The following is a 71,860-nucleotide window of genomic DNA, read 5'->3' on the forward strand; positions in this document are numbered from 1 at the left end:
GAAAAGACTCTGATGCTGGGAAAGATTGAGGGCAAGAGGAGAAGGGGATGACAGAGGATGAGGGGGTTGGATGGCATCACCGACTCAATGGACATGGGTTCGGGTGGACTCCAGGAGCTGGTGATGGACAGGGAGGCCTGGTGTGCTGCGGTTCATGGGTTTGCAAAGAGTTGGACACAACTGAGCGACTGAACTGAACTGAACTGAAGAACCTTTGGTGAAAGCGCCTCAGAATTTTTGTAGAAGCCAAACAAAAAAAAAAATGCATGTACAAAATGAAAATGTTTTCTAGATGTTTATGAAATCCTGTATGAATTATTCTATCTAGTGTTCATGGAATGGTTTCCCATCTCCAGGGAAGAATCGCTCACTGATTCACTCAGGGGAGCTCAGATGCTGGCCTTCCTGAGAGTCAGAGAGCGTGTCTGCATGCGGGGACTGGGCGGAGTGACCCCCTCTGCAGTGACTTGGGGAGCATGGGGACATTCTTCAGCGTTCCCCTCCCAGGGACCCCAACTCCCACCAGGTTTTCACCTTCCTCACCCGCCAACTCCCCAGCGACGCCCTGGCGTCAGATTTCATTCTCATAGCCGGGCTTAGAGGACATGTGTGCCCCTCCTGGCCCTAACCCTTCCCCGACCACGGCCCTGATCTCAGGCCTGGGGTCTGCTTGGAGCTGTGGTGTCAGCTGAGCCTGACATCAGCATGTAGGTCAGGGCATCCAGACAGGCCCTGCGGAGCCCTGGGTCCCAGGAAGGAGCCTCAGGGCCCCTGGAAGGGGTGGGAGAGATTCAGGAGGCGTGACTTCGGGACCCCAGTCCCCCTGCATGTGGACCACCTCCCTGAGCCCCCCTCCCCCTCTGCCCCCAGCTGGGGTGGTCAGTGGGGAGAGCGGGCAGGAGCCTGGGGTGAGATGGGGCGGTGCCGGGCTGGAGCCGGCCGAGAGCATCTCTTGTCATTTCTGCCTCCCATGTGCCAGGGGCCTGGGGGATGGGGACTCAGTGTGTAACGGGGACGGAGTTTCAGTTCAGGGAGGTGAAAACCTGGGAGATGATGGTGGCGATGGCTGTGCACAGGTGTGAATGCACTTGGTGCCACTGGACTGAACAGCTAAATACGGTTTAGACAGGGGGTTTTCACGTGATTTTACCAAAATTTAAAAAAATTTCATAAAAAGAAAAGAAAAGCATCCAGTGTACTCACTTAGTAGCTCGAATCAGGGGATGGGGAGAGAGATCACACCAGGAAAATGGACAGATGTCACACATGTAAGCACATACTCCGGCAGTGGGACATTCATTCTGCTGACTCCTTGTGGGGCAGCTTCGGGCTGACCTTGACGGAAGGTCGTTCTTCTTCTCAGAGTAGGCTTCTCCGCACGCTTATCTTCCGGGCACTGCTCTGCCTCTGGTTTCCCAGCTTGCCCCCAGCTTTGTAAGCAGCCCCCGTGTTGACAACCCTCAGACGACCTTCATTCAAGTGGCCATTTGTCTCCTGCAGATCGTGGTGGCCACGGTGGAAAACAGATGAGTCACAGGCGCTGGCCAGGCCACACCTGGGAGTGAGGTGTGCTGGTGACATGGCCTAGAGCTGGAGCCCACTCCTCAGGAGAGGCTGGAGAAGCCCCCAACCATGGGTGACCACTATGCCCTCTGTCCTAAAAACAGTTTTCCCCAAAAGTTTTGTCCACTGAGGCCTGCCTTTCCCAACAACTCCTCTAGTTCTAGGATGGAAAAAAAAAAATCCCTTTTCACAAAGCTGACTTTGGAAACCCCTAGACCCCACTGCAGACCCCCCAGGGGAGAATCTCTACAGTGTAGGGGCCAACGGCCTCGCGTTCTGGAAGCTGGTTCTGGGGGCAAGTCCCAGCCCAGGGGATCTCAACCTTCGCCACGTGTGGCAATCCTCTGGGAGCTCCAGACAGTCTGATACCGCGCCTGCAGGCCAGAGAGAGCAGGCTCTGATGGACACTGTGGCCGTGAGACCCAAGAAAAACCCCTCTGATCCAGTGTCCTCAGGAGAGATGGGAAGGCACATCTCACTCTCGGGCTGCTGGGAGGACCACGAGGCTCGCAAGTAGCCATTGGCCTGAGCCTCCACCTTCACCACCCTCCCCCCATCCCACCCCCAGCAGCCCCATCGCCATTCTGGGCAGAAAGTGCAAAGCTGGTCACTGGAAGATCCAGACCACTGGGTTCCGAAGAGTGGTCCTTGGATCCAGCGTCACTCCAGAACTTGCCAGAAACCCAGATCCTCCAACCTCATCCCAGATCCACTGACGCTGAGAGTCTGGGAACGGGATCCAGCAATTGACCTTTTAACAAATCTCTCTAATGATTCTGACTCATGCCAAGTTCAAGGCACTCTTCTCTTTATCTGTGGTGACTTCTAGAATTGCCAGGTGTGTCTTCTCCCTGCTCAGCCTGGGTTAGACCCTTCAGCCGCCTGACTCTTCCACTCCATAGACACCCCTGGCATTAAATTCTCACCACGCAGTTCGAGACCAGCCCTGTTACCAGCACCTTCCACCAGCTCGCCAGGGGTTGTTTCGCTGTCTGAGCACAGGCTGGTTTCCGGGGTTCACTGCCCGTGGAACTAGGGAGCAGGGCCAACACAAAGATGGAGTCACCAGCAGATCCACGGCCATCATTTGGGGGAAGAAGTTACTTTCCTGTTTTGCTTTTGAAATGGCGACTGGCTTTGGGCTTCCTTGGTAGCTCAGATGGTAAGAAATCTGCCTGCAGATTTCCATCACGAAGCCAGTAGCCTTGCCTGGCAGGCTTGTGACCTTACAGAGAACCTCCTGCTTCCCCCTAAACTGCAGTCATTGTCCATCTTGTGATTTCTTTGGAGTGGGGGTCCCACATGTGTATGAAAAGGGTTCTAGGGTTTAGAGGTCACTCTTTACTGCAGTGGCTGCAAGGATGCAAATGAGCTCAGATTTGCTCACAAAACATGAGATCACCAGCTGGGCTGCTCTTCATCTCAGAGTGTCTTCAAACTCAGCAGCAGGGAGGACTTCTGGGGGGCCAAAGGGATGAAGCGTCAAATAGTGTGGGGGCTTCTCTCTGCTGGGCAGCCTGGTCCATCTCAGCTGCTGCCAGTGGTTCAGCCGTGAGCTGTCTCTGGTGGGTACATTTTAACCCACGTGTGACAGTGGTTCAGCCGTGAGCTGTCTCCGGTGGGTACATTTTAACCCACGTGTGACAGTGGTTCAGCCATGAGCTGTCTCCGGTGGGTACATTTTAACCCACGTGTAACAGTGGTTCATCCGTGAGCTGTCTCCGGTGGGTACATTTTAACCCACGTGTAACAGTGGTTCAGCCGTGAGCTGTCTCCGGTGGGTACATTTTAACCCACGTGTGACAGTGGTTCAGCCGTGAGCTGTCTCCGGTGGGTACATTTTAACCCACGTGTGACAGTGGTTCAGCCGTGAGCTGTCTCCGGTGGGTACATTTTAACCCACGTGTAACAGTGGTTCATCCGTGAGCTGTCTCCGGTGGGTACATTTTAACCCACGTGTAACAGTGGTTCAGCCGTGAGCTGTCTCCGGTGGGTACATTTTAACCCACATGTAACAGTGGTTCAGCCGTGAGCTGTCTCCGGTGGGTACATTTTAACCCACGTGTAACAGGCGATGGTGTCGAGGTGGACCTGCAGGTGGCCCGACAGCAAAAGATGCAATGGAGACTCACCTGACAGAAAGAGTTCCATCGCCTTTATCTGTAGACGCAAATCCTGCAGCAGTCTTCACAGGTGGGAAACAGAGGAGCCCATTACAGATTTGACACGACAATCCACCCTTCAGATCTTTATCCCAGAAGATCTTCACGTGGCATCGTTTTCTCTGAATGTCTTTACATCTTGAATATGTAAACATTCACCCAGACTTTGGTGACATTCATTGTTTTGTTAGGAGGATGAGGATGATTATGGAATAAATTAAGGACCATAATCATAAACGTAAAATGTGCCTCGATGTTTATGAATCACGGTGGTGAAATTGCTTTATATCTCTGTGTTAGATCCTTGTCAAATTCCATTTAAATGTGGTTTAAAAAGTAATGTTCTGGCGCAAACCAAGATTTTTGTAACAAGTCAACCAAGAGCCTTAGACGTTGTTGCTATGGGGACCATCAGAGGCGAGCTCTGGTCCTTACTGGGGAGCTCCTGAGCCAAGAGTGATGATGTACGTTGTTTGATCGCAGTCTATAGACACCCTTTAAGATTTCATCCCCAAAGGCAACACGCACAGAACATCACAAGGAGATGGGGAGATATTGGCCTGTTATGCTAATATTTGCCTCCTAAAAACCGTGGGCTTCTAAGACTCACCAAACCCTTAGACTTAATCTGTTAGCAAGTCACTCAGCACCTGCTAGGCCCCTTATCTCTGATCACAGGGCACGCTGGCTTCATCCTCAGAAACCTGCCCCTGATTCTCCTCAGGGGACCCCACGTTCCCTCCTGTGTGTCTCCTCTAAGCACCGTCTCTTTCCCTAGAGTTTAGTTTCCATCTCAGAAATGAAACTCTATGGCTGATTTCTAAAATAGGACGTAGTGTCCAGAAAAAGCAAGTTGATTTCTATTCAGTTGAATTATAAGTAAGATAATAAAAAGGGCTTCCCTGGTGGCTCAGTGGTAAAGAATCCACCTGCCACTGCAGGAGACACAAGTTCGATCCCTGATCCGGGAAGGTCCCACACATGGTGGCGTAATAAAGCCCATGCGTCCCAGCTGCTGAGCCTGACGGAGCCCGAGAGCCCAGGAACCGCAACTCCTGAGCCCACACGCCATGCAGCCTGTGCTCAGCACAAGCGAAGCCGAGCAGTGAGAAGCCCACACACCACACTAGAGAAAAGCCTGCGCAGCATGGAGACCCAGCACAGAGAAAAAAGAAATTTAAAAAATTATCTTCAAAAAGGTAAGAAAGGCAACTGAAGACAATGGGAAGTCCCTTTGCCTGTCCAAGTCTGGGCTGTTCCTCCACGAAGTGGAAGCAGTAGCTCTGAGGGCCGTGGTGATGATCATTGTGTTACTTGGTTGATTATTCTTCCACCCATTCATCCAGTCAACGTTTGTGGAGACAACACCTGTGTTTGCCACATGGACGTACAGACGTGTCAGACAAGGTGTCCAGCCTCAGGAGAGACAAACACGGACACCTGCAAAATACGTGTTTATTGATGGATGATGAGACATGCAAAGTGTGGTTCATCCTTACGGTGGAATAGGATTCAACCACAAAAAGGAAGGGAATGCAGACACGTGCTGCGACGTGGATGGACCCTGAGAAGGACCTTATGTTCACTGAAATAAGAGCTGCTGCTGGTTCCACTTAATGAGGTCCCTAAAGCAGTCCAATTCATAGGGACAGAAAGTAGAATGGGGTGGCCAGGAGCTGGGAGGAGGGAGCAAGGGGAGTTTGTGGTTAATGGTGTTATGGGCAGAATGGTGTCCCCTCCAAATTCTTACATGGAAACCCCCAGTACAACAGAGATTGGAGATGAGGCCTTCAGGGAGATTACTAAGGTGAAACGAGGTCACGAGAGGGGGGCCCTAATCACACAGGATTGGTGTCCTTTTAAGAAGAGGAGGAGACACCAAAGCTTGTCCCCCATCCACACGTGAACACAGAAAAGGCCACACGAGGATGCAGAGAGAAGGCAGCCATCTACTGAGCCAGGAAAGGGTCCTCGCCAGACACCAACCCTGAGACCACTTTGACTTGGACTTCCAGCCTCTAGAGGTGTGCGAGAATAAGTACTGTTGTCTAAGCCGCCAGGTCTGCAAGGAGGATGTCCTCGGGTGGATGGGTCAAGTTTCAGTCTGAGACGACGAACACTTGCTGGAAAAGGACGGTGGTGGTTGTAGAGCAGTAAGTCAACCCCACTGAACTCTACCCCTAAAATGCTTAAAATGGCAGCGTTTATGCTGTGTGTGTTTTACCCCAGTGAAGAAACCGCACACACAGCAGTACCTGCCGGGGGGTGTGCAGGGGCTGTTCTGAGCTCTGACAGGGCTGGCATGGCTCGGGAAGGGCACAGCCATGGCCGGGGTGGGCAGGAGCTAGATGAAAAGGAAGGACGTGCGGGCCGAGGCAGCAAAGGCCAAACCACAAGGGGCAGAGGAAGGGCGGCGTGTGCCGTGAACGGCCAGCAGCTTGCCGTCGCGGGAGAGGGCGGTGGTCGGCGGGGCAGGGAGGCCGTGCAGCCAGCTGGCAACAGAGCTGGAGGCGTGACCACGAGAGCCCTGGATGTGGAGCCCAGGGGCCTGGCCTCCTCCCTGCAAACCCAGGAGTTGTGCAAGGACTGCAGGCAGGAGGTCACAGGGTCAGAGGTGTGGCTGAGTGACTGGATGGCTGGGAGGCCCCTGGCAGGTTGTAAACTCCCACGGAAGTGTCAAGCTTTATCACGCTTGTTAATGTTACGGTGACAGCTGCCGGTGACATCAGCCCCTGAGGAAATCAACAGCACATGGCGGGCGGGAAGGGTTCTGGGGGGCCTGGGGGCCCAGGAGCCAGGGCAGGGAGCTCACGCTCTCCCTGGAGACAGCCTCACCTGCAGGTGAGGAACCGAGGGTGTGACAGCAAGCAGCCACTGCGAGACCGGGAGAGAGCCAGGCGGCCTCAGCCACAGATCCCGCCCTTGAGAGAGCAGGCCCCGCAGAGAGCTGGGACGTCGGGCGAACTAGCGGGACTGTCACACACCAGCAACGCTACTCGAGCGTCGACACAGGAAAGACAAAGAAGATGGGGCTCTGTGGGGGGAGCAGAAAGAAACACGGGACCCGAGGAACGGCCGAAGAAGCCGTTTGCACACAGAAATCGGCCACTTTATTTTATGTTTTCTTTTGATGTGGACTGCTTACAGCGTCTTTATTGAATTGGCCACAGTATTGCTTCTCCATTTTTATTTGCTACAAGACGTGTGGGCCTTAGTGCCCAACCCGGGAACGAGCCTGCAGCACCCCCGCGCCCACCACCACTGGACTGGAGGGCAGAGTCCTAACCACTGGACCACCAGGAAAGCCCCTGAGACTGCCGTTTAGAAAAACCTCAATGTATTATTCCTTGACACACATCCAGAAATAGTGAGTCAAAGGGTTCTTAGGCTCGGCACAAAACCAGCTCCGTCCTCTGGCAGCGAAGCCTCGGCTTGGACCACAAGGCTGGGGAGTTAGGAGGAAAGCCTGGCTCCGGGTGAGGGATTTGTGCCTGAAATTTTGTATGCAATTCGGTTTTTATAAACTTTCCCCCAATGACTTACGCTAGAATCTGGGGAGTGTAGTCAGTTAGCTTGTGATGGATTTTTCACTTTGAAGGGAGCTGTTTGAACATTCTCTACAACCCCCACAACACACACACACACCACACACACACCACACACACACACACACCACACACACACACACACACCACACACACACACACACACACCCCCCCACACACACACCACACACACACACCACACACACACACACACACACACACACCACACACGCACACACACACGCACACACACACCACACACACACCACACACGCACACACACACCACACACACACCACACACACACACACACCACACACACACCACACACACCACACACACACACACCACACACAAACACCACACACACACACCACACACACACACACACCACACACACACCACACACACACACCACACACACACACCACACACGCACACACACACGCACACGCGCACACACACCACACACACACCACACACACACCACACACACACACACACACACACACACACCACACACACACACACCACACACACACACCACACACACACACACACCACACACACACACCACACACAACACACACCACACACACACACACCACACACACACACACACCACACACACACACACATCACACACACACACCACACACACACACCACACACACACACACACCACACACACACACCACGCACACGCACACACACACCACACACACACACACCACACACACACACCACACACACACACCACACACACACACCACACACACACACCACACACACACCACACACACACACCACACACACACACACCACACACACCACACACACACCACACACACACACCACACACACACGGAACCCCGGGCGGCTGGCAGCTTTTGAAGGAAGCCCAGGGCAGACCCTCCTCGGCAGTGAGCAGTCATTTCCCAGCACTGCTGTTTTGAAAGTTCAGACTTTCCTACTTGGTCACACCTGGAATAAGCTCAGCTCAGAAATAAAATAATAATAACACCACGAAAGCATTTCACACCTTCACCCCAAACTCCAAAGCCCAGAACTCAACAAATATTTATTTGGCACCTATTAGCATACCACTAGGTGGAGAAATATTCTGTGTATTTTCACTCTGCCTGTGTCAAAAACGTGTTTGTGGTGACTTTACAAAGAAGCGGAGCAGAAGACGATGCTTCCCGTTGGGAACAGCACCTTTCGCCCTTTGAATCCCTCCCCCAGCACAATCTGGGGACATAAGCCCCTCCGCCCAACGTTCTTTCAAAGAACGAAAGAAAAATACGTCATCAGTTCAGCTGCAAAGTCAGGACAGAGGCATAATGCAGTGATTATATCTAAGTATATAGATGCAATGGACGCTGAAGGAGTGATGGGGGGTGTGAGCCGGGGGGTGGTCAGCGTTAGGGGCGCCCACCCCGCCCCGGGCACACCCACATCCTCGTCTTGCTCCAGGAAACCTGAGACCCCTGTCACAGGAGAAGAAAGAGGAGGCCGAAGGGGTTTGTGTGTTGCACGAGACCCACACAGCCAGTCTCCGAAGGAAGGCTAAAAAAATAAGGAGGAGGGAGGCCTTGCGATTTACGTTCTGTTTGTGGATCTCAAAGTCTTTCCTCTCTCTTTGCCACGTGCATTAACGGTTTGTAGGTTGGACAGAGACCACCATGGGGCTGGCCTCCGGGAAGAGGAGGGAAGGAGAGCAGCAGTGGGCTGTCCGGAGAACAAACTTAGTCGTTACAGTCTCCAGGGGCCTCCATCCCAGGCCAGCGCGTTCCCATACATGATGCTTTCGTGGCCTGCCCCGCAGTGCATTCAGGCACTCAGTCACTTGGCGGTGTCCGACTCCTTTGCCACCCCATGGCCTGCAGCCCACCAGGCCCCTCTGTCCATGGATTGTCCAGGCAAGAATACTGGACTGGGTTGCCATTTCCTTCTCCAGGGGATCTTCCCGCTCCAGGAAACCAACAGCTGTCTCCTGAGTCTCCTGAAATGACAGGTGGATTCTTTACCCCTGAGCCACCAGGGAAGCCCTGCCCCCACACTGGAGGCTCTTAAATGCCCAGCCAAGGGCTAACACTTCATCTTGTAGCCGCAAAACCCACTTAGATTCAAGTCTGATCAATTGCAAAATCCTCAAAGGAAAGGCTGCGCTATTTAATAAGAGTAAGTGGGAAGGACAGGTTTCCTTTAATGCAGGGACGATCCCTCCCAATCCCGCCCCACCTCCGGCCTTTCCTGCCCTTTGCACACGTCCCTGGGGTGACAGATGGCCCTGGTGACTCCGGCTCGGGCCTGTGCTGGATGCCTCGTGCCCCTCATGCCAGTCCACCTCCCAGTGACAACAGCAGCGTCCTTCCGTGCATCACGCTGCATCCAGGGTGACCTGACAGGGGCAGAATGACCTGAGCTTCAATGCAAAACGACCCATATTCCCTCCAACAGGCTTTGGGCTCTGCCTGGGGATCACCAGGTGGAGCCCAGAGGGTGGGCTGTGCTGTCCCGGGAAGAAACGCCGGCCCTCCCCACACCAGGGCCGGGACTAGGGAGGAGCCCCTGATGGGTGTCAGTACCAATAAAAGGACTAGCTTTCCTGTAACAGCATCAGCGAGTTGACGGTCCAGCCATATGGATGCCAAACAGACTTGAAGTGGTCTCAGATGGGGGAGGCGGGAACCCAGGACCCTAGACTTCTTCCAAACAGCTGGCAAGTCCTAGAGAGTGTCCTTGTGCTCCACTGCTAAAGCCAGAGAGGGAGGCCGGGTGTAAGTTTTGAGAACAGACGCTTCCCACGGGATAAAAGATCCACACCGCTGACTTTTCCTGTGACCACCTCACGACTTCATCTATGAACTTCTGCTCTCTGATCCAGGGCATCTGAGTCACGACACATGACTCTGCTGATCCCAGGGACCCCCACTTCCTCCCCCACGCCCTCCCTGCCCCCTAACCAGCCCTCACCTGCGAACTCACACCTGCTCAGGTGCTTCCCCTCCCGGCCTCCCTGCTCTCTCTCACACCTGGGTCCTCTGGTGAGCCCCTCTAAACCCAACAAGGGAACCCCTCCCCATGCCCGTGCAGCGGGACTCTCCTGCGCCCTCAAGCCCTGGGCCAGCCCGTATGCTTCTCTGCACTCGCTCACACACAGTCCAGTTGGAAGAAAACCACGGTGCGCCGAAGGCTTGCTTTTCCGGTCACAAATCGTCCCGGCTGCCAGCACCGCTCTCCTGTCCCTGGCCAGATCCTGCTCTAGTCCTCAGGGCACGGTTACAAATCCGCTCCACGCAGAAGTGCCCAGAAGTCAATCAAGGTGGTGGCCAGCGTGCAGACCTGCACAGACATGCGGGGCCCAGCAGGCAGGCCTGTGTAGAGCTGAGCTCTGGGGCCAGAGTCTCCCAGTGATTGGAGTGGGAACCAAGCCCCAGGGAGGGCGAGGGCCGGGCAGCAGAGCCCAGGGGCACACCCTGGAGCTTGCCGGCTGTTTGGGAGGAGTCTGGGGGTCCTGGGTTCCCACCCTCATCCCGTGCTGTAGAATCAGAGCAAAGGTATTATTTTCATTTCTGGTGAAACTTTTCTTATTCCCTAGATGTGAGGTCTGGGAGCCTCAGAGGACACAGAGTCTAAATAAGAGGCTCTTGCTTCCCTGATAGCTCAGTTGGTAAAGAATCCACCTGCAGTGCAGGAGACCTGGGTTCGATTCCTGGGTTGGGAAGATCCCCTGGAGAAGGGAAAGGCTACTGACTCCAGTATTCTTGGGCTTCCCTGGTGGCTCAGCTGGTAAAGAATCCACCTGCAATGTGGGAGACCTGGGTTCCATCCCTGGGTTGGGAAGATCCCCTGGAGAAGGGAAAGGCTATCCACTCCAGTATTCTGTCCTGGAGAATTCCATGAACTATACAGTCCCTGGGGTCACAAAGAGCTGGACACGATTGAGCAACTTTCACTTTCATAAACTTGAAAGAAGAAAAGTAAAACTTTATTCTTAGAAAAAGCAAGTCCCAGTCCACATAGTATGTTTTTTAAAAAGAACAAACTAATGATTTCATCCCTGAGTCAAAGGTTTGGAGGGGGATCGGTCATTTCCAGAAACTGGCATCTTTGAGTGAGTATGGGCGAGGGGTGCAGAAAGTGAGTAGTTGATAGTTCTGTAGTTAATAAATCAGCAATGTTTTTATAATCGAAATACAAAATATGACAAACCCCAGGGGTTCCCCAGTACCACCGGGCTAGTCTAGGCTCCTCAGGACAGGGTCCCGGGGCCTGAAGGCCTAGGGCTGAGTAGCATCCACGGCCTTGTCCCCTGGCCTCTGCTCCAGCACGTTCCAGGCAAGGCATGAATCCCTGCCTCCCTGCCCTTGGAGGACACGCCTATCCTTAATGGGCTGTTTGTGTCCCTCCCCCAATTCGTAGGCTGCAGCCCTAGCCCCCAGTGTGATGCTGTCAGGACATGGGGCCTTTAGGGAGTAACTAAGGTTCCGTCAAGTTCAGCTCAGTTGCTCAGTCGTGTCCGACTCTTTGTGACCCCATGAATCGCAGTACGCCAGGCCTCCCTGTCCATCACCAACTCCCGGAGTTCACCCAGACTCACGTCCATCTAGTCGGTGATGCCATCCAGCCATCTCATCCTCTCTTGTCCCCTTCTCCTCCTGCCCCCAATCCCTCCCAGCATCAGAGTCTTTTCCAATGAGTCAACTCTTCGCATGAGGTGGCCAAAGTACTGGAGTTTCAGCTTTAGCATCATTCCTTCTAAAGAAATCCCAGGGCTGATCTCCTTCAGAATGGACTGGTTGGATCTCCTTGCAGTCCAAGGGACTCTCCAGAGTCTTCTCCAACACCACAGTTCAAAAGCATCAATTCTTCGGCGCTCAGCCTTCTTCACAGTCCAACTCTCACATCCATACATGACCACAGGAAAAACCATAGCCTTGACTAGACGAACATTTGTTGGCAAAGTAATGTCTCTGCTTTTGAATATGCTATCAAGATTGGTCATAACTTTCCGTCCAAGGAGTAAGCATCTTTTAATGTCACGGCTGCGGTCACCATCTGCAGTGATTTAGATGCAGTCACGAGGGTGGGGCCCTCGTGGTGGGATTAGTGGCTTTGGAAAAGGAAGAAGACAGACCTTGCCATCCCTGTGTCTGCACATGTGCACCCAGGGAAGGCCGTGTGAGCATCTGGCTAGGAGGTGGTTGTCTGCAAATCAGGGAGGGAGGCCCCACCAAGAAGTGAATCAGCTGGCACTTTGCTCTGGGACTTCCCAGCCTCCAGAAATAACCGTCTATTGTTTACACCACCCAGTTGGCACTTTATTATAGCAGCCAGGATGGACTGGGACAGCTGGCAGACACCCACTCAGCCTGTAAGATCCAATTTAATCACTGCCCCTCCCTGAAGCCTTCCTCCATCTTCAGGACCCAGTGACTCACCTCTCTTCCTGTGCGGTCAGGGCACCCTGATCCCAGCTCTTCTGCAGCTTGCATCTGATTGGATCAGACCCTCTGGTCTGACCCTGTCTGTCCTGCCCACCAGGCTAGGTGCTCATGGCCGGGGTCAGGTCCTACTCACCTTGCAACACAGGTGTGACACCTGGTAGGAAGTGTGGGGCAAGAAGAGCCTCAGGCCCGAGTCCTGAGGGTCCCAGCTGGGCCAGTGGGGAGGGGCTGAGCCAGGGCTGCCCGACAAGGCCTCCTGACTGTGGGAGCCCCTGGGCACCCAGAGCCACAGGCCTGGCGTGTGGGTCATGGTGGGCCCCGCGGTGCAGCACCTGGAGGCTGTCAGTCAGCCCTGCTCCCCAGAGGTTCTCCCAGAGGGAGACTTGAACAGGGCGCCTCCCTGGCTCCATGCCCTTGCAGACAGGATTTTGTTGGAAGGCTTACTGAGCTGTGTCAGATTCCCAGCAGCGAACACGACTTGACTCCCCTCCCAGGAGGAAGCAGGGCCCCCATGCAAGCCTTGGCCCCCTGACTTAGAAAGAAGCCTGCCTGAACCCTAGCAATGAAAAGCAGCGAGGAGTCAATCGAACTGCGGTCCTAGACAGTAAGCTGGATTCACAGTCAGACATGCACAAGAGTAAATTCTAGGACTCAGGTAGTCAAGAGGTTTCTCCATCAGTTCAAGGTTTCTCTGCCAATTTGGGGTCATCTTCATGAGTTCAGGGTGCTCCTGCCCCCGCCCCTCCCCAGGGTCCCACACGTGTTCCACACCCGGTACTGTTGTGGCGCTGGGGGAGGAGAGCCTGCCCTGGTGTCCCTGGGGTGGTCTCAGACCAGTGGGCCTGGGGTCACCAGCCTCCGTCTTGGCTGTTCTCCTGCTGCCCAAGGTCTGGGGCTCAGACCACCCACCACACAGCTACAGTCACAGCTGCCAGGTTGGACCCCAAGGCCATCTCCGCTCTGTCTCAGCTGCGGCTTTTCCAGAACAAAGCAGCAGCTGGTCGTATGCTGGTGACACGGCCAGCAGCTGGGGGAATAGATCCTTCGTTCCTGAAAGAGGATCCGGGGTGGGGGGAGCTCCGGCGTGAGAATACTGTGCTGTTTACTCACTCAGTCGCATCTAACTCTCTGCAACCCCACGGACTATAGCTGGCCAGGCTCCTCTGTCCATGGGGACTGTCCAGGCGAGAGTCCTGGAGTGGGTTGCCACGCCCTCCTCCAGGAGGTCTTCCTGCCTGAGAATACTTGTGTGTAAATACCATGGGAGCGTGGACCTCTGCCTGCTCCCTCGCGTCCTGTGACAGTAACAGGACAGGGAACTCACGTCGGCGTGGTTTGACCTGCAGCCGCCTCCCTCCCTGTCCTGGGAGGCTGTGTTCACATGACCTTTCACCCACCTGAGCACCGCTCACCCCGAGGGGATGTGTCCCACCGGCCCCCTCGGCTTCCTGTCCCCTTTCCCTACCTGTGCCAACCTGTGCTCTCCTGGCCAGGAGCAGCGGGAGGAAGCGCTGCTGGCCGGGAGCCCCGGCACATCCAGAGGTCACCTCACCAGTTGTGCTCCCCGAAGAGGTCCCTCCTGAAGCTGGACACGAGCAGGCACCTCCGCAGCTGCCAGCGGGCACCGGTGTTCAGGGTCCATGTGCACACGGATTCTGCAGTCACACTCAGGCCGGTCAGCCCCTGGCATCTCCCCAGGCATGGCTGGTGGGAGGCAGGATCAGAGGAGGTGAGCCCCAGGCCAGAGCATCCATGCTCTTAACTTGGCACGTAGAGGCGGCTCCTCCATCCGCCCATCAAGGTCTCGTGTGACCTGGTCCTGTGTCTGCTGAGACACTACATAGCCCTCCAGGCCAAAGCCTCCTCTGCCTCAAAACCTCCCCTCTGTCGCGTCTTTCCCTGGAGCCCCGTGCCCTCCGAGCCCGTCTTGCGGCCCCTGCAGCACGTGCTGGATCTTCGCCACGTGCCAGCTCCGCTCCCTCCTCCAGGCAGGCCCCGGGGCCAGGGTCAGGCCTCGCACCCTCCAGAGCTGTTTCTATCAGCATCTTCTGTCACTCCTGTCGCCGGTTACCCCATCAAAAGCGTCGATGTGGAGTCTGTCTAGTCCAGTCAAATCAGCGTCCCCACATCAAGTCCTCCCCAGAGGGGAGCCCGCCAGTTCAGCGCCGGAGCTGGGCCGGCCAAGGGCTGCCCCAGCCAAGTCCCCGGAGCGCATGCCCGGCGCTCACCCCCCGGGCTCAGCGTCCTCTCCTCTGTGTACTGACCTGTCCCGGTTCACACAGGGGCGGCCACAGCGAGCACCTGGGGCTCAGGAAGGACAGAGCTTCGGAGGCACCCTTTCCACCCAGCACGACACCAAGACCAGTCAAATAACTTTCAAAGTAATTAAAAAAAAAAAACCTGAGCAACATGTAAACAGTCGATAATTAATATCTTTTCGGGAGTAGATAACTCAAGGAATGCCAAGGTCCGAGGCTGTGGGCGAATGGGGCTGAGACTCTGAAGACGATGTCTGCAGCTCCACGGTGCTGCCCTGCGCCAGCCTCGGCCCCGAGACGAGCCCCGGCACTGGGTGTGGAAACAAAGTTCTCTTCACTCAATCTTCTCTGCTGTTTGCTGCCAGGGCCCACGAGACTCCAGCTCCCTCCGCTCTGGGTCGGCCACCACGGCAGAAACGCTGCTGCTGCCGCTGCTGCTAAGTCGCTTCGGTCGTGTCCACTCTGTGCGACTCCATAGACGGCAGCCCACCAGGCTCCCCCGTCCCTGGGATTCTCCAGGCAAGAACACTGGAGTGGGTTGCCATTTCCTTCTCCAATGCATGAAAGTGAAAAGTGAAAGTGAGGTTGCTCAGTTGTGTCTGACTCTTGGCGACCCCATGGACTGCGGCCTACTGGGCTCCTTCGTCCATGGGATTTTCCAGGCAAGAGTACTGGAATGAGTTGCCATTGCCTTCTCCGAGAAACACTGTGGACCCTCCTAATTGGGCAGAAAGAGCTAGTGAGTTGTTCTCCCTTTCAAAGGAGAGAAAGAGGGGAATGGAAAGGGGCCAGAGCCACACTGGGAAGAAGTGAGCTATGTTCACAGAGGCAGGGACAACTCCAGAAATAACTTCTGAAGTGGAAATTTCATGACTGCCACCCTCACAATGGGTTTCTCAGGTGGCTCAGTGGTGAAGAATCCACCTGCAATGCACAGACGTGGGTTCTATCCCTGGGTTGGGAAGATCTCCTGGAGGAGGGCATGGCAACCCACTCCAGTATTCTTGCCTGGAGAATCCCATGGACAGAGGAGCCTGGCAGGTACACTCTTGGGGTGGCAAAGAGTTGGACATGACTGAGAGACTAACACCCACTTTTTTCACAATACTTACTGGGACTGAAAATCCACCATCAGGGTATTACAGAGCAGACAACTATGCTTGAGGGAAAATTAAAGCTTCATAAACAGGAAAAGTATTTTTAAATGAGTTTTTTTTTTCAGACCGTGCAGCAATGTCTTTTATTATGTATGGTATTTAAAATTATTTGTGCAATTTCTCCATACACAGGCCCAACAAAGTATTATTTAGCAGATTGGAAGCTTCAAACCTGATCACTGCAAAGAAAAGGGAAAATTATTCCTACAACATGCTTCACCAGGAGGCCAAGTCTTCTGCTGACCTCCAAGAACGTGGAGAGGAACATGCCGGACAGGCTGTCCACCAGCCGAGCCTGCGTTCACCACCCTACTTCAGGCCCAGGACAGCAGCACACTTCCAGCCAACGATAATCAAATGTCCAAGAAGACGTTCATCTTCATCTTCTGTTGCAGAAATCTGGAATTTGTGTTTTGTGAATATAACCAGAAAATGTGTGGGTGCTTGAGGAGAAATGTCAGGGAAAACAAGACCCTGCTCCTCCTCATACACGACTTGGCTGGGATTTCCTCGCGGATGATCTTTCCAGAGAGCATGTCACCACCTGGCCAGGCAGCCTGAGCCTTGGTGAACTCACCTGCCATCTCGGCCTCCCTCCTGTCTGCCAGCCAGGGGAAAGTTCGGGGAGGAAAGAGGAATAAGTGAGATATTTTTAATAAAAATTAGGTGCTGCTGACTCGTCGTCGATCTAACTTATTTGCTTCCCTGGTGGCTCAGTGGTGAAGAATCCGCCTGCCGGTGTCGGAGACTCAGGTTCAGTCCCTGGGTTGGGAAGATGCCCTGGAGAAGGAAATGGCAACCCACTCCAGTATTCTTGCCTGGGAAGTCTCATGGACAGAGGAACCTGGCGGGCTATAATCATGGGGTTGCAAAGAGTCAGACATGACCTAAGACTGAACAATAACGACGACTCGCTTACTTGCTCCTGTGACACACTTGATGTTTTCAAAGCTGCTCACGCCGATGCCCGGTGCTGCCCGCGGCTGCCCTGGCATCGCTGCTGGACCCCATGCAAAGGGGCAAGGGCCCTCCAGTGCCCTTGGCAACAGAGCCTAGATGGGGGTCCAGGCTGCCTGGGATACACCCCTGGGACAGCGTGAGTTTCCCCTGCCCATCTCCAATAGACCGGACAGAAAGCAGCCTCTGGGCGGCCACCTGCAAATGACCCTGGTGACCTGGTGATCCCTGCCACCTGTCATCCACCTGCTGGAGACCGAGGTCTGCTCTTGTGGTTGTTGGCAAAGCAGGAACCCAGCAGGTAGGCTCCCCCAGCCTCCCAGCCTCACACCCACACGCCCTCTCTGCTCCTGAGGACCCCTCAGCCTCACCAGACTATTCCCCCAGGGGTCAGCATAGCCGGGGCACGGGAATCCAAGGAGGGCCCCACAGTCTAGGGAGGGAGGCAGGGCTGGCCCCCAGAGGACCCCGCTGTGCAGGGACCGTCACCTCGTGCGGTCTCCTTGCCTGCGGGTGGCCCTGCTGCCAGCACTGTCTCAGGGAGCCCGTGGCAGAATCAGGCTAGTCCCTGACCCCACAGGAAAACCTAGACAAGAGGGAGACACAGAGAGACAGCGAGAGGGAAGGGCAGGGACAGAGGGAGAAAGGGGGACTGAAGAAGAATCAAGAGAGCGGGAAAGAGGAGATTGAAGAGATTGCTTTCCCACGTTTTCTCTCTGGTGGCTTGAAAGTTCCTTTAAAATGATTCATCTGCCTCTCCTGCCAGAGAGCAGCTGCCAGGATGGGGCAGCCACCGCCTCTAGATGTCAGGAGGGAAAGCGGGCCCTGGGCTCGGCCAGCCCTGCAGGCCCTGGTCGCGGGTGGGAGGACTCGATGCGTGGGGCTCACGGTCTGCTGAATAACCACTTCCGGTCGGCAGGTGACCGGCAGGACCTCAGTCCCAGCACACAGTCAGGAAGGGGAGAGGGAGGCAGTCTCCCCGCAGAGGCAGACCCAGACCCAGAGTCCCCGGTGGGACTCACACAGCCCCTCCCTGGGGTCCCGGATCCAGAGCCCACAGCCGGCTTGCAGGATGGTGACCGAGGCCTTGGAAAGGAAGCGGTTCCCCCACTAAGAGCCAACAGTGGAGGGAAAGGTCCTCGAACTGGACCGAGTCTCGAACTAGACAGACTTGGCAGGCTTGACCGTTCACACGTCCTCTTGGCAAGTGACCTCATGTGACAAGTCCCCGGCCTCTGTGACCTCTGGGTGGAGAATGGGTGGGGTGTTTAGGGTTTTGCTGGTTCTCTCTCTATGGGTGAGTTTAAAACCTAAGTAAGAATTAAGACTTTAGCAGGGGAAAGTAGGGTCCATTTTATCTTTTATCTTTTTTTGTCTGGGTCACCGGCTTTCTAATAGGGGAACTTCATGGGTGGGATGGCTTGGCTTTTTTGCTAGCTAGCTGTGAAGCTGGGAGGTTGTTTATTCGAGATAGGTGGCTTTGAAGTGGCAGCCTCAACAGTCAAAAGCTTAACCAGGCACTTACATTGTAACTAGAAAAGCCACGTGTCAGGCTGTCTACACTGCAAAAAGCCACGTGTCAGGCTGTCTACACTGCAAGGGCATCTGGGAGCAGCTGCCCCCACTGGACCCTCAGATGACAAGTTACCTATAAGAACTGCGAGGCTCTCAAGGAGAAGACTCCTGAGAGTCCCTTGGACTGCAAAAAGATCAAACCAATCAATCCTAAAGGAAATCAGTCCTGAATATTCATTGGAGGGACTGATGCCAAAGCTGAAGCTCCTGATATGAAGAACTGACTCATTGCAAAAGACCCCAGTGCTGTGAAAGATTGAGGGCAGGAAGAGAAGGGTACAACAGAGAATGAGATGGTTGGATGGCATCACCGACTCAATGGACAAGAGTTTGAGTAAGCTCCAGGAGTTGGTGGTGGACAGAGAAGCCTGGCGTGTTGCGGTCCATGGAGTCTCAAAGAGTCAGACACGACTGAGCCACTGAACAACGACAAAGCCAGAACACCACCCCCGACCCCCACCCCCACCCCACCCCGGCTCATCTGCCCTGAATTCCTGACCCACAAGAACTCTGTGAGATAATCAATAGCTATTGTTATTGGAAGTTGCTGCACTTTGGCCCAAGGAAAGCAGAGGCTGGAGGCTGAGGTTGGGATCCCAGGAGCCCGGTGCCCCCACCCCAGGGCCCTCGGCCGCCAGAGCTTCGGGACTGGAGGCCTGTAAGCTTCAAAAGCAGGTAAGAGGGGTACACATTTTGTAAGTTGGGACGTTGGACAAATTGGCCTTTATGGAAATGATCCTTAGATGAAATGACTTTCAGCGAATGATTTTCTGTGAACAGCCTAGAGCTGGGGTCCCTGGTGCGACGACACTTCGGGATCTTAGAACCAGGGCTTCAGAAAGCCTTTCCACCAACACATGTGAAGGTGGGGTTGGTATGGGTAAGCAGGAAGGTGGTAAGTAGCTGAGCTGCAGGTTCGGGAGACAAACCACCTCCCTCTCTGTCTCTCCCCCTCTCCTGTCCCTCCTCTTCCTCATCCTCCTCCTCTCCGTGTGTGTGTCTCTCCGTGTATCTGGGTGGTTGTGAAACAAATGTAATCAATTCCCTACCCAGAGGTGACAGCACTTCTGCTTTCTGGTAATCTGTGATTAGTTTGGGTATAAATTCACCTCTACAGGATGTTGGTAAGAGTGGAATTTACAGGTAGAATGAAAAGAACTCATATATAACATCTCCACAGGTACTTAGAAGATGACAATACCAGTCTCCCAAAGCCCTGGGTGCCTTCTCCCCGCTATGAGTACATACGATGGCCAGCTGCAAGAGGTCCCTGAGAAGTAGAGTTTGAAAACTCCCGTTTCACCCACTGAAGGCGGGGTGGGCCTCCGCCCTCAATCCTGTGGTTGCCATGTGAGGCTGCTCGGGGGAGGTGGGGGCTGTGTCCCATCTCTAAAGACGCCACGGTGAGTGTGAGAGGCTGGCAGCCAGCAGTAGGCTGCCCTGTGGGCCCGGGGGTCTGGGAGGACGGGCAGCGAGCTAAGAGCACGTCAGAGGAGGAGGAATGTCCGAGAGTGCAGGGGCCAGCTCTGCCAAGTCCTCTGAAAGCACTGGCTGGGCCGGGGCCTGAGGGCGGCCTGGCAGCTCTCGCAGACTTCGCTTTGCACACTCTCTCTGTTTCCTCCATCCCGAGGGCTCAGGGGCCCAGGGGTCCTGTCCTCCCCGCCCGGCGCCCAGCCTGGAGCTGGCACGAGGGAGGGACTCAGCAGGTGAGTGCTGAGTGGGTCAGAGGCATTCAGGCACAGGTCCAGGCCAGGCTGGGGTGACGGCCAGGGACCACGGTGCTGGGGGGTGGCTCCAAGAGATGAGCCCTGTGGATGCGCCAGGCCCAGGGCAGGTTTCAGATCCACAGCTGCCTCTGTGCTGCGTCAGATGGGGGCCTCCCAGGGGTCCCCGGGGCCTGGGGGAGGGAAGCCCTGCATCCTGAAATGCCCGGGACCCCTGCCTCCAACACACTTCCAGTAAGATGCTCCCAGGACTTTCCTCCCTGGCACCCAAATAAAGGAGGTGTCTGTGCTGCAGAATGCACGCCTGGGGTCTGTGAACCAGCCAGTCAAGATGCCACTGAGGGGTGCCCAGCAGCTGGCGGTGCCCCCCTCCTGGACTGAGGACCGGACACGGGGAGAGGACACACGGAAGGAAAGACGGCAGACGGGGCGCTGGTCCACTCGCTCCCCTCCCGCCCGCCACCCCTCCTCCGCCTCACTACCCCTCCCTTCCCTGTCCCCTTGCTTCCTGCCTGCCGGCCTTCTCTCTCCTCTCAGGAGAAGCTTCACGTCTAGTCATTTCCCTCATATTCTATATATATATATATATATATATATATATATATATAATGTGTGTGTATATGTATACATATTATATATTACATATTACACACATATTACAAGGTATAATAACTTTCTTTCATTAAATACACAGATCTGTAGAGTTTGATGAGTTCTTGATGTATGTATCAATATTAGCATGGTCATCCCAGTCATCTTCATCTCCCCAGAAAGTTCCTTCCTGCCCCTTCTAGTCAATCCCCACCTTCTAGAGGCACCAGCATTGAGATTTCTACTCTCCACTTCCGTCTCCTCTTCTGCAGGTGGATGGCAACCCACTCCAGTATTCTTGCCTGGAAAATGCCATGGACAGAGGAGCCTGGCAGGCTACAGTCCATGCGGTCGCACACGACTCAGTGACTAAACCACCACCCCGCTCTGCAGGTGGAACCACATCGCGTCTGGTCTGCTACATCCAATGCCTTCACGCAGCGCCGTGTCTGTAGAGGCACCCCTGCAGTTTACTCCCTCGTCTTGCTGTACCCATCACACAAGCGCGTGGACTCTTCTGTCCTTTGGCAAACATTTGTATTCAATCCACATCACTCCACCAACTATTATTAACAAAGCTGCTATGAGAGTTTGTGCACAACTCTTTATATGGACTTAGGTTCTCGGGTCTTTGGGATAAAAAACCCAGCGCTGGGATTGCTGGCTCATTGGAGAACTTATGTTGAACTTTATGAGAAATTGGGAAGCTGCTTCTAAGTCCGGTGCCACTGGAGCCCCCGGGAGGCCGATGGGTGTGCACTTCAGTCTTACTTGACATCCCCCGCGGGCTTATGATGTTGGGTGTTTTTTCCCATGCTTTTAGGTCATTTTCAAGTCTTCTTCTATAAAGAGTCCAGACCCTTTGCCCACTTTAAAAACTGGGTTCTTTATATTTTTTGAATATTTTTAGAAGTTCTATACATACTTTAGATCTCCAGGGGATGTTCCCAACTCAGGGATCAAACCCAGGTCTCCCGCATTGCAGGCGAATTCTTTACCAGCTGAGCCACAAGGGAAGCCCAAGAATACTGGAGTGGGTAGCCTATCCCTTCTCCAGGGGATCTTCCTGACCCAGAAATCAAACTGGGGTTGCCTGCATTGAAGTCAGATTCTTTACCAGCTGAGCTACCAGGGAAGCCCTAGTTTTTATTTTTTAAGAAGTTCTATACGTGTTTTAGATCTCTGTACTATAAATACTTTCTCCTACTCTGTAGCTCGCCTTTTCATTTTCCTAATGGTGTCTTTTGATAAGCAGACATTTCTACCTTTAATGAAGTCAATTATATAAGAATTTTTGTTTTGTTTTCTGGTTGATTTTTTGTTGTTGTTCAACCTAAGAAGTCGTTGCCTATATTCACCAAAGTTCAGGAAGGTATTCTCCTCTGTTTTATTCTAGAAGATTTATATTTTAAGCTTTTATGTTTAAATCTATGACTGTCTTTAGTTTTTACATGTAGTATGAGGTAAGGGTTGAGGTTCTTTTTTGTTTCCACACAGTTGTTCCAGCAGCATTGGTTGAAAAGACTTTCCCCCTCTGGACTTTTTCAATGCTTGTGCTTATAATTTATATTAATAGAATTGTGCTACACTTTTCATTGTTTCTCAATTTTTCTGAACATAATGTTTGTAAGACCCACCCATGTTGCTCTAGTCAGTCACTTAGTTATCATCCATTTATTCATTTAGCCATTCAATAAATGGCGAAGAAAACAGAAAATGTCTCTAGTCTCATGAAGTTTATAGTCTATAGAGGATATTGCCAAAGTAAATAAATATATATAGTCAATGATAAAGATGGAAGGAAAAGAAGAGTGAGATGAACAGAAAGAGGTTTTTTTTTCAATACTGAGTTATATTCGCAGTTTATATATTTTGAATATTAACCCCTTATTGGTCATATCATTAGCAAGTATTTCCGCCCATTTAGTAGACTGTGTTTTCATTTAGTCCATGATTTTCTTTGTTGTGCAAAAGCTTTTAAATTTTATTAGGTCCCATTTGCTTATTTTTGCTTTTGTTTCTTTTGCCTGAGAAGACAGGTCCCCCAAAAAATGATGCTGTAATTTATGTCAAAGAGTGTTCTACCTATGTTTTCTTCTAAGATAATCTTTTATTTTTAAATAGATTATTTCTGGTTGTTTTAGACTTTGTTTCGGATAATCCCAGTGTCTGAAGTCTTTGGAGTATAGATCAGTCTGGGGAGTTCCCTGGTAGTCCAGTGGTTAGGTCTCTGTGCTTTCACGGCTAAGGCCCTGGGTTCAATTCCTGGTCAGGAGACTAATATCCCACGTACTGCCAGGCACAGTCAAAAAAAAAGGATAATCAACACACACTGATTACTATTTTCTAAATACTTGCTAGCTTTTTTTTTTTTTTTTTTTGCATTTCTTCCATCTAATTTAGTATCAGAGTTCATGGCACATCCTAGTTCCTTCTGGTACAGAAGCACCTCAATTTTTGAAAACTTTTGCCTCCTTCAAGACTGCTTATCTGCTGCAATAATTACCAATAAACCTCTCAGCGTGAGGAATAGTGGGGCTGTACAGCTTTGAGATGAACAGAGGGTGGTTGGCTCCTCTCCATTCGTCTTGAGAATCTTCATTGCTACATAAACAGTGAGACACATTATCATGATTCATGTTCAAGTCGCTTCTTAGCTCAATACTGATTCCAGAGAAACTCTCCTGAAGAAATGGTTTTATTAGGGCTGAAAGGGGATAGCAAGAAAATGGCGAGAGCCCATGACAGTCTGGATGTGTATGTGAAAGTGAGCGAGAGACAGGAAGAGAGATATTGACGGAGCTCTGCGTGGATCTGAATGCTCTTCTGCAAACGGATCGCTGACACATTTAATTATGCTCGTCAGAGTTCACGTTAACCTGAGTTAGCAGGCACCAGACCCCAGGAGTAAATTCCAGATCTGTGTTTCGGGTACTTCCCATTTTAACATCCTAAAACATACAAGAATTAAATCAACACTTCCCTCGAGGGCTATTGAAAGGCTGAAGTTAGGGAGACACTCTAAATATATCTGAGCACAGATGGGATCATATTCCCAAACAAGTCTGGACATCTCTCCTCTCTGCCGAGTGGGAAGAAAATCCTCAGCATAAGAAAATAACTCTCAAGCTGGCACCTGGGCAGGTCTATGACTGCCAAGATGTCTCTAGGGAACCACTTTCCCTCCTGGGAGAGAAGTAGTGTCTAAACACTGGAGATGCGATCAGAGCTGATGAGATGGGGCTTGTCTGCTCCCAGCCCGGAGGAAACCAGAAACTTGGAGGTTACTTTCCCTCCAGGACTGCCTCGGTTCTCACTGTGTGCGGTTTATTTTTAAACACTGGTGTGAAATGTCCTACAGCCCAGCTGCTCACCATCATGACCAACGTAAGGTCGATTTTATACAGTTGATCGTCCTTGAAGAGGGCTTCGCTGGTGGCTCAGTGGTAAACAATCCACCTGGCAATGCAAGAGACACAGGTTCTATCTCTGATCCAGGAAGACCGCCTGGAGAAGGATATGACAATCCACTCCAGTATTCTTGTCTGGAGAACCTCATGGACAGAGGAGCCTGGGTGGCTACATTCCATGGGATTGAAAAGAGTCAGGCACAACTTACCAACTAAATAACAACTTCCTTGAAAAACCAGCGTTAAGTGACACAAAAGGCCAACTTTCCCCACTAATAAAGGTATTTGTCCTTGGAAAGCTGCCGTTGTCTGTGAAGCTTCTATTCCCCTGTTACACTAATGCAAACTTTGAACTTTGAAAATACTGGTGGATTTAATTTTTATACTCTTGGGACTCAGATTACAAGGTACAAGTATGAGTTAATGATGCCCATTAGCAGTGAACTGAGCGTAGATAAGTCAAATCCACTGAGAAGCCCCAGATTGCACTGAGCCTGGGTTTGGCCAAACACACTTTTCTTCATTGCGGTTTGAAATCTTGAAAATGGCCAGAGTTCACATTTCACCTGTGAAATGGTCAAAAGAAAGACTTGCAAATTAGAACGGTGAGGAAGGAGGGATCCAGCCCAGATCAGGGAGCCAGACTCCTGTGGCTTCAAATCCCAGTCTTGCCGCCAGCTTAGCCGAGCACATGGCTCAATCTCCTTGTCCTCTTTCAAAGAGGCGGGAACTTCACAAGATTGTTGTGAAAACTGGACAAATCACATATGGAGAGCGTCTTAGAAACGGCTGCCTTGCATCTGCCCTTAGCATCATCACGAATGCAGAAGCTCTTTTTTATTCATTGGCCCTCAACAAATTCCTGTGAAGCAAGGCTCAATGTACAGACGAGGATACTGAGGCTTAGAAGGGGTAAATAACGTGCTCAGGGTGACACAATCAGGAGGGAAGGACCAGGCCTGTTTGCAGCAAGTCCCATCGCAGCAGGGGCTCTTTGTTGATGTCAGTTGCTAGGTCGTGTCCGACTCTCTACTGGAAGGGGTTGCCGGGGTTCTGCTTGCCTTCTCCTCCGAGTGGAGCATTTATTTCTAGAGCTTTGGATGATCCCCTTTCTCTCCTTCCTTTCTCCCTTTCTCCTTTCTTCCCACAGAATATTCTTAGCATCTCCTGTGGCTAGCACACCCTCTTGGTCCTCAGGAAACAGTTGCACGTCTTTAACACGTGGCTGGAAGCTCTCAACTGGCTTTTCCTCAGGGCTGATTCAGTGCCCACCCCCTGCCCCGTGAGGTTCCGTCCCTGAACCAGCTGAAGCTCGGAAGTCACGAGTCCACTCATCGACCACAAATGGCCCCAAAATGAAGTCCCCCCAACTCCTGCATGTAAAAGCGGGCCTCCTGTCTTCCAGGAGACACGCCCCCACCCCCGCAGTTGGTTCACCCCTGAGTGCGTCGTTTCAGGGAGACACGAAACCCCGCAGCGTTGCCGGGGGCTCAAAGGTGCTGAGTGTTCCAGAATTCCCTCCGGGGGTGCTGATGTCTGTATCATTTTAGTCTTCTCGAGAAAAAGAATGCATTAAACGTGAGCCTGAAGGTGATTTTTGAAGATGTGTGTAACTGCTGCCTTGTCTATAGAAAAAAAAAAAGAAAAAGAAAGAATGGATAAACAGCAAGGTACTACTGTATAGCTCTGAGAACTATATTCAGTATCCTGTGATAAACCATGAGGGAAAAAAATATGTATATGCATAACTGAGTCACTCTGCCATATAGCAGGCCTTATCACAACATTGCAAATCAACTATACTTCAATTTTATTTATTTTTATTTATTTATTTATTTTAATTGGAGGCTAATTACTTTACAATATTGTAGTGGTTTTTGCCATACATTCACATGAATCAGCCATGGGTGTACCTGCGTCCCCCATCCTGAACCCCCCTCCCACCTCTCTCCCCATCCCACCCCTCAGGGTCATCCCAGTGCACCAGCCCTGAGCGCCCAATCTTAAAAAGATAGAGAAAGAAAGAAGAAGAATGTGGAAAGCAGCCCCTGAGCAGAATATGACTGGGGTGGATTCGTGTTCCTATCTGACCAGCAGGGCTCCCCCAGCACCCAGGCTGCCCAGAATCCCACGTGCAAGCCCTAGATGTCAGTATGCCTGAGTTAGATCCTGCTCACCCGGCTTGCTCTCACGTTGCCCGTGAACAGGTATGTGTGTGAGCACAAGGGCGTGTGAGCTTCCTCCCGGTGTGGGGGGCTGCAGAGACTGAACTTAGAATGTAAGTTCTCACAGGCTCCCACGGGCAGCAGGGCCGCCTGGACAGTTGCCATGCTGGACGTGAAGACCACGTTCCCAGCTGATGGGATGACTGTGCTGCTCTGGTGAGAATCCTGCCTTTCCGAGACCTTGAATAACAGCCACACATGCTGGCCGACTCAGGCCCGCCATGCCTGCCTCTCTGCCTCCAGCAGGGCCGAGGTGGCCCTGTGCTGAAGACTCCACCTGCGGTGCAGGAGACGCGGGTCAATCCCTGGGTCGGGAAGATCCCCTGGAGGAGGGCATGGCTACCCACTCCAGTATTCTGGCCTGGAGAATCCCATGGACAGGTTATAGTCAGGGGGTCACACAGAGTCGCATGACTTAGCAACCAAACATCAACAATACAACAACATGATCTGTACATGTGTTACTACAGAATTGTATACACCAAAAAAAAGGTTAATTTTATTGTATCATAATTAGAGGAAATCTAATCTTACAAATCCAGAAGCTTTGTGCACCTAGATTGTTTTGAAACTATTTTAATTCCTACCTCCACTTAAAGATGCTGAAAACGCATCTCAGGCAAGATTTATTCAAGAAAGATGACAAGCAACTCCAATCAGCAGACCATATAGAAAGAAAAGAACTTGGCCTTACACCAAAAGATTACTGAATGAATGCTCACATATTTTAAATTCAATTGGAGCATTATCATCTGTTATAATTCCTTACAAATTTTTCTTAACCGTTTAACTCAGGCTATGATCTAATTGGATAAGAATTTTATAAGAGAACTTTCATAGCATATATTTACTTTTAAAGTCTCTAATTCATAGTCTTTTCATGTGAAGTACTTTATTTTGGAATAAATTTTCTTAAGTGTATTTTGTTACACCTTACCTTTCATCTGAAGACCAGGAAATCTGGATTTTGGGTGTACACCATATGCCCTCAATACTAACCGAATCAGTGGGTAAGACATAATATTGCTCAAAAGTATGTGGTTGTGGGAGACGGGCGTGGACGGAGGACACGATGTTTGTTCCAGCTTACTGGCTTTGCTGTCGGGCAACAGGTCAAGACAACAATAAAAAGATTACTTCCTGATGCAAGTTCCCATTAGTCAGTCTCTGTTAGAAGGATAGCTCTCCACCCGCTTCCCATTAAATTATTACCTAGTCTTCACACACTTATTTTTTTTAATTTTTTTATATTTGTTTCTTTTTAATTGAAGGGTAATTGCTTTACAGAATTTTGTCGTTTTCTGTCAAACATCAACATGAATCAGGCATAGGTGTACATATGTCCCCTCCCTCTTGAACCCCTCTCCCATCTCCCTCCCCAACCCCCCTTTCTAGGTTGATACAGAGCCCCTGTTTGGGTTCCCTGAGACATACCGCAAAGCCCCGTTGGCTGTCTGTTTTACATGCGGTAAAGTAAGTTTCCACGTTACTCTCTCCACACGTCTCACCCTCTCCTCCCCTCACCCGTGTCCGTAAGTCTGTTTTCTATGTCTGCTTCTCCATGCTGCCCTGCAAATAAGTTCTTCTTTCTAGATTCCATATATATGGTACCATCTTTCTAGATTCTATATGTATGCGTTAGCATACAATAGTTTTCTCTTTCTGAGTTATTTCACTCTGTAAAATAGGCTCTAGGTTCATCCACCTCATTAGAACTGACTCAAATCCATGCATTTAAATTATTGTCACAAATGTAGTTTTTTGTTTTTTTGTTTAGAAACCCTAGGCTGAACTAAAAGGAAGGAAAATCTTTAAATGCCTCAAAGGTGGAGAGGATAAAATCACTTTTAGTCTTGTTCAAAGTCTTGTCCACTCCACGCAGCCATCCGAGGGTACCAGGTCATCTTTGCTGTGGCCGTTACAACCGAGAGGCCCAGAGAAGGGTCTCCCTACAGAAATGTCTTCCCAGCACTTCTTAGGGAATGCATACATTTTAATGAGTCCTGGCTTAAAGCTCAACATTCAGAAAATGAAGATCATGGCATCCGGTCCCATCACTTTATGGGAAATAGATGGGGAAACAGTGGAAACAGTTTTAAATTCAGACTTTAAAATCAGACTTTATTTTGGGGGGCTCCAAAATCACTGCAGATGGTGACTGCAGCCATGAAATTAAAAGATGCTTACTCCATGGAAGGAAAGTTATGACCAACCAAGATAGCATATTAAAAAGCAGAGACATTACTTTGCCATCAAAGGTCCGTCTAGTCAAGGCTATGGTTTTTCCTGTGGTCATGTATGGATGTGAGAGTTGGACTCTGAGGAAGGCTGAGCGCCGAAGAATTGATGCTTTTGAACTGTGGTGTTGGAGAAGACTCTTGAGAGTCCCTTGGACTGCAAGGAGAGCCAACCAGTCCATTCTGAAGGAGATCAGCCCTGGGATTTCTTTGGAGGGAATGATGCTGAAGCTGAAACTCCAGTACTTTGGCCACCTCATGCGAAGAGTTGATTCATTGGAAAAGACTCTGATGCTGGGAGGGATTGGGGGCAGGAGGAGAAGGGGACGACAGAGGATGAGATGGCTGGATGGCGTCACTGACTCGAGGGACGTGAGTCTGAGTGAACTCGGGGAGTTGGTGATGGACAGGGAGGCCTCGTGTGCTGAGATTCATGGAGTTGCAAAGAGTCGGACACAACTGAGGGACTGAACTGAACTGAGAAAAATTAATCAAGAAACTGGGAAAACTGGAACAAGTATTATAATTCTCCTGCAATGACTAAAGCTTAACGACATATGTAGAGAGGAAAAAAAGTAAAAAAAAAAAAAATCTACGTAGAAGTGTTGCTTGTTCCAGGCACACGCTGGCGTCAGGCAAGAGCCGTGTGGGGATGGCAAGGTGAAGGCCGACGCTTCCGGGAACCGGGCAGGAACTTCCGCAGGGCGGTCATCACGGCCCGTGTCAGCTGCGGACTGTGGGCGTGCACATGCTCAGGGCTTGTCTGCGCCAAGGGCTAGTCACTCCTGCAAATAAAGTAAATATCGATAGATTTGTATGCTTTGTCTTCTATACAAATCCCAGGAAATGTGTTCCAAAAAATAGTGAGTGTTAGAAGCAAAATTAGTTCTCTAACTGGCAATTTCAAAAGTGATTCTGTATGGTGTTATTAACCTTGCTAGAGATCCAAGCGTTGTATTATTCAAACACTCCCCCCCCCCCATATTTGCTGGTGTTTTCCCGTGTGTGAGTGTTCTCTACGGCTGCTCTAATAAAGTAGTCACGGCTACATCTCAGCTAGCCTCCCCTTCCCTACTGCCGATGATTTTGGTTTTCCTCATCTTTCGATCCAAGGCTCGATGCCAGGAGCGAGCTGAAAACTGCTGAGGGCGCCTCCTGTTCCGATCAGAACCCCAGAACCGAGGCGCGGGGCTCCATGGTGACAGCAGACTCACTCATCTGCCAGGTCAGGTTTCCGATCTGCTCTCAGGGTGTCCTGAACCCACGGTTCCTGTTTGCTTCTACACGGGGCAGTGGCCTTAATCAAGGGAGCCCCCAGATAAAGCAGAGTCACCGGAGGGAGACAGAAGAGAAGGGAAGAAAGGATGGGGAAGAAAGCGAAGATGAAAAAGAGCAGGATGACCACGTGCAGATCCTCCCAGAACGTCTTCTGGGGAGTGACTGATAAACAGCCAACTCCTCATCTGTTTGCTCGGAGAAGGCAATGGCACCCCACTCCAGTACTCTTGCCTGGAAAATCCCATGGACAGAGGAGCCTGGTAGTCTGCGGTCCATGGGGTCTCTAGGAGTCGGATACAACTGAGCGACTTCACTTTGACTTTTCACTTGCATGCCTTGGAGAAGGAAATGGCAACCCACTCCAGTGTTCTTGCCTGGAGAATCCCAGGGACGAGGGAGCCTGGTGGGCTGCCATCTGTGGGGTCGCACAGGGTTGGACACGACTGAAGCGACTTAGCAGCAGCAGCAGCGTCTGTTTGCTTCGTTTGTTTAGCCCTTCACCCAAAGACACTCTTCTCAAAGCTATTACTCTCTTGTTTCTGTGTAGTTGCTCAGTCATGTCTGACTCTTTGTGACCCCGTGGACTCTAGCCCGCCAGGCTCCTCTGTCCATGGGATTTCCCAGGCAAGAATACTGGAGGGGGTTGCCATTTCCTCCTCCAGGGGATCTTCCCTGCTCAGGAATCAAACCCACATCTCCTGCATTGCAAGCAGATTCTTTACTGCTGAGCCACCAGGGAAGACCATTACTCTCTTAATGTTTTCAAATTTAATTATGAAGAAAAGATCATGAACACTCTGGTAATTTTAAAGTATTTCATGTGTATAAAGATCAGTGGAGGGAGAAAGGTCCAAGAGGGAGGGGATACATGTATACCTAAGGCTGATTCATGTTGAGGTTTGACAGAAAACAACAACATTCTGTAAGCAATTATCCTACAATTAAAAAATAAATAAAAAGGAAATAGAAAAAACAATGGAACACCAGACCCAACAGAGAGAATCTGCTTTAGAATCAGAGCTGGAGACTATCAGTGATACCTGAGGCCAAAAGGCTTCTCTCTGGTCCAGCGTTTTCCCACCTATGGTCCACAGACCGTCAGCACCATCACCACGGGGACCTTTGAAACCAGAACTTCTGGGCATTGCCAGGAGGTCCTTGTTTTTCACGTGTTAGCCGGGTGAGTCTTCCGAACTTTGCTGTTTGAGAGCCAAGCCACTGATCTGGCCTGGGCCCCATGCTGTATATCAGACGAGGAAGATTAGTCGTGTCTCGGGGATCATCCAGCCGGTGGGCAGCAGAGAGGACTCAGAATCTCCAGCCCGGGCCTTCGTCTGTGGTCAGCATCAGACCCAGAGCTTCCTATGGGGCCCACTCCGAGCAAAGGCACATTCCCGCAGCCCTGCGCACGGACGCCTCCTCTCTCCATTCCCACACCCCCAGGACCGCAGCCCTGCGCACGGACGCCTCCTCTCTCCATTCCCACACCCCCAGGACTGCTCCCGTCCGGCCAGCATTCACACACAGGAACCAGGCTCCCAGCAGGTCCCCAGCTAGAAGCGATAGGGGCTTTGAAAATGTGCTCCCTGTGTGGCCCTTAATGACTAGGACACCCGAGTGGGGTGGGGAGACGCGGTGGCCGTGGGGAAACACGCTTGGAGGCCTGTGGTCAGCCCAGGGACACAGCGCCTTTGAGGGGGCAGAGACCCTACGTGTTCAAAATAGCATGCACTGCATCCTTTAGTTAGGATTTTTTTTTTTTGCAAATTTATTGCCAGTGTCCACAGTCTGCCTGGAACATCACTTGTGTCGGAGAAGTTCAGGCTGTCCTGAGTTCGGGTGAGGCATCCTCTGGAGTCAGTAGAAGCTGCCCAGGATGGGAAGGCTGCTTGGTCAGAGCAGTCAGCAGAAGCCCCACTGCCCTTCAGAGAGCAAGGCACCTTCTTCTCCAGAACCGAGAGTCAAGTCTACTGAGCAAGAAGTCCCAGGTAGGGAGCATCGCAGCTTCAACGTGAGGGGCCCAGGGGGAAGGAAAGCGTTATTACTCAGAATAACTTTCCGTCTTAACCGGGACTCTGAATGTAAGGGATGGCGGACTTGAGAGGCGTCCCCTCCGGGAGCCAAGCCGTCCCTAGGTCCAGAAGAGTCGGGGGCACTGCCCACAATGCCACTGTCCCCTCCTTCCCTGCGACCAGTGCGGACAGGCCAGTCCACCAGGGCCCTTGGGAGGGGAGGCAGCGAGGCCGCCCATCTGTTTAGTTGTGATAAAATGACGAGGGAGGGGAAGGTCCCCATGGAAACCACCGAGCCTGCGCACAGTAGGGACACACGCGTGGCCCAGGGAGGCCTCCAGGCCAAGCGTCGCTCACTTTCTTCCTGGGCATGACTGACTCTTGCTGATGCCCCATCAGCTGGGTGACGGGACCTGGAGGCTGGCCGTGGGGGCACTCGAGCTGAGTTGTGGGATTGGAGGGTGATGTTATTCCTGGGAATTTCTATCATATTTTAGGCTCAGGGGCCTGGAGATTACTAGGCCAGCACAGTTTCAAATACTGGGGAAGACTGCCTCACATGTCAAAGGCTTCAGTCCAAAATACTTCCAGACTTCTATGCAAGCTGCCAAACAATTGCGGGAGGAACCATCACTGAAGAGGATGGGTTTATCTGACAAGCATCCCTGGTGGCTCAGATGGTAAAGAATCCGCCTGCAATGCGGGAGACCCGGGCTCAATTCCTGAGTTGGGAAGATCCCCTGGAGAAGGAAATGGCAACCCACTCCAGTATTCTTGCCTGGAGAATCCCATGGACAGAGGAGCCTGGCGGGCTACAGTCCATGGAGTCGCAAGGAGTTGGACGTGACTGAGTGACTAATATCTATCCTTATTTTTACACAAAAGTTGAAAGTAGATTGAAAATATATTTGGAATAAACCTTATTTCAGGAAATTCCCTCCTTATGATAATCCTCTACGCCAAACCAAACGCTGCCTAAATGAAATGCATGCTCCCCAGGGCCACTCAGTGAATCTGTCTCACAGAAGCGGCTTTAGCAGTTGCAGAATGGCCCTTCAACGATACATTATTTAAACTAAATGGATTTTGAAGGCCCTATTAAACTCTTGACAATTTTTTAATTGAGGGTAGTGATGGTGAAATGGAGATTTGACATGATCCGTGATTATGATGCAGAGGAAATATGACGGGACACATTGAGATGCCCTCCTGTTTCTGGAGCTCTTACAACCTGAGCACAAATAGGGCCATGAAGAGGAGATTAATTATTTTCCCCATGGAAAATGAAATGACTGCTACAATCCAAATAGTGACACCTAAAACAAGACATTCCACTTTCTGTTTAATTTTCCACCGTCAAGTTCAAAGAAATTATCATCTGAGAAGAGACTGGAAGACACAGTGGTGATGAGAGAGTGAGGTCTCAAATACACCGCTTTTGCCATTTTTGATATGTCTCTGTTTCATGTTTTCCCATCTTGTTAGTAAAAGAGATGAGAGTAATTTAGTCCTTTATTGACAGCTCGGGATTCTTATCCAGATTGCTGTTGTTATTTCAGTCACTAACGCCAGGCTCCTCTGTCCATGGGATTTCTTAGGCAAGAATACCGGAATGGGTTGCCATTTCTTTCTCCAGGGGAACTTCCTGACCCAGGGATGGAACCACGTCTTCTGTACTGGCAGGCGGATTCTTTACTGATAAGCTACCAGGGAAGCCCAGAGAGATAATTTTCGCGGAGTTTCAATCATGCAAATGGAGATCAAGCAGGTCACTAGAATTGCTCCTTCTCCTGGATGCAAATTAAAATGCTCAGTCTGCCGAAACCCGGGGTTGAACCAGGGACCTTTAGATCTTCAGTGTAACGCTCTCCCAGCTGAGCTATTCCGGCTCCCCTCACCCAGGTGAGGGGACGGGGTTGTGATGCAGTGATGATCTGGGGGCACATCGTCCGTCTGCACATCACCTCTCTTCACCCAGGGGCCACGCTTACTCCTCAGTGCAGGGCTGACTCTGGGTCCTGATTTCTCAGGCTGAGCACCTCACAGGTGCCCCATAATCAGTGTCCAATTAATGTTTGTGAATGAACGCACGAGTGAGCGAGTGACGGGGTCCCCAGGAGGGGCTGGCCCGCCCCGGCCAGGACCAGGCCCGCCCCCTTGCTGTGCTCTAAGCACCGTCTTCTGCTTCCTAGCTGAGTTCCGGAAGGTGCTCCAGTTGCACTGCTTGTGTTCCAGAAGGATACCTTCTTCCGTTTCTATCACAGCCTCCTTTTCTCCCTGGAGGTCCTGAGCGAGCTAGGAGAAGCTGGTCATGGTGAACGAGACACAGCTTCTCCCCCTCCTGCTACCCACCCACCGCTGGACCCCACATGAGGACCAAGATTCCCATCAGACTCCCCACTGGGGGCTCCTGACCCTGGAGCCACCGCCCCCCAAGTATCTCTAACACGCGCTTTAGGACTCTCGCAGCATCAGAGCCGCCTTATTAAGAGGCGCCTTGCTTGGGGTCCCACAGCCACAGTTCCTGGTCCAGGCCTGTATCTGCATGTTCAATGAGTGTCCAGGCGAGGCTATGCAGATGCTACCGGTTGGGGCCCCGTGTACGAACCTCCACTCTGACTGGCCCAGGGCCAGCGCTGAATCCAGCTGCCTCCACCACACCCACCCTCCGCATCTGTGTCACTTCCGTGCAGTAGAACACGTGACCGCCTTACCCTGCACGAGGCACAGCCCCCTTCTCTGTAAGTGTTCCCTGGCTACCAGCCGAGCAGCTCTGGAAGCCAAGGCGGCCCTCTCAGGCCCCAGGGGACCCATGACCTAGAGCGTGATCCCTGCTTTGCACCTCTCACAGCCCACGGCTGGCCCAGCTCACGCTGAGCGTGTGGACCTGGAGACTGGCCGTGACTTCCTAAGGAGCCTCATGGCCGCGAGTCGTCACTGCCAGCGACTGGTGCTGCGCCCGGCAGCCTGGTTTCCGGGGAAATCCCTCACAGAAGGGGCCTGTCTCGGGTGGACCTCAGACCTCCCTGCGGCCTGCCTTGCTGAGGTCAGAGGATGGGGCTGGAGCCTCAGGTCCACAGAGAGGCCATCTGTGAATACAGGTGACCAGGAGATGAGGCACTGAGGGTGCTCATAAACCCTGTCTCTGTCTGAGCCTCCAAGACCATCCCGGACACCCCCACGCCTCTGGGTCCTGCAGACTCTGCTGCCTGCACCGAAGGGACCAGGGCGACGGCAGCCTTGGGAAGAAGTGATGGAGCCTGTGATCTGCTCGGCCCTCCCCCGTCAGCTCCACTGAAGGGGCAGGAAGGGGCAGGGTGCACCCCTCGCCTGGAGCCAGGTGCGCCCCTGGGGTCAGGGGGCGGAGGAATGCTCTGTGCTCCTCACCCGGCAGGGCCAGGGGTGGAGGACGGGTTCCCCCAAGTCAGGGAGCAGGGTGCTGGTTCTGCTTTCTGGAGATGAGATGTGGACCTTCTGAGGGCTCGGGCAACCCCAGAGAAGAGCTCCTGGGTGCAGAAGGAGAAGCAGGTCCCAGGATGTGGCATCTGCTGCAGGGGAGGCCCTGAGAACCTGACCGAGGCCACCTCGCTCCAAAAGGAAGCGTCTGAGTGTCTGCCCAGCCCCAAGGACTTGGGTGCAGGGCAGGGTGCCAGCCACTGAAGGCTTCGCCCCCTCACCACTGAGAAGGAGCCCTGAAGGGTACCACCAACCCTAGTGGGGTACAAGCTGATTCAGGGAGAAGCCCCCAGTTCCCCTCTCCCAGGAGGGCTGGGGAGCCAGAACATCACCAAGTGAAGTCTGGAATTTTATACTCTAGACAGCATTGTAATCATGGGGCAGAGGCTTCCCTCATGGTCACAGATACCTGCTGAGACTTCATCCAGGTCCCAGGAAAGAGCCAGCCCTGAGTGGGGCTTCTGGGACCCCGTGGGGAGAGGCCAGTCGTTGAGGGGACAGTGGCCTGTGGGGTCTAGCTCCTTCCTATACCAAATGTGTTTATCTACCTGTAACGTCTCCAGCACCACTCCGCATCCCGTGTTGAGAAGTAGACTTTTTTCTTCGATAATCAAAGCCCACATTCTTGTGCATTTGATGCTACTCCAGTAACTGTGCTAGTCATTCAAATGTACGTTTGCTAATTTAGTCCTCAAGCAACCCTATGAGGTGTCATCATCTATTTTACAGAAAAGGAGTCTGCGTGGTGATTATTCACCAATTGCACAGGTTATGGATGGCTTAGCAGTGGTTAGAACTCACAGCAGCAATGGTTCTCAGCCAGGGGTGGGTTTTTGCCTCCCTGGAGGTCAGATGCTGCAGTCCGTGGGGTTGCAAAGAGTCGGACACGACTTAGTGACTGAATGACACCTGCACGCCGGTCACCAGTGTCTGAAGACGCTCTAGGTTCACGTCCATGCCCGCGGTATGTGCGCTGCGCACCTGGGGGTCAAGGCCAGGCCGCTGACATTCACAGCACACAGGACAGCCGAAGGCCACCCCCGCCCAGCCCAAACACCCCCAGTGCTGGAGCTGAGAAAACGGCCTGCTAGCGGTTGTCTGCCAAATGGAAATGGTTGAATTTTTCTGATCGTATAACATTATTAAATAAATCAGTCTATTCTAGAAAACCAACATTAGAATATGCAAATTACCTGCAGCAACAATATTGCCAGAGACAAGGCTGGTTAATATGTTTGTCTGTAAATGTTCAGATTGGTTCCTCTGTGGACGCACATATGCACACCCATGCACACACACACTTGCGCACACACACATTGGTTTTGCACGGAGTCTTTCTTTCTTCAGTTTATTCTTTTTTTGAAAATGGAATTGCGTGTGGTTGCTGATCCTTAAGATTTTTACTTAACCATCCACTGCACTAAAAATACACGTTATGGACTTCTTTCCACATCAGTAGAGACATATCAGGACAACTTCCCAGCTGGCTCACATGGTAAAGAATCTGCCTGCAATGCAGGAGACCTGGGTTTGATCCCTGGGTAGGGAAGATTCCCCTGGAGGAGGGCATGGCAACCCACTCGGTATTCTTGCCTGGAGAATCCCATGGACAGAGGAGCCTGGTGGGCTACAGTCCACAGGGTCACAAAGAGTCGGACACGACTGAGCAACTGAGCGTGCACGCACGCAAACGCAGGTCAAAGGTGACGTTCTCGAGGAGGTCACTCTGCCCCACAGTGGGAGTGGGTTGGAAATTTTTGTGGGGGCTTTTTGTTCGGGAGATGGCTCTGGGCCTTTAGTGGGCGGTGGCCCAGGGGTGTTGAACGTCCTATATTGTGCAAGGCAACGCCCCACGTGCAGATGAATCCCTCATGATTTTGAAATATCCCACCAGTAACTCTTGTGGTTAAAAAGCTTATTTAGAATAATCTAAGACCCAAAATTCATTTTAATTTAGATACAATCAATTTTTTCTTGGTTTCAGCATGACTCCGTTTTACAGGACTCTGGTGGGGTGGTGATCCTGGTTTGTGCCTCACCGTGTTCATTGTGGGAAACCTCGTCATGAATAGCAGTGCAGCTGGGAGAGCTGGACTCCGGGCGCCCACAGCGGAGGGTCTGGCCCGAGCCTGGGTCACTGGAGGGGATCCCTCAGGGGCCGACCTTGACGTTCCATACGTCTCCCCCGGGGCACCCACGCCTGTGCGTTTACATATTGAAACATTTCATTACTGACTCTTCTCTCTTTATTTCTCTTTTATGTTACAGTTAAGGTAATATATTGATTCTTCACACTTGTGTGTGTGAGTCATTGTGTCATTATATTGATTTTTTTAAAAGTCATGTGTGTAGGTTATATTATCTATGAATTTCATTTCAGGACAGTAAGGGGAGTGTTATAAACATTTATTATAGAAAAGAGGCATTTGGGTCTGACGTTTATTATAGGAAGGAGTCCTTTAGATCTGACCGAGCTGAAAATCCCTGATTTATCTCATTACACTTAATGTAGCCTCATGCTGGGCACACTTGTTTCACAGTTTACTTAACTCATCTAGCACTGATGGATATGGAAGTTCTTGGTTCATGTAAGCAACACTCTGATAAATAGACATATTTATAAAAATATGTCTGGGCATCACTGAATTATTTCCTTAGGCGGGGGGAAATTCATAGCAGTGGAATCGCTGAACCGGAGGTAAGCACATTTTCCATTTTAACGTAGTTTGTCCGAATTACCCCACTAAGGGAGCAGGAGACGCACGTGTGCGGGGCTCCGGGAGGAGCAGGGCTCGTGAGGCAGCGGACGCCATGCGGCGCGCCAGGCACTGGCTGGATTCCGCTCAGGCAGCAGCCTGACAGCTCAGGCAGCGTCCTGGCAGCTGCGTGTCTGTGCCCAGCAGCAGTGCCCGGGCCTCCACTAGGGCTGGGCCACCGTGCAGAGTGGGTGTCCCTCCCACCCAGCCACCGCTCTACAGTTAGCAAGCATCCTCTCATGAACCCCTTTGGGTGGTCTGCATGGATGCTCCTGTTGCAGCAATCATTCCAGACTGATCAGAAACCTCTCAATTTCAAGTGACTTTGGTTCACTTTTCGTGGCATTTTTTTTCACTTGGACCTTGTTATGCATCAGATTGAATTCCCTAAAAACTTAGGTGTTGAAGCCCTGCCCCCCAGGACCTCAGAATGTGACCCACCTGCCGGGAGCCGGCATATTGCATATTGAGTGCATATTGCATATTGCATATTGAGTGCATATTGCATATTGAGTGCAGCACTTTCCACAGCATCATCTTTCAGGATCTGGAATAGCTCAACTGGAATTCTATCACTGCCGGGAGCCAGCGTGAGGCACTCCGCCCATGACAAAGGTCATGAGGAAGGAGGCTCGGCATACGCAAAGGCGGGATCAAGCCTCAGGAGTCCCCCATCTACCCCCAAAACCAGAGTCTGCCTACTTTCTGCTTTGTGCCTTCACCTACACCTCTGACTTTACGGGGGGCTGCCCCCCACTACCTCTCTGAAAAAAGAGTTAGCTTACAGCTCCAGTTAATAATTCTTGGGTGTGACAGTGTTTCAACCTACAAACTCCTTTGGAAATCCTCTAGCCTGCCTGAATAGGTTTTTCCGGCCACATGTGATTGTTCAGAGCCTCCCAACTGTGAGAGGCAGGAGATGTTCTAAACTGTCTAAACACAGATTCTTTTGTGTAGTTAAAAGATTGATTAGAAATTGTATTGGTGAAGGGTTTTTCACTTGTTGGGCCAATGTTTGCTGCTAAGTCTCCATACCCCTTACCTACTGTGTCCTTGGCAGTGTATTGATTGATATAATGGGTGTATAGAAATGTAAGTAGTAGCCTCAATGTTTGTAACCTTGGACGCTTGAGTTAATTCTTTTCTTGATTGAGCCCACCTCACCTTTGCCCTATAGGAATGCAACTCTATCCAATGCTTTTTGGAGGCTGGCGCCTGACTTTAGAATAATCACCTGACTTTGGAATAATCACCTTTAGAGAAAAATAAGTTTCTTAAAATGTTAACAGGCCTCCTGGCCAGAAGATGATGTAAATCACCTGAACTTTTGCATATGACAAGTTTGAAAGCCTGGCTTCGATTAGAACCAGGAACTGCTGTCCTTGCATGACTCCACCCCTTCCCCCATTATCCTCTATGCATAACTTAAGGTATAAAAACTACTTTGGAAAATAAAGTGCGGGCCTTGTTCACCGAAATTTGGTCTCCCCATGTCGTTCTTTCTTTCACCTTCTGGCTGAGTTTTTCCTCTGAGGCGGGGAAGCTCATCGAGCCTACTAATTTTGCCTGGGCTTCTAAGATCCGACCGGGGAGGCCTTAGTGTCTCCTCTCCTTTGGGAGAACGGGAGGACGCCTGCGGCCTTCGTAGGTGATGTTAATTCCCTGCTTTGGAATTTTATTCAGCCTCTTTTCTTCACTGAATTTTCCTACTGAGCTATCCTTATTTCAGCCTCTTTTCTCCACTGAATTTCCTCACTGAGCTATCCTCATTCTATTACTCTTTATATCCTTAATTAACGTTTAGTTAAGCAATTGTTTCCTGATCTTCGCCTACGCCGTCTCTCCTTCCAATACCCTGGATCAGCCGGGGCTGGACCCCGGCACCCACCACAGATATCGTTAGTTCAGACAGCTCTTACTGGAGCAGCACCGCCTCCTCTGACATGACCAGTACCCGATCAAAGGGAGAGGTCCAGTGGCTAAGACTCTGAGCTCCCAATGCAAGGGGTCTGGGTTCGATCCCTGGTCAGGGAACTAGATCCCACATGCTGCATCTAAGACCTGGCACAGCCAAATAAATAAAAGCATTTTTTTAAAAGGGAGAGATTTGCTTGTGAGAACACATACACACAGACACAGGGACAGCATCACGTGAAGATGGAGGAAGGGACTAAGGCGACGCTTCCACTGCCCAGGGGACGCCAAGGATGCCCAGCAAACACCCAGGGGCTGGGTGAGGGCCTGGAGCAGCTGCTTCTCCCTGCTCAGAAGGAAGCAACCTTGCCAGAATCTCGATCTTGGACTCCCAGCCTACAGAGCTGTGAGACGGTCAGATTCTGTCGCTGAAGCCCCCAGACCAGGGTACTTCGTTTCCGCAGCCTGAGAAAACGAATGCAGACGTCTGAGCTTCAGTGACTGAGTCTGTCTCCTAAGGCCACTGCTCATCAGAAGCGTTGCGTGACAAAGCCTGAGGCCATCTCAGGAGTCATCTGGTCCACCCCCTCCCGGCTCCGACACACAAACAATGACAACCCAAACAAGCTGCAGGACTGGTCCAAAATCCAAGTGGGTTGGCAGCACCTCCTGCCTCCTGCCTCGGTTTTGGACTCCCGCCGCCAGAGCTGGGAGCCGGTGCGTTTCTGTCGGTCATGCCCTCTGTCTAAGCGCTTTATCTCATTCCTGCTAGACCCAAGCCCCGGCTCACTTCCTGTCCGGGCCGCGGGAGGTCTGGTAACGGGCCGACTCACGGGGCTGGTGGCACTTCCACGTGCGTCTGGCGCAAAGGACATGCTCGGGGAAGCTTCCCTGAATGGGATGAAGTATGAACGTTCACTCTGGGCTTCTCTGGGGGCCGTGAGTCAGGTCCAGGAGGTGCTTCAACAGCACCCCTGAGAGGAGGACAAGGCCTGGCCACAGCAAGCGTGCTGGTCACAGGCGGCATCAGCCTGGAAGGTAAGTACTGGGAACAGCAAAACGACTCCAGGCCCTGTCTCTGAAAGATGCTTCTGAATCCACAGCAACTGCTCAAGCATCCTGCTGCGATGCCCTTCCCCTCCACACTGTGAACCGCGTGCAGAGCCTGACGTTCAGAGCCTCAATTCCCCAAAGGAAGGGAGGGTGGTGACCAGCTAAAAACCTCACCTGTGTGCAGCTTGTTAACCCTGGGGCCACCCAGTGAGAAGGCCCTGGTGCTGAATGCAGTCTGTACCACGTTTCTCATCATCTCCTCTGCCCTGAAAGGGCATCAGGTCAGGAGAGATGAGAGAGGGAGGAAGACAGACAGTCATATGTGGTGCAATGCCGAGATGTCTGTCTCTTAAATGTCTCCTCTTTTTTGTCTCTTCAGCATCCTGTTCTTCTTCTTGTTCAGTCTCTCAGTTGTGTCCGACTCTCTGCAACCCACGGACTGCAGCACGCCAGGCCTCCCTATTCTTCACCACCTCGAAGAATTTGCTCAAACTCATGTCCGTTGTGTCGATGATGCCATCCAACCATCTCATCCTCTGTCTTCCCCTTCTCCTCCCACCTTCAACCTTTCCCAGCATCAGGGTCTTTTCTAATGAGTCAGCTCGTCGAATCAGTGGTCAAAGCTTCAGCTTCAGCATCAGTCCTTCCAATGAATATTCAGGGTTGATTTCCTTTAGGATTGACTGGTTTGATATCCTTGCAGTCCAAGGGACTCTCATGAGTCTTCTCCAGCACCACAGTTCAAAAGCATCAATGCTTTGGTGCTCAGCCTTCTTTATGGTCCAACTCTCACATCCATACATGACTACTGGAAGAACCATAGCTTTGACTGTACACACCTTTGTCCACAAAGTGATGTCTCGGCTTTTCTATATGCTGTCTAGGTTTGTCATAGCTTTTCTTCCAAGGAGTAAGTGTCTTTTAATTGCCTGGCTGCAGTCACCAGTGATTTTGGAGCCCAAGAAAATAAAATCTGTCACTGTTTCCACTTTTCCCCCACCTATTTCTCATGAAGTGATGAGACCAGATGCCATGATCTTAGTTTTCTGAATGTTGAGTTTTAGGCCAGCTTTTTCACTCTCTTCTTTTACTCTCATCAAGAGGCTCTTTAGTTCTTCTCCACTTTCTGCCATTAGCGTGGTATCACCTGCATATCTGAAGTTGTTATTTCTAGAAAGGTGCTGAATTTAAAAACTTTCTATGAATTAAACAAACCAAGTTCCTAGGATTAAAAAAAAAAAAAAAAAAAGTCACATGGCCACCATTTTGCAAGCTCCAGCCCGCAAGATAAAGTTTAAAGCCCATCAGCATGGCATCCTCCACCCTTCATGGTTTTGTCTGTACTTTGCCTACAAAGGTGCGTCTAGCCAAAGCAATGGTTTTTCCAGTAGTCATATATGGATGTGAGAGCTGGACAATATAAAAGGCTGAGTGGCAAAGAATTGATACCTTCAAACGGTGGTGTTGGAGAAGACTCTTGAGAGCCCCTTGGACTGCAAGGAGGTCAAACCACTCAATCGTAAAGGAAATCAACCCTGAATATTCATTGGAAGGACTGATGGTGAAGTATCACTTCCAATCCTTTGGCCACCTGATGCCAAGAGTCGATTCACTGGAAAAGACCCTGATGCAGGGAAAGATTGAAGGCAGGAGAAGGAGACAACAGTGGATGATATGGTTGGATGGCATCCCCGACTCGATGGACAGGAGTGTGAACAAACTCTGGGAGATGGTGAAGGACACGGAAGTCTGGCGTGCTACAGTCCATGGATGGCAAAGAGTCAGAAACGACTGAGCGACTGAACAACAGAAATTCTTCTGCCCCAATCTTTCCTCCCCAAACCCCTACGCCCTCCAGTGGCTGCTCACGTTAATACAGAGGATCTTCAGGGGAGGAGACGGGCGTCCCTTGAAGCGGAGCCCACAGCGCAAGCTCGCCGCCTCTGGCGAGCGTCTTTTAGGCGGCGCTTAGGGAGGTGAAGGGGCCCCAACCCCCTCGGGCTCCCTCTTGGCTCACGGCCCCTCCAGGTCCTCGCCGCAGGTTCAGACGCCCTGTTTGCTCTCGCGGGATGCTCTGCTACGTGCTTATCCCCGCGGCAAACTTAGACTCGGCTTAGACCTCCCTGAGGACCCTGCGGAAAGAATCCGGCCCTCGCACTCCTGTGCCCGGTCCCGGCTCCCTGTCGCCCGGTTCGCCCGGTGGTGTGTTTGGTGCTTCCGGCGCCCGACGCTCCCACGTGAGCTCGGGGCAGAGGGCGGTCACGTGTGACCTGGCTCGGGGCCTGGCTCGCGCGGCCCTGCTTCTGCTTCAGCATGTCGACCTCTCCGGCCGTGCGCCGACACCCAGCCCGCCGGTAGCCGCGTGTGGAGACGGAAGCGAAAGGAGAGCCGAGGCTCCGGGCTCGCAAGGTCCTCGGGGCCCTACCGCTTCCTCCGCACCTCCTGACCCGGACCCTGCGCCCACCCCTGCAGGCTGCAGCGGGGACGCTTTGTCCCGACGCCCGGAGCACCGTGTGCCCAAAGGGCAGCGGATGCGGAGGCTCCGGTCCGCCTGGGGAGCGGGGCTGGCCGCGGAGGGGCGGGCCTGCGGGCTGGGATAGGAGGGGAGGGCGCGGGGCGCCTCCAAACCGCCGCGGGATTTCTGCGAAGGAGAGGTCCTGGGAAAGGCCTTGCTCTGGGTGGATGAAACTGGCTTCTATTTTTGGCCGAAGCCAAGGGGAGCAACTGCACTGAAATGCCCGGCCTTGTGGGCAGCAGGCGAGTGGGCAGGGCCACCCTCTGTCCACCTCCTGCCCAGGCAGAGAGCGGGAGGAGGCGCTAATCCCTGTGGTTCAGGCACCAGCTACCCAAACCCACAGACCACGGCTCATCCCCAGGGGCCGGAGGTGAGCAGAGGAAGTAATTCTGACCCCGAGTCTGACCTTCATCCTGGCCTGGATGGACCGTGTCAGTCCTCAGGAAGAACGCGGGGCTCGGGGGAGGACGGGGTAGCCCAGGGACCTATCCTGGAATCACTGGCCTGGCGATGTTTCCACTGGGGCCGCAAGAAGTCTTTGGAAAATGTGCCTTTAACCAGAAAAGGGGTCTTAACACTTCAATAGTTTACAACCCTGGGGGAAGTGTCTTCTTTGTACCAGGGCTCTGGGGGAGGAGAGGGCACTGTTCTCTGTTTATTTTGCATTATTTTAACGTATTTTTATTTGCTTTACTTAAGTTAATCCTCATGACATCTTTGGGAGTGGGTGACTTCTTCAGCTTCAGGAACTCCTGCAGGTGCCCAGCTGTTGTTGGTGAGATGCCCACCAAAACACACAACTCAGACACACACTCACACACACACACACACTTTCACACACACACACTCATGCACGCACGCACAGACATCCTCACACACACACACACACTCACACTCACACACTCACACTCACTCACACACACCACATGCTCCTTTTCCCCAGGTGGGCAGGCATTCATTCAAGCCGCTGTCTGGCAACCCTGGAGGAAGGAGGAGGGATAGGGCCGAGGTCATGGAAAGCAGAGGAGAATGGTGGGGGGCCGGGGTGGAGGGCTGCTGCCCTGTCCCCTGGAGAGCTTCAGTCCCACTAGAGTGTGAGGAGGGGTCCAAGGGCCTGAAGCCTACTGGATTTTTCAAGAATTACTGCGAGAGTTGCTGCATTAAAGTGGAGAAGACCACTTTCTTCATTTGTGTAGAGACAGCTCTGCTCCGGTGCCCCACAGGGCCGGGAGATTCAAACGAATCCGAAAAAGCACCCCTGAGTGGCCTGGTGATCCAAGGATGGGCATCTCCTGGAGACGGGGTGCAAGACGGATGCAGAAGAGGCAACGGGGGCAGGTAACTGGCTGACAGGCTGGTTCTGGGCGGGTGAGCTGCCCTCTGGGGACTCACAGAAGCACATGGGGGACAGTGTGAGGGGCTAGACCTGGTGGGCTTAGGCAACTGCAATTGTCATCAAAGGAAATGTGATTTATGTTAAAGACACAGGCCTGGGAGGTCAGCTGGACACCTGGATCACACCACTATTATAAAGAAAAAGAAACAGATTCAAAGAAATTCAATACTTTTTATGAATTTCACATAAAAGTAGATGAATGGAGAGCAGCCAGGATATGAAAACAGCTCTTGCTTAAACTTTGGGAGAACACAGGCGTGCAAGAAGCAAGAACCTCTGGTTTTCATCACGAATCCACCTGCTCTTTTGTGGCAAGTTGGGCAGAGCTTTGAATGCGTGTCCTTTGCCTGGGCTTTTCCATCACTAAAACAGAGTCGTTATGGTTGAATAAGTAAACACACAGTTAGGTTTGACTGGTAAAAGAAGATAATTCATTTACAAAGATAGAGCATTCCATCTTTAAAGTACCTGGAGGAAATAGGAGCTATTGCAGAAAAACCTACTAATTGTTGGTTATGTGGACTGAGTGACTGTTGAAGTCTGCGGTTTGTTTTGGTTTTGAAGAGTATCACTGTGGAGGACTGAAAATGTGAAGATGGCACTGCTCCACAAGCTGGTCCACACCCTCAACACAATCCTTTTGAAAATCCCAGCTGCCTTTTTTTTTGGCATAAATTAACAAATAGATTCATACAGAAATACAAGGGACTCAAAATAGCCAACACAATCTTGAAAAAGATCAAAGTTGGAAGACAGATTCCCTATTTCATGACTCAGGACAAATCTACACTGATCGAGATGGTGTATACTGGCATAAGGATAGACATATGCTGAGAGTCCAGGAATAAGTTCATATATTTATAGGTAACGGATTCTCACCAAGGATGCCAAGATAGTCCACTACTTTGTGGAAAAAATAGTCTTTTCAACAAGTGGTGCTGGGATAACTGGATATCTACATGCAGAAGAGAGAAGTTGGACCTGAACCTCATACCATACACAAGTTGACTTGAAGTGAATCAGAGACATGAGTCCTAGAAGAAGACAGGAGTAAAGCTTTGTGACCTTGGGTTAGATATGACACCCAAAGCACAAACAACACAAGAAAAAATAGAGAAATCAAACTTCATTAAAATGTAAAACATTTGGATTTCAAAAGATACCACCAAGAAAGTGAGAAGACACCCTGCAAAGTGAGAAAGATATTTGCAGATCTAAATGATAAGAGTTTAGTATCCAGAATATATAAAGAACTCTTACAAATCAATAATTAAAAAACAACCAAATTTTTAAATGGGCAGAGGATTCGAATATACATTTCTTTAAAGGTGCACAGATGCCAATAAGCACATGAAGAGATGTTCTGCGTCACTAATCATTCAGCTCAGTCCAGTTCAGTTGCTCAGTCGTGTCCGACTCTGCGACCCCGTGAATCGCAGCACGCCGGGCCTCCCTGTCCATCACCAACTCCCAGAGTTCACTCAGACTCACGTCCATCGAGTCAGTGATGCCATCCAGCCATCTCATCCTCTGTCGTCCCCTTCTCCTCCTGCCCCCAATCCCTCCCAGCATCAGAGTCTTTTCCAATGAGTCAACTCTTCGCATGAGGTGGCCAAAGTACTGGAGTTTCAGCTTTAGCATCATTCCTTCCAAAGAAATCCCAGGGCTGATCTCCTTCAGAATGGACTGGTTGGATCTCCTTGCAGTCCGAGGGACTCTTCTCCAACACCACAGTTCAAAAGCATCAATTCTTCGGCGCTCAGCCTTCTTCACAGTCCAACTCTCACATCCATACATGTCCACAGGAAAAACCATAGCCTTGACTAGACGAACCTTTGTTGGCAAAGTAATGTCTCTGCTTTTGAATATGCTATCTAGGTTGGACATAACTTTCATTTTCATATGAAAATGCAAATCAGAATCCCCATGAGATACCACTTCACAGCGACTAGGATGGCCACAATCAAAACGATGGACACGTGACAAGCATCAGTGGGAACACGGGGACATTGGGACCTTTTGTGCCTGCTTAGTTGCTCAGTCGTGTCTGACTCTTAGCAACCCTGTGAACTCTAGCCCACCTGGGTCCTCTGACCTTGGGATTCTCCAGGCAATCCCAGTGCTGGATGTGGGTTGCCATTTTCTCATCCAGGGGATCTTTCTAACCCGGGGACTGAACCCATATTTCCTGTGTCTCCTGCATTGGCAGGTGGATTCTTTACCACTGAGCCACCTGGAAAGCCCTATACATCACCAGTGGGAATGAAAAGCATGTTTCCCTTTGGGATCCTGTTTGGCAGTTCTTCAAGAAGTTAGGCTTGGAGTTAATTCCACTTCTAAGTATATACCTGAGAACTGAAAACATATGCACACAATAACTTGTATGCAAACGTCCACCGCAGCATTATTCATAAAAGCCAAAAAGTGAAAATAACCCAAATGTCCATCAGCTGATGAATGGATAAACAAATGTGGTCTAGCCAAACAATGGAATGTTGTTTAGCCATTACAAAATGAGGTTGTGATACATGCTGCAACATGGATGAACTTGGAAAACATTATGCTAATAGACGCCAGAGACCACAGGACACACGTGCAGATTCCACTTATATGAAGTCTGGAGTCAGCAAATCTATAGAGACAGAAAAGTACATTAGTTGCTGCCAGGGGCTGGAGGAAGGACAATGGAGGAGTGATTGCTAAAGAGTGGGGTTTTGGGGGTAATGAAAATGCTCTGGAGTTAGATAGTCGTGATGGTTGCACAACTTTGTGATTTTATTAAAGCAATTGAATTATATGCTTTAAAAGAGTGAATTTAATGTATGTTAATTATAGCTCAATTTTTTTTTAATGTTCAGTTGTGGGTAAAAAAAATAAGAAAGAATAACACTCGAGAAGTATGGTCTGGCAGTGCAGCCATCAGCTCGTGAGACATGAGCCCTGACTCTCCCAAGAAAAGGGGCTGACCTCTCTCTCACAGAGAGAGAACTGGAGTTGGGATTACCCCCGACCCCTCACACTCAAGCAGAGAGTGCCTCTCCCTTGAGTTGGTACAGAAAAGAATTTCCCATAAGTCTCCTTCAGAAATCTCAGCCACCCTCCCCAGGGCCTCTTGTAGTCCACATCACGTTGTGGACGGCCCCAGACTGTTACCGTCCAGATACCAGCCTGTGTCTAATACGTGCAACTGTTTGCACGTATTCCCCAAGTCTGAAATCTGAACGGCCTTAAAGAATTCAGACTGTAAAGGAAGCAAGCCAGAACTTACAGGTATGGTCTTTGCAGCATTTTTTGTAACCCTGAAAAACTGGAAACAGCTAACTACCCAACAATAAGGAATGGGGTAGAAAAATCATGGTGCATCCTTACCATGGAGCATTATGGAACTCCTGAAAATAGTGTCTAATAAATAATTTGTAGTGACATGGGGAAATGCCTATGATAATAGCAAGCAAAAAATGCAAGAGACGTGATTGTATGGGTATCATTTTCTCAACTGTGACAAAACACACTTGAGAAATGCGCAGACTATTTAATAATGACCATCTTCAGTGGTGGGTAGCTTCCATCTGCATTTTCTTTTCAGGTTGTGCACAGTAAGTATGTGATGTTTTTGTTATTTAAAAACTAACTCATTTGGGATGAAATCCAGTGGCGAAGTAGAAGAACAGAGTTTTGACACAGCCTTGGATGACCCACAGGGGTTGAGCAGGAAGATGCAGTTGGCCTCACAGCTTCTCTGCAGCATCCACTTGGGCAGAAGCCAAAAGGGGAGGTGTGGCGTCACCTTGGACGTCAGCCGTGCCCACCGCAGGGCATGAGGTGGTGGCTTGTGGTTCCACGAGGAGCCTGGCCCCAGTGCTGACCTGAGACAGGAAACCTGTGGGTCTAGTCCCACGAGCTCTGTGACTAGGCTGATTATCAACACTGACGATGAGGGCTTTTAGAGTTTCCCTGGTGGCTTCCTGTACACTATTTCTGTCGATTCTCTAACTGAAGGAAGGCCCATGATGACCTCCTGGTACTGACAAAGAAAACGAATCTGTATTTGTAAATGAAATACGAGATGCAGCAGCAGGTAACCCCCGGCTTCTCAGAGGCTCAGCACAACAGAAGTTGATGCCCTGTTCACTTAACAGTCACATCCACAGACCACTTCTGGCGTGGCGGCCTCTCACGTAGCATTTCAGGACCTGGGTTCTGGCCTCTGTGGCTCTGCCCTCTTCTACGTGCTCAGAGCTTTCTCCCTGCTGGCAGGTGTTGGTTGGAGGTCAGGCAGCTGACCAGAGGCAGAGCCTGTGGTCCCGCCGTCCCCCAGCGCCTCCAAGTCCTCCCCTCTGGGATGTTCTCTGGTCTCCTGCATCCCTCCAGGGCATCGATGCGGGAATGGTCACCAGGAAGGGTGAGACAGTCTGGTGAAAGCATTTATGGGAAATGAGCTGCGAGCCTTCCCAGCTCCATCAGCCACCCCTCTGCCAGGCTTACTCTCCAGCTTTGCTCTTCCGGGATTACCCCCTTAAACATCAAAAGGGAAGCAGACGCCCGTTTGCGGGCAGTTCACTCCTGTGTTTCGGGGCCACGCTGGCGTTTATAGGTTTGTTTCTGCAAGAGCAGGACTTCAGAGGCTCTTTCAGACCACTTAGGGCCTCTCCCCGCCAGAGGGATGGGCTGCCCGCCACAGGAGGGCAGTCCTTGGCTCCGCCCTCTGCTCTGAGGGTTAACCTCCCCAGGAAGGTCTTCATTAAAAAGCCTGAGTAGCAACATGAACTTGAACTTGGTTGACTACTTATCATCATTAAACAAAGGGTCTATAATTCAAATGTGCTTTAAAGAAATGCAGGTACCTGGACATACTTATTAATTCACAAACATTTATTAAAAGAAATGAGAAGGGATCTAATTAACATCATCTCGACACTTCAAACAGTTTCTTATCTGACCATCACATGAACTCTGCTGAGACAGAGTTTCCTATCCTGTGTTATATAGCTGGAATCTGGTACCTTGACTGGTGAGTGAGGGGACCAGGCTTCACCTCTGCAACCTTGCGTTCCTGGCTTGTGATCTCCTTGAACCCATTTCCTTGTCTGGAAAGTGAAGGAGTAAAAATTAGTCAGTTAATAATGCCTACTTTTCAGAGTTAGGGAGAATTGAATGGGATAAATAAATTCCCTGGTGGTTCAGTAGTAAAGAATCTGCATTGGATCCCTGGGTGAGGAAGATCTCTTGGAGAAGGGAATGGCAACCCACTCCAGTATTCTTGCCTGGAGAATTCCATGGACAGAGGAGTCTGGTGGGCTATAGTCCATAGGGTCACAGAGGAGTCAAACACGACTGAACAACTAAACAACAAACAGTAAATCCACAGCATCTGAGACACACTTGTGACGACTGCTTCACTCACAGATAAGGAAACTGGGCACAGACAGTATTTCCTCAAAGCCAGGCAGCGAGGAGTAATAAGGCTGGTGAGCCTCTGGGTTGAACACCTGAATCTTCCTCTTGTGCCTTTATTTTCCAGGAAATGTGATGGATAAGGCACAGACGCTAACAATGCACCAGCCCATAGTCCACAGTTAGGAGTTCTTTCTATTTAATTCATAAAATGTCTCAATCACTATCTAGTCAAACTCTGCTACTTTAAAAATCATTCTTTATTCCAGCTTCTTGAATTAAAAGCATCTCTCATTTCTCTTCACTCTTTCTCACTCAGGATGAATACTCAGCTGGGCATTCTGGAATTTCCAGGGCCATCTCCTTAAAATGCAGTAAGAATTTATCAGCATCTCCAGCCCCCACACGAACAGGCCTGGAGGAGACCAGAATGAAGAGGGACGGACCTGCCTCCTGGAGTCCTGAGGCCCAAGGGCCGGTCCACCGCCTGGCTGTTGTATCCTCGCAGTTTATTCTGAGTCTTGGGATCCTCAACCATAAACTGGAGATACCTCTTACCTCACAAGCCCACAGGATCAGATGGAGTAAGTGTTAGTCGCTCAGTCTTTACAACCCCATGGACTGTAGCCCGCCAGGCTCCTCTGTCCACGGGATTTCCCGGCAAGAGTACTGGAGTGGGTTGCCATTCCCTTCTCCAGGGGATCTTCCCGACCCAGGATCGAGCCCGCGGGCCCTGCATTGGCTGATGGACTCTTCACCACTGTGCCACCACGGAGGCCCCCAGAGAGAGTAAAGCTTGTTGCAAATTGTAAATTTCTGTGGGATTGTTTTTTACTGCCGAAACCACCCATCCATCACCAGGCAGTTCTTCAAATAAGAGCCAGATCTCTCTCCCGTGGCAAGAATCGTGACTAATATATTCCAGGATGCTTTGCATGTTCTCGGCCTTAAAATAAAACTGCACCCAAACAGGAATGCAGACTCGGTCCTGCATTCTCCAGCTCTCACTGAGTCTCTCCTCTCTGCCGGGCTTCAAGCCCAGTTCTCCGAAAAGACAGGATGAATGGCATTAGTCCACCCTCGGCTCCTTCCCAGTCCAGTGCAAGGAGCCAGACGTTCGCGTAAAGTGGCTTATGCTTTAAGAGGGGAACAACAACCCAAAAGCGTTAGAAAAGCTGAGAGAAGCAGGGGCTACTTTGAGTTTAGTGAGATCAGGAGGAGAAAATGCCTGAGTCCTAACAGTTGGCTCAGCTTTGGCAGGTGAAGGGAAGCCCGTGAGCGCAGCTTGGAGGCAGGAGATGGCAGGGTTTGCAGGGACCTGGGAGGAGCATTTTGACTTGACTGAATCAAAGATCCATCAAGAGCAGAGCTGAGGGAGCTGGAAAGTCAGACCGATGATGTTTTCTAGGATAGAGGAAAAGGACCCCGCCAGGGTTTACAGAGGACCTGAAGTGGGTGGAAACCGGAGGCAGGCAGAGCTTCGCAGAGGCCGCGGCAACGGCCCAGACCTAAGGACGGCAGCGCCAGGGACTGAGAGACCCTACGGGCGTGTTGAATAGAATCCACACGACTCCTCTGAGTAATATAGAAGGCCTGGGACTCTGCGAACTGGTAAGCAAGTCAGGGTTTGTCTCAATGTTGCAAAAGCTCCGCAGACTCAGCCATTTGACACATCTGCATTAGACGTGTGCTGGGGGCTGAGGACACAGACTGGGGCGGGCTGGGGGTGGGCAGGGAGGCGGACCCTAAACATGCCGCTGTCCAGAAACGAGGGGCCAAGAAACAGGGCGACAGGACAGTGTCCTGAGGCAGGAGACTGCCGCTCAGGTAGGGAGGTGGCGCTGGGCTGAACTCTAAGAGCCAGGGCAGGGCTGGGGAAACAGCCATCTACACAGCTTGGAATCCAAAGAGCCGTTTAGCGTGTTCCCTTTGGACATCAAGACGCCAAGGTCCCAGATTTCCACTGTAGTCGAGGGGTTAAGAATCTGCCTGCCATTGTCTGGGACACAGGTTCAATGCCTGGTCCAGGAAGATTCCACCTGCTGAGGGGCAGCTCAGCCCATGTGCTGCAACTACTGACCCATGCACCTTAGAGCCCCAAGCTCTGCAACTGGAGAGTAGCCCCTACTTGCTGCAACTGGAGAAAGGCTGTGTGCAGCAGCAAAGACCCAGTCTCAAAAATAAATAAAGGTATAAAAAGACTCCACGGTCCCTCTGTGGCCCTAACCAGGGCCCGGGCTCCTGTTTTCCATCCTGTAGCTGCTTCACTTGTCTCTTGCGTTTAGTAGATTCTCAACCTCTAATAACTTCTTTTTCCTCCCACAGTGGTCACGGGCCAGTTTCTCATCCCTTCTTCCAAATAGCTGACCTTTGGGTGTCTGGATGGGTTTTTATTAAGTTTCTCCCAGAGACCAGCTTCATAGATAACACTGAGCACTATACAGAAGTGTCCTAGAAGCTTCTAGACGTTGCATAGTCAAGACCAGTCCGTTGATATATGATAGGATCATAGGCCACTAGGCAATTCTCACAAAAAGGCGAACTTTTCAGTCCAAAAGGTGAGTCCACACATCTGGTCTGACAAATGCTGTTTCTGGCTTGATTCCTTGTCTGAGACCATTTGCCAAAACCTCTTCATGAATCAGTAGTTAATCTGAGGAGTTCCCAATCAATTCAGTAGTGCATTGGTTCCAGGCATAAGATATCAATTTGATTTGGTTATAAAATGTAATATTCTATAATTCACAGAGGATCTAATCCACATACCATGTGGTTTTGGAAGAAAGACCTCTGGAAAAATTCAGGGTCTTGCAGGATGAACGTTTCTCATCTGCTTCCTGATGTCACTCCAGGCCTTTCCATTCACACTGAAAGATAATCATCTATTAAGAGCATTGCCCCTCATTTCAAGAACACTAAGCTTGTTCCACCTGGTTTACTTGGACTTGGGTTCTCCCGTCCTCTTGCCCTGACTAATCGTCTCAGACCACATGAGGTGGTCCCTGCTCCGTGGTCAAGGGCTGTGAGTGAAAACACCCTGCATACTGTAACCTGGTCGATCTTCCGAAACCTCAGTTTTAGCTCTCGTAACCTGGTGGTGGTTGGTGGTGGTGGTTTAGTCGCTAAGTCATGTCCAGCTCTTGTGACCCCCATAGACTGTAGCCCGCCCCTCTCTGTCCATGGGATTTCCTAGCCACGAATACTGGAGTGGATTGCCATTTCCTACTCCAGGGAATCTTCTGGATTGAACCCATGTCTCCGGCACTGCAGACAGGTTCTTTACTGTCTGAGACACCAGGAAATCCCCTAACTCCTTCTGTTTCATTGTCTCATTGTGTTCTCATGCATGAGACCATTTAAGCCCACAGAGGTGATTTGTCCAAGACCCAGAATCCCTGTCTACTGAGTGCATCCTGCTCAAATGTTGAGCAGCCCAGCACCCACCACTGTGTATGGTAACGACCCTTGAACGTCCACATGGCCTCTCTGCCTGGCTGTCCAGCTTCTTCCCCTCTCCTGTCTCGGCCATCACGTCCAGTGGAGCAAGGATGTCTTGAGTTCTCTGAGCCTGTCGTGACCCAGAGGGCCTTCCCTGGCCTCCTTGGATCTGCCCCACGAGTCATGGGTGGGCTTCAGGGAGACTGAGTACCCCGGGAGGACACATGTGGAATTTGTATTATGTGCTTATGTGAGTCTGTCTGGGTAGGAATCCAAAGTTTTCATTAGCTTCTCAAAGAAGTCAGTGGTGCCTCCCCTCCAAAAAAAGTGTTAAAATTCATTTTCACACTGGTTTCCTTCCCCAGAGTGTCCCGTCCGCTCCTCCTGACCTGTGATGTAATGTTGCTTTGTCATTTCTCTTCAGAACTTAAAACCAAATACTGACATCAGGACTCAGATTTCCCTTCCCACAACGGTTTATTGTTCTCTTCTTTCCAAGTATTCACTCAAAGGGGAGAAGCCAGAGTATTCCTAGGGTGGCCTTTACACATACAACTAATATGTGAGAACCCATTCCAGCTGACCACACGTTGTCTGTAAACCTTAATCATTCCCCGTGGAGGAGATTTAAATCCCCACTTGGCTCAAGGGCTTCCCAGGCGGTGCTAGTGGTAAAGAATCAGCCCGCCGACGCAGGAGCCACAGGAGACCCGGGTTCAATCCCTGAGTTGGGAAGATCCCCTGGAGGAGGGCATGGCAACCCATTCTAGTGCCTGGAAAATCCTATGGACAGAGGAGCCTGGTGGGCTACAGTCCACGGGGTCTCCAAGAGTCAGGCACAACTCAGTGACTAAACAACAAAACGATAACACAGACGCATTTGGGGCGTCACCAGTGGAGGGGTCCCCCTAGGTAGAAGCCTAGGAGGCTGGTAAACATCCTAGTGTATACAGGGCGGCCCCACAACAGAGAAGCATCTGGACCATAGCATCAACTTTGCCGGGGCTGAGGATCTCTGCTGTAGAGCCAGCTGTTCCCATCCTTCCTGCCAGCTCAGCTTTCACCTCCGCCAAGTGCCCACAGCCCCTTCTCCCCTCCTGTTCGTTCCCAGACACTCAAAGTGCCCGTTCCCCCGAGTGTGGCTCTCCAGTGACACTCTTCAGTCTTCGCAGGCTGTGAGGTCAACAAGGATAAATTTATACCTGATCCATCCGCGCTCTCTCAGAGGCCAGCCTGGAGCTTCGTGCCCTGGGCAAGGGCACTCAGATACGGGTCACCTGCATGCAGGGGAATGCCCTCATCTGCCTCTTCTCCCAGATGTCAGTTCCGAGGAATCCGGAAGGCAGGAAGTTCTCACTTCAGAGGGGGACCCGCCAGCCGTGTCTGGAAGAGACTCAGGCAGCACCAAGCCTCTACCAGCCGCAGGAGAGGAGCCAGCAGAAAAAGAGATGAGGCAACATGGCAAGAAATAAGATTCTGTGTGCAAACAGAGGCTCCCCACAAAAACACTGAGATCAGGAAGGACATGTGGGTGGGTGGGCGCTTGACCAGACTTAGAAGTGAGTCAGGGCCACTGCTACCCTCACTAGTAACCTCTGCTACCCCGAGTCCCAGTCCTAGCAGAGCAGAAACCGGGAGTTTGGGGGCAGCCACACCCGGGGGCTGGGCTGGCTCCCAGCAGAGGGGCCCAGGCCAGCCCTGGGCCGGAGCACAGACGTGCCAACTGGTAACTCAGCTTTCTCTCTGCAAGTCCCTGAGCTGTGCAGGAGGCTGAGTGTCCCACAGGCCTGGGAAACTCAGCATCTAAAGAAATAGGCTCAGTTATGTCCAGCTCCTGCCCCTCCTCCCGAGCGCTCAGAGCAGGCGCTCTGCTGGATCTCAGCTTTACCTGCCTGGAGGCTGAGATGGCAACACGGTCTGTGGAGTCCCGGCTCTGAACCCCTGAGAACAGGCAAGGGGAGCTGCCAGGCCCCTTGTGAAAGGACTGATTGGAGACAGGTGGGGACGAAAAAGAAGCTGCTCAAAGTTGCAGTCAGAGCCCAAACCCACAGAGCATTTGGCGAGCGCTTCCCAGCCCCGTCGAGTCCTCTGGGGGGCATCTGTCACTCTGCCAACCTGATGGGCCTCATGATTAATAAAGCAGTGTCCCCCCAGCCAGGCCAGGCCCCCCTCCCCTGCCCCACCCAAACCTCTGCTCCCACATGCCGTTATTTGCGCCCAGTCCTGGGCCGATGCGGGGAGAGAGAGAAAGACGAAAGGAGCCTGCTGTCTGCCTCACCTGGATGCTGGCGGCTGCAGCAGAGACAGGGGAGGGCAGAGTCCAGACGGGGAGGGCTGCTGAGGGCCCCCGCTCCCACTCTAGGCACCAAACTGGCCTCCAAACTGGAACTCTGAACCAGCCACACACACAAGCCACATGTGTGCTTTGCAAGTTCCTAGTAGCCACATTGAAAACACATACCAAGAAATTAGCTTTAATATTACATTTAATCCGATATATCCCCAACTTTATCATGTTTGGTATCCCAAACATGTAATCAATATAAATAGTGAGATGGATAATTCACATTCCTTTTATCAGATCAAATCTTTGAAATTCAGTGTATTTTTTGACATTTACAGACTCTCTCCATCGGACCCAGTCACGTTCCCTGCTCGCCTGCAGGGCGGGTCTAGAATGATTCGGCACTTTTGGAAAGCACCAGCCGATGCCCCAGGCACGAAGGTATCGTGTGTGTGTGTGTGTGTGTGTGTGTGTGTGCGCGCGCGCGCTCAGCTGCCCGGTCACGTCCGACTCTTTGCAACCGCATGGACTGTAGCCCCCGCCCCAGGCTCCTCCGTCCATGGGATTCTCCAGGCAAGAATATTGGAGCGGGTAGCCATGCCCTTCTCTAGCGGATCTTCCTGACCCGGGAATCGAACCCTCATCTCCTGCATTGGCAGGTGGATTCTTTGCCACTGTGCCATCTGGAAAGCCCAAGGTGTCATATATATAATGGTGCTAAAATAGCGCCTGAAACCATGAGACGGGAATTGTTTAATTTACTAGAATTTCACAAGGGGCGCAGATACCACGTGCGGTTGGGAGACTCGCTTTGGGAAGCTCACTGGGGAAAGAATGGGGGTAAGAGTTGGAGGTGGGTCAGCGGCACAGAGAATGTTAGGGTGATTATAGGAGAAGCCTGAGCTCCAGCCTTTCAGGGGCTCCCCGGACACCTGAAACCAAAAGGAACCACGAGAGGGGACTCAGGGAGAAGGACCTGCCACGACTCCTTTATTATTGGAAGAATTGTAACTGCGCCAGTGGCCAGTGAGAGGACACTGAAGACACTGAGCCCCTCACGTGAAAGGACATCTTGTCGTGGCCAAAATACCGTTTTTTTATATTAGGATATCCTAATAAAGAATTTTGAGGTGGGAGAGAAAAGCAGGACTGAGTGGAATCGCTTGGAGGAGCTGATCTCTATTTAGTAAGTGCGAAGGGAAAATATGACAGAGTTGCCATTGTCTTTACTAGGTAGCAGCATTATGGGCAACGGCACCCACTCCAGTGCCCTCGCCTGGAAAACCCCACGGATGGAGGGGCCTGGTGGGCTGCAGTCCATGGGGTCGCTAAGAGTCGGACACGACTGAGCGACTTCCCTTTCACTTTTCACTGTCGTGCATTGGAGAAGGAAATGGCAACCCACTCCAGTGTTCCTGCCTGGAGAGTCCCAGGGACGGGGGAGCCTGGTGGGCTGCCGTCTACGGGGTCGCACAGAGTCAGACATGACTGAAGCGACTTAGCAGCAGAAGCTGCATTATGGGTGATTTTTCTGGACTTTCCAATGCTGTTCTGATAAACATGTGTTACTCTGGATCTAGAAAGAAGAGCTAGAATGAACAACAAAATCCAAGGACTCGCTTCCCGGAATCCCCTTCTTGTGTAACTGCTCAGTCACGCGCGGGTGCTGCAGCGTGCGTGTCTGTGCGGGTGTGCAAGTGTGCGTGGGCATGCGTGTCCACGGTGTACACGTGTCCTTCTGAGCCTGGTCCCTACTACCACTCAGCACATCTGGCAAGAGGCAGCTACTTCCACTGGAACATAATAGTTTCCTTGGATTCTGTTAATTGGCTGAAATAATCTTTCTGTGGCCATTCTGGATTCATTTCTAATCCCCAGATCCCCAAGTGCTAGTTCAGAGACTGCATCTTTGGCGAATGCTTCCAGCGAAGTGTAGAATGGTTTGCCCCCGCACTTTATGCGTAAATAAGACAATAAATCACCTCTCATCTCCATGCCCTCAATACAGAGGCAAAGAACGCGAGGTGATTTGCAGCAGAACCTGAAGCTGCATCGCAGCCCTGCATCTCATCACAGCAGGCTGAGTGCACAGCTGTTCAGAGGGTCATGTTCCAACTGCCTGATTCATGTTAGAGGGGAAGGGGAGAAAGACAGCTGACAGTAAATTGAGAGCAGAGATTTTAACCTATTCAGGAATAAAAATCCCAAGTAATGATTAAAAGAACCTTGAATCATTAAATATTTACAGTTGCAACCTATTCGGCTAAGACACATATGCCCAGAGGGTCAGTTTAGAAAACAAAAATCATATATTGTGGGAACTCTTTTTTTCCAGCAATACGGCAGTTGTGGCAACCCATAAGAAAAGCACGTCCTAAAAACTCTGGGTTAGCTCTCTGGGCAAATCACCCAGTGAAAAAGAGTTAAAAACCTGGCTTAAAAGAACAGTAGGAGGTGAGTGAATGATGTGGTATCTTATTTCCACATATGTACACACACACACATGCGCGATGGAATATGATTCATCCGTAAGAAAAGAAATCTTGCATTTGCAGCAGCATGGAAGGGCACCGGGGGCCTTGTGCTGCGTGAGATGAGCCTGGCCCGCTTGCCTGCGCTCAGTCCGGTCCGACTTTGTGTGACCATGTGGACTGAAGCACACCAGGCTCCTCTGTCCGTGGGATTCTCCAAGCAGGAATACTGGAGTGGGCTGCCATTTCCTTCTCTGGGGGATCTTCCTGACTGAGGGATGGAGCCCTCCTCTCTCGTGTCTCCTGCACTGGCAGGCAGATTCTTTACCACTAGCATCACTTGGGAAGCCAAAGAAGTCAGACGGAGAAACACAAAAGCTGTGTGCCCTCACACGTGAAATCTTGAAAACCAACAAAGAGCGCATGGACGTAGCGCCCGGATCAGCGATTCCCGGAGGCGGAGGCAGGAGGGCGGGAGTGAGTGTGAGTAAAGGGCCAGAAGGCACAAATCCCCAGTTATAGAATAAATAAAGCATGGGGCCGTGACGTACAGCATGGTGACTATAGTAATAATACTGTGTCACATTCTTGAAAGTTGCTCGGAGAGTAAAATTTAAAAGTCCCCTTGAGTGGGAAATGGCAACCCACTCCAGTATTCTTGCCTGGAAAATTCTGTGGACAGAGGAGCCTGGCGGGCTACAGTCCATGGAGTCTCAAAGAATCAGACACGACTGAGCACAAGCAAGGGCCCACCCTCAATCCAGGGTGATCTCATCTCAAAATCCACGATCACACGTGCAAAGATTGTTTTTCCAAATAAGATCACCTTTTCTTGTTATGGGGGTTACCACTTCTGCATACCTTTGCGGACACTATTAAACCTGCTGCAATCTGGTAAAAATAAATAAATAAATATCCTCAGCACAAGAAAAAAAAAATGTTTTTTAACTATATGTGAGGATGGATGACACCAGAGGCCAGGGGCGGTGGCCAGGAGGAGCAACCCCACCTCCAAGGAGCAGTGGCTGAGCAGGCGCAGGAGGGCTTAGAGGAGCCATTCCACGTTCAAGGTCAGAAGGGGCGGCGGTGAGGAGATACCCCTCGTCCAAGGTAAGGAGCAGCAGCTGCGCTTTGCTGGAGCAGCCGTGAAGAGATACCCCACGTCCAAGGTAAGAGAAACCCAAATAAGACGGTAGGTGTTGCAAGAGGGCATCGGAGGACAGACACACTGAAACCATACTCACAGAAAACTAGTCAATCTAATCACACTAGGACCACAGCCTTGTCTAACTCAATGAAACTAAGCCGTGCCCTTGGGGCAACCCAAGACGGGCGGGTCATGGAGGAGAGATCTGACAGAATGTGGTCAGTAAGTGCCCAATATGCTTCTTCTATGAAGACCTACAAGACCTTTTAGAACTAACACCCCAAAAAGATAACCTTTTCATTATAGGGGACTGGAATGCAAAAGTAGGAAGTCAAGAAACACCTGGAGTAACAGGCAAATTTGGCCTTGGAATACGGAATGAAGCAGGGCAAAGACTAATAGAGTTTTGCCAAGAAAATGCACTGGTGATAGCAAACACCCTCTTTCAACAACACAAGAGAAGAGTCTACACATGGACATCACGAGATGGTCAACACCGAAATCAGATTGATTATATTCTTTGCAGCCAAAGATGGAGAAGCTCTATACAGTCAGCAAAAACAAGACCAGGAGCTGACTGTGGCTCAGACCATGAACTCCTTATTGCCAAATTCAGACTGAAATTGAACCAAGTATGAAAAACCACTAGACCATTCAGGTATGACCTAAATCAAATCCCTTATGATTATACAGTGGAAGTGAGAAATAGATTTAAGGGACTAGATCTGATAGATAGAGTGCCTGATGAACTATGGAATGAAGTTTGTGACATTGTACAGGAGACAGGGATCAAGACCATCCCCATGGAAAAGAAACGCAAAAAAAGCAAAATGGCTGTCTGGGGAAGCCTTATAAATAGCTGTGAAAAGAAGAGAAGCGAAAAGCAAAGGAGAAAAGGAAAGATATAAGCATCTGAATGCAGAGTTCCAAAGAATAGCAAGAAGAGATAAGAAAGCCTTCCCCAGCAATCAATGCAAAGAAATAGAGGAAAACAACAGAATGGGAAAGACTAGAGATCTCGCCAAGAAAATTAGAGATACCAAGGGAACATTTCATGCAAAGATGGGCTCGATAAAGCACAGAAATGGTATGGACCTAACAGAAGCAGAAGATATCAAGAAGAGGTGGCAAGAATACACAGAAGAACTGTACAAAAAAGATCTTCACGACCCAGATAATCACAATGGTGTGATCACTCACCTAGAGCCAGACATCCTGGAATGTGAAGTCAAGTGGGCCTTAGAAAGTATCACTACGAACAAAGCTAGTGGAGGTGATGGAATTCCAGTTGAGCTATTCCAAATCCTGAAAGATGGTGCTGTGAAAGTGCTGCACTCAATATGCCAGCAAATTTGGAAAACTCAGCAGTGGCCACAGGACTGGAAAAGGTCAGTTTTCATTCCAATCCCAAAGAAAGGCAATGCTGAAGAATGCTCAAACTACCGCACAATTGCACTCATCTCATGTGCTAGTAAAGTAATGCTCAAAATTCTCCAAGCCAGGCTTCAGCAATATGTGAACCGTGAACTTCCAGTTGTTCAAGCAGGTTTTAGAAAAGGCAAAGGAACCAGAGACCAAATTGCCAACATCCGCTGGATCATGGAAAAAGCAAGACAGTTCCAGAAAAACATCTATTTCTGCTTTATTGACTATGCCAAAGCCTTTGACTGTGTGGATCACAATAAACTGTGGAAAATTCTAAAAGAGATGGGAATACCAGACCACCTGACCTGCCTCTTGAGAAATTTGTATGCAGGTCAGGAAGCAAATGTTAGCATTGGACATGGAACAACAGACTGGTTCCAAATAGGAAAAAGAGTACGTCAAGGCTGTATATTGTCACCCTGCTTATTTAACTTATATGCAGAGTACATCATGAGAAATCCTGGGCTGGAAGAAGCACAAGCTGGAATCAAGATTGCCGGGAGAAATATCAATAACCTCAGATATGCAGATGACACCACCCTTACGGCAGAAAGTGAAGAGGAACTAAAAAGCTTCTTGATGAAGGTGAAAGAGGAGAGTGAAAAAGTTGGCTTAAAACTCAACATTCAGAAAACAAAGATCGTGGCATCTGGTCCCATCACTTCATGGGAAATAGATGGGAAAACAGTGGAAACAGTGGCAGACTTTATTTTTCTGGGCTCCAAAATCACTGCAGATGGTGACTGCAGCCATGAAATTAAAAGACGCTTACTCCTTGGAAGGAAAGTTATGACCAACCTAGATAGCATATTCAGAAGCAGAGACATTACTTTGCCAACAAAGGTCCGTCTAGTCAAGGCTATGGTTTTTCCTGTGGTCATGTATGGATGTGAGAGTTGGACTGTGAAGAAGGCTGAGCGCCGAAGAATTGATGCTTTTGAACTGTGGTGTTGGAGAAGACTCTGGAGAGTCCCTTGGACTGCAAGGAGATCCAACCAGTCCATTCTGAAGGAGATCAGCCCTGGGATTTCTTTGGAAGGAATGATGCTAAAGCTGAAACTCCAGTACTTTGGCCACCTCATGCGAAGAGTTGACTCATTGGAAAAGACTCTGATGCTGAGAGGGATTGGGGGCAGGAGGAGAAGGGGACGACAGAGGATGAGATGGCTGGATGGCATCACTGACTCGATGGACGTGAGTCTGAGTGAACTCCGGGAGTTGGTGATGGACAGGGAGGCCTGGCATGCTGCAGTTCATGGGGACACAAAGAGTCGGGCACGATTAAGCGACTGAACTGAACTGAACTGAACTGAGGGTGGACGCTAACGACTTATTTTGGTAATCACTTCTCAATGTTATGTTGCATACCTGGAACTAACATAATGTTACATATAAATTATATCTCAATAAAAAATGAAAAAAAAACTAGAAAAGAATAAGAAATTAAATACAAATAAAATAGAAGGGAGGAAATAATAAAGGTAAGAGCAGGAAGCAATGAACTACAAAACAAATGAGCAGGAGAGAAAACCCACAAAGTCAAAGGTTGGTTCTTTGGAGACTCCTGGTGGCTCAGCGGTAAAGAATCTGCCTGCAATGCAGGAGATGCAGGGGATGCCTGTTCATTCCCTGGGTTGGGACAATCCCCTGGAGAAGGAAATGGCAACCCACTCCAGTATTCTTGCCTGGGAAATCCCGTGGACGGAGGAGCCTGGTGGGCTACAGTCCATGGGGTCGCAAAGAGTCAGACATGACGTAGCAACCAAACAATAATGAAATTGAAAACCCCCAAGTCGGACTTATCAAGAATAAGAGAGAAAGATGAAGGAAGAGAACATAAACGGACAATGTCAAGATTCAATATGTATTAAAAAGATAATAACAGGATATTATAAACAATTTTATGCCAATACGTTTGCAACAGAGATGAAATGGAAAAAGCTCTCGAAAAGCACAACTTAGTAAAATTGTCATCAAAAAATAGAAAAGGGCCTCTGGATCTGTGAAAGAAACTGAATCCATAATTAAAAACCTTTCCACAAAGAGAAGTCTAGTCCCAAGCAAGACTGCTCGTAAATCCCCCCGTGCCTCTCTCACACACACTCTTTCAGAAAACAGGTAGCACAGGAATACGTTCCAGCTCGTTTTACAAGGGCTTGATGCCGTGATCTGTCAAAGATATAATAGGAAAGTAAAGTTATAGGCCAATTTCTGTCAGACTAAGATGTAAAAATTCAAAACTGAATAGGAACAAATCAAACCCAGCAAGTGTAGTTTATTCCAGGAGGGCAAGATTGATTTAACATTCAAGAATCGTCAATGCAGTTCACCACATTAACAGAATGAGGGACACACACAAGCATCTCAATAGATCCAGAAAACATATTTGATAAAATTTCATACTCATTTATAATAAAAATTTTAAAATAACTTAGCAAACTAGACCTAGAAGAACATATTTCCTTAATCTGGTAAAGAGAAAATTCAAAAGCCTGCCACCAATAATATACATAAAATTGAAATATGAAGCACTTTCCCCCGACCCTCAGACTGAACCAGACAAGGACGGCCACAATCGTTGCTTCTTTCGACTGTGTCGGTTATATTAGTCTCTGTAAAGTGGCCAGAAAAATAAAAGGTATAAACTTTCTGTAAATTTTTTTTTAAAAAGGCAAAATAATGACTGTGTACATAAAATGCTGAAAACCATCCACAAACTCTCAGAATCAGTGGTTGAATTTAGCAAGGCTATTTCATACATGGTTAATATACAGAAGTCCAATCAGGTGTTCTAGAAGGTGGCTCAAAGTCTAGCTAACCTTGACCTTACCTTCTCCACCCAGCTGATGTTAGTGGAGACGGAAGCATGGCTGCAGCCACCTCCACGTTCATTGCAGGAGGATGAGGGGGTGCCCCCAGAGCGGGCACAAGTCCTTTGTCTAGAAAAGCAAGTCTTCAGGGAGTTGTTGGTTATGAACAGAAGACCCAAGGTGCTGGCTGCAGTGGGGAATTCCGGTAAGAGAAACTGAAGTTCTGTGTATTGTAATATGAAAGGCTAGTCCCCGTGAAGTGGATAATGATCTACTTTTGAATACCTTTCAGCTCCTGGAAAAAGGTCAACAGAGGGCATAGAAAGGACCCTGGCTGTAAGTGGACCCCAGAAATGTGCTGAGAGGCAGGGCCTGAGGAGTATTTTGAGTTGTTTCCTAATTTGCATCTTAACTCCTCTCTAGTAACCAAGGAAATGGCAACCCACTCCAGTGTTCTTGCCTGGAGAATCCCAGGGACTGGGGATCCTGGTGGGCTGTGCCATCTATGGGGTCTCACAGAGTCGGACACGACTGAAGCGACTTAGCAGCAGCAGCAGCAGTAACCACCAGTGGTTTCAGCAAACGTTTATTAGCTGTTAATTAGGGGCTGGTTTATTTTGGCACTTTCTTAGGAAACAAAGGAAGGCTAGGATGGTGCTGGCAGGTGAATTGTCCACAGGAAGACCGGAGGCGGTGAAGAGGTGGGAGGAGCCAGGGAGAGAACCCGGCTGCCAGCGTGGCCAGGACCAGCTGATGCCCGAAGACCACGGCTGATACGCGTTCGCTGGGAACCCTCAGAAACACTTAGGAGGGGACTGAACTTACTGAAACCAAATGTGGGGTGTGGACTTGAGTTATTCTATTCAGTTAGCAAGAGAATGGTCACCTCTCAGTTATCTGCAGATTCGGGGACATTCAGGTTACATTGAATTACTGTACTGATAATAAGTAACATTCATGGCAAAATAAAACACTATTTAGTTTGCAAAGCATTTCTGTTTGCTATATCATTTCATAGATGATTCATTACATGTAAGTTTCCAAACCTATCCCGATATTTGGAAGAGAATGTATTTTCCCTGAACAGTGCATGTAAAAACATTTAAACAGACCCTAGCACCATCTTAGAATAGAGTCACACAGTTATTCGTCCAGGACTAGCTCAGGTGGTAAAGAATCTTCCTACGATGCCAGAGACCTGGGTTTGATTCCTGGGTTGGGAAGATCCCCTGGAGAAGGAAATGGCAATCCACACCAGTATTCTTGCCTGGAAAATACCATGGACAGAGGAGCCTGGCGTGACCCCCACGGGGTCACAAGAGTCAGACACGACTTAACGACTAAACCGCCACCGCCACACAGTTATTCATTACAATTAGTAAGTAATTCATTCTCTGTACAATAAAGCCAACCTCCCAACCCATTTGAAATAAGACTTTGACTACCCTGAGCTCTTCAGCAGCATCATTTTTGGGAGCCGGTTGACCCTCCCTTGTGGCTTAGCCAGGGGGCCTCTGAGCCTCCTCCTCTCAGATGTCAGGATGCGTGGAAATGGGGTAGAGAGGATAAAAAAGAGCCTCCGAAAGACTCGTGTGTCAGATGAAGTAAATACTCTGCTTCCACCGCAAGGACTAACCTGAAAAGATGGCAACGGAAACGGAGGTCCTGATGGTGACGAGAGCAGAGTCAGCAGGAATGGTGTTTGCTGCACCCGTGAATAACCTCGCCTGGCTTTTCTTCCCCTGAACCAGCGGGCACCAACCTTTTTGCCACCAGGGCCCAGTTTCTTGGAAGACAATTTTTCCACGAGACTGGGGAGCACAGGATGGTTTCAGAATGACTCCAGCACCGGACACCTACTATTACTTGGTTTCTATTATTACTGCATCAGCTCCTCCTCAGGTCATCAGGTGTTAGATCACAGAGCCTGTGGACCCCCAACCTAACGGAAGCTAATCAGTCAGTCCTCTCTTCCTCAACCAAGCGTTGACCTCGTATTCCCAGGTGGCGCTAGTGGTAAAGAACCTGCCTGCCAATGCAGCAGACGTAAGAGATGTGGGTTCGACCCCTGGGTTGGGAAGATCCCCTGAAGGAGGGCATGGCAACCCACTCCAGTGTTCTTGCCTGAATAATCCCCATAGACAGAGGAGCCTGGCGGGCTACAGTCCGTGGGGTCGCAAAGAGTGGGATGTGACTGATAGAGCATGCACACACGTGCATTAACTACAGTAACCATGAAAGCATTTACAAAGTTCAGCCGAGGTGGCCACAGCAAGCCAGCAAGAAGCTCTGCACCGTGAACAAGGGATCGGGCTGCAGACATTCTTCTGGAGGACAAGGCTAGTGCCACAGTATCATTTTTTTAAGTTAAAAACAAGACTGCTTTATACTAATATAGAAAGAATATGCTTCCAAAATTTGCTTTATTCATTAATAAAAAAACTGGCAGAATTGCAAAGCTCATTCAAAGAGAACTGGAAAGACTGAGTCCTGAACGATATAATGCTGTAATAAGACTGTTCAGTTAGACATAAAACAGGTTTTCTGTCTGCAGGGCAATGAACCCAAGACTTCTGTCACTATCATTGCTAAAGAAGAAAGAAAATGTGTCCCTCCCGGACACACACAGTCATCTCCAGCTTATAAATCTCCACGTCGACATCTAATTTCTAACATCTGTTGTTGTTGTTGTTTAGTCACTAAGTCGTGTCCGGTTCTTTTGTGATTCCCATGGATAGGCTCCTCTGTCCATGGGATTTCCCAGAGAAGAATACTGGAGTGGGTTGCCATTCCCTTCCCCGGGGATCTTCCCAACCCAGGAATCAAACCCATGTCTCCTGTACTGCAGGCAGATTCTCTACCCCTGAGCCACGTGGGAAGTGCTTCTAACACCTAACCAGTCGTAGAAAGTAAGTGAGACAGGAATGACTCCCTTTAGACGATGCTTGAAAATGACGATCAAAGGACACGGTCATCCTTTCACTTATCCAACGTGGGGGTATTTTTTTTAAGACTTAGGATACACAGGACAATGAGTAAAATAAGCGTTCGGTGCGTGGCTGTACGAATTTAGCCCTTTCGCCTACTCACTGCAGCAAGTTGCTCTGGCATTTCTGTACTTACTGGTGTGTTTTTTTAAATGACTGATCTCTACAACAAGCATAGAGACCCCAGGGCTGTCTTGCTCCCCAGAAGGAAGGATCTTTATGGAAACATCTGAACTGCCTTCCTTTGCTATCACGACATCTTCAAGGCTCTACCGGAAGGTGCACAAGGTTCAGGGCATTCAGACTTTCCCCTTAACCAGTGAAATCTAAAGAACTTGATGGTCATGTCTTTCAAAAAAAAAATACAGAAATAGATCTTCAAGAAAACAGGTCAGGCCAACTCAGAAGGGGAGGAAAAAAAACCTTATCTTTGGGAGGAACAGTTAGTTCATTTGACTTTTTCTAAGAACTTTGGCCTTGGGGCAGCCTCGGGAGGTGTGCCCACACACACTGGGCTGTCTGCCGCTGGACAAGTCAGGGCCATTATGATGTTCCTGGGGAAGTGCCATGATGCTCACAGTGGGGGTCTCTCCCCTGCTCAGACCCCGAGCCAGAAAGGGCCCTAACACTGCATCCTGACCACACAGCTCATCAGGGAAGGAGAGAAACTGTAGGTCTGCAGCCATAACGTCTTGTAGGGAGGTTTGGAGCCAAGCAAAGGCTGCTATAAAAGCCAACAAATGACAACTTGGCTCGCAGAGACTGCTTCGTGTCCAGGCTGGTTTGGAATCTTCCATCAGAGGCCACGAATGCTAGCAATGTTGGTAGCGGTGGTCACTTCACCTAAACAGATGTCCTGAGCCCTGTGGGGGCTGTGGCGGGCTGGAGACCGCCTCTTCCCTTGGCAGTGGGAAATTGCTACCCAGGGCCTCTCCCTGTGACCATGTGGGAACAGTGGGCTGGTGTTGCCAAAGCTTCTGGTGTTTTTTAAGCTGGAAACTCAATGTGTGTGTGCAATCTCTTAGTTTCAACTTTGATTCCTTTTTTTTTCCCCCTGAATGTTAAGGAAAAGCGAAGAAAACACATCTCTGAGCCAGGAGGTAGTGCCCTCTGCAGGGATGGTTCCCTTTCTCTCAGAACCAGCATCCCCAGTGGTCCCTAAACACCCTGCTTCCAGACCATCTGGTCCCCATCCCCAGTACCTCATCGGCAGAGTATTTTTCTGTCTTGCCTCTTTGGGTGGAAGATGCTCAGGCAAACTTTTTTGGTATAATTTTATGCATTTATTTTTACTTTTTTGGCTGTGCTGGGTCTTTGCTGCTGCCCAGCTTTCTCACGTCGCTGTGAGGGGGTCTGCTCTCCAGCTGTGATGCACTGGCTTCTCATCGCGGTGGCTGCTCTTGTCGTCAAGCATGGACTGGAGGGTGCTTGGGCCTCAGTCGTTCAGCACTCGGGCTCAGCAGTTGTGGCTCCTGGACTCTAGAGCACTGGCTTCAGGAGCTATGGCAGACGGGTTTAGTTGCTCCAAGGCACGTGGATTCTTCCCGGAACAGGGATCGAAGCTGTGTCCCCTGCATCGGCAGGCAGATTCCTTACCACCGAGCCACCAAGGAAGCCCTCAGGCAAACTTCTGATTCAGTCCCTCCTAAGGTTTGCCTTTCAAATCATCTTTCTTTGCTTGATCTCCTGAAGCCTTTGGATGAGTAATGTTTTACCTCTGCATTTGACCTTTGGCATCCAGAGAACACACCCTAATTTGAGCCTGGCATCCCACTACTGCTTGTTGAACAAAGATTCTGGGCTAATGTGTGAGAAAGAGACAGAGAGACAGAGGCAGGGTGTTGAGGGGCTGGGGCACTGGAGGAATTAGTAATAAGAAGATTGAATTGAGTTCAGAGAAATGCGTTTTTTCCAAAACACAGGCTGGGATATGAACAGCGCGGGACGCTGAGGACTTGAACCTGACAAACCACGACTGTTTCTTAGCCTCACTGCATGATACTTCCCAGCAGTGGCTTCTCAGCCCTGGCCGCACATGACGACTCAGGAAGCCTTTATTTATAACATAGAAATCACTGGGCACCACCCCCAAAAATTCTGATTCAATTGTCTGGACTATATGACTTGGCTTCAGTACTTTTTAAAAGTTCTCCACTGATCTTAATGCGCAACAGGGTTACGAACCACGGAATGGGGCAAAGTCCCTGAGCCTTGCCAACTGAAAACTGGCACTCGCCCTCAGCCTCTGCAAGGATTAGGTCACGAGGGGCTGAGACCACTGACCTTCAACACCCCCTGAAAGGAGTTCAGGGCAGAGATCAGGAACGAGGCACCCTGTGCTCCAGGGAAAACTGGCAGAACAGGCCTTCAGAGAGTTGTATATTTTCAGGAGAAGCTTTTACGAGCCGTTTCTTGCATCTCCTCATATCTAGAAAAGCACTGAGATCACTGGTGGAGACCCCCGCTCCTGTGACCAGCAGCAAGCAGTGCTTGCCTGCACCCACCCGCTCTTCACCAGAGTCCTGTACATCACTGATCCTTCCCCCACCTTCTGGAGCACTTTGCCAGAACCATCCGAAACGCTGTGTCCTTGGCTAGAGTCCTCGTTTTGCCCCAGAGGAAACAGCATGCTGGTTCGGAAGGCAGATTTTCAAGCCAGCTTCAGAGTGAGCTTCGGTTCTGCCTGCACAGCTCTGTGACCTTGGCCAACATGCCTGGGATATCTGAGGCTCACTCAGTCATGGAAACACAGAGGCGAGTGCCGACCTCACGGGGCTGTGTGAGATGAAGCACTGTTGGTAAAGTGCTTGGTAAGTGTACACCGAATTACGGCTGTTATTATTATCAGCAGGGCTGAGGGAGAATTTGCTGACCATTCATTATTTAACAATATTTTAAATAATCTTGTCATTTAAAAATAACATGCTAAGCATCCATATAAAATCTGACCCCGTAAAATGTGTGCTTTCTAAAAGTATGATCTTGACAAACCATTTTGACAATGACAGAAACTACAGTCCCACAACTCCTTCAAGAGCTGTCACGTGGACACCTGAGAGTAAGCCCTTCCCACTCCCAGTAACGTGTGCTGGGAAGCAGCAGAAAATGAAATGTTCTTGGCTATTATGTACATGACTCGCTATTGAGCCATCCTAGCAATAACCCAAGTGCAAATTCAAACAGTAGTGAAATGCCTTTATGGTTTATCAAACTGGCAAAAACTCTTTTTTTCAACAGCACCACAAAGAAATTTTGAGTTTTATGCACTCATGATATGATAGCAAATTGGTGGGCAATTCTTACAGAAAAATTTAGTCATGTTTATCAAAAGCTTTAAAAATATGGATATGTTTCAGTTCAAAGATTTCACTTCTAGGGATTAATCCTAAAGGAAAAGTATTCAGAGATCCATGAAGTTTCACATACAATCATCTTTATTGCAATGCTATTTAAGATAGTGGGAAAGTTGGAAAACAACTTAAATGCCAATTAAAATTTCAGTAAACTATGGTGCATCTCTATAATGAATTCGGCACCATCTATCATTTCTAAACCATGCTTTCCAAGGTTTCCAAATGGAAAAGGAAAATGCCCAGCAAACACTGTAAGTAATACACAGACATCCAGATAGAAAAAAAATAGGGTAAAAATCCAAAATGCTCATCATGATTATCTTTGGGTGGTGGGATTGAGAGACTTCTGCATTTTTCCGAATTTTCTAAAATAAACTGACATCACTGTCTTCATTAGCATATTCTGTAATCTCTCACCCCCTCCATTTAATATTTAATCCATTTTATGCAAAGCTGAGAATTACAAGAGCAGAGGCGAGAGTGTGTGTGTAGGTGTGTGTGTGTGTGTGTGTGTCGCAGAACCTGGAGCGCGAAGGTGCTGGGAATAGGATCTCCCAGTGGTTCTGTAACTGGGCTGCACCTTACGATCATCTGGGGGAAATCCATAAATCCCAGTGCACAAGCTCCTCCCCCTCCCTAAACCAAGTGAATCAGAGTCTCTGGGGTGGGGCAGGCAGCAGCGCTTTTTAAAACTCCCCAAGTGACCCACACATGCGGCCCATGTAACCATAGTCGTCTCTCCCGAGTCATCCAACTTTCTCTTGGATTGTCGCCAACACTATAAAACCATGCCTTACCACCTCCCACACCTGCTTTAGAACTTCTCTTTGGACAGAGTTGAGAACCAGGTTGATAGACTGCGTTCTTTTCATTCACCCTGGAGTGGCTTTGCTCTTCTCGCGGCTTATTTTAATACATCACAGAGCAGCCGGGTGAGCACAGATTGGCCTCCTAAAGTCATTCGCTTGGCCCTGAAGTGAGAGTGATGTGCTCCAGCTCTTGTGTACCTCACTGTGCTCTTCTTTGGGGCGATCATCTGTGTGCTTCGGGGGGCAAGCCCCTGAGGGTGGGCTTGCATTTGACACCTGGCCCCTCCCAGCACTGTGCATCCTGCCTTGGCACACACTCTACGTATGGCCCTCCAACATTTCTCGGGTCTTTCACTTCCACTAAATAGAAACGTTTTAAATGTTAACACGCTTTTCCGCTGCCTCTGTATTTTGTTCACATTTCTAGAGCAATTCCGAGACAAACATCTCCTCCGCCTCCTGTGGTTTTTACCACATTCTGCTTGACACACTGCCTCTCGAGAAT

The 71,860-nt window shown here is 50.3% G+C and overlaps 1 long non-coding RNA gene, 1 other non-coding gene and 1 pseudogene across 2 annotated transcripts; 1 reads left to right on the forward strand and 2 right to left on the reverse strand.

Moving 5' to 3' along the window:
* Window positions 1–16,310: 16,310 nt before the first annotated feature.
* LOC100296434 (adenosine 5'-monophosphoramidase HINT1-like) lies at window positions 16,311–16,722 on the reverse strand (annotated as a pseudogene).
* A 17,241-nt stretch (window positions 16,723–33,963) lies between these two features.
* Window positions 33,964–34,036, reverse strand: TRNAF-GAA (transfer RNA phenylalanine (anticodon GAA)). The gene has a single exon. It is a non-coding gene; the product is annotated as a tRNA-Phe (tRNA).
* Window positions 34,037–56,279: 22,243 nt separating this feature from the next.
* On the forward strand, window positions 56,280–65,198 carry LOC104969916 (uncharacterized). The gene is made up of 2 exons (XR_001494942.3): window positions 56,280–56,794; window positions 64,839–65,198. It is a non-coding gene; the product is annotated as an uncharacterized lncRNA (long non-coding RNA).
* The last annotated feature ends 6,662 nt before the right edge of the window (window positions 65,199–71,860 follow it).

Source organism: Bos taurus, chromosome 23 (assembly GCF_002263795.3).
Source record: "Bos taurus isolate L1 Dominette 01449 registration number 42190680 breed Hereford chromosome 23, ARS-UCD2.0, whole genome shotgun sequence".
NCBI classification, from domain to species: domain Eukaryota; kingdom Metazoa; phylum Chordata; class Mammalia; order Artiodactyla; family Bovidae; genus Bos; species Bos taurus.